The sequence below is a fragment of the Dioscorea cayenensis genome, chromosome 15 (genome assembly GCF_009730915.1).
Source record: "Dioscorea cayenensis subsp. rotundata cultivar TDr96_F1 chromosome 15, TDr96_F1_v2_PseudoChromosome.rev07_lg8_w22 25.fasta, whole genome shotgun sequence".
Taxonomy (NCBI): Eukaryota; Viridiplantae; Streptophyta; class Magnoliopsida; order Dioscoreales; family Dioscoreaceae; genus Dioscorea; species Dioscorea cayenensis.
Window position 1 is genome coordinate 19,280,954 of NC_052485.1, and position 72,089 is coordinate 19,353,042.

Below are 72,089 nucleotides of genomic sequence, written 5' to 3' on the forward strand. Positions count from 1 at the left end.
AATCTATTTTTGGCTTCTTTTCTTAATACTTAGCTTTACAACCCGACATGCACAAAAGAATACATATACAGATATATTATGGCTTAAACCTGATAAAAGTCATGCTCATCGTAAGGAAAGAATACTTCACATTCTTAACACACAAGCACTTATCACTGGGCCAATGAGATGCTCATTTGGCCAGTATGGATACTGTTACGAGAGCTAAAATAGAGTTTTCCTACTTCATACGGCCTCAATGCACCCCTCATTGAGGTAGTATGGAGGTCCTCATTGAGCTAGTATGGAGCCAATATGGAGGCCAATTTGGGGGTTTTGTGTCTATTTTGATGGGCATACGGGCTGTTTTTGAGAGAGGTTATACCAGGGGCATATGAGGGCATTTCGAGGCTCTACTTGGGTGACTTTTGGACTTTTGGCAGCAAAAACTTGTGGAAGAAAAGGAGAAATGAAGACATCATCTTGTTAGAGCATTGCTAGAAGCTTGGAGGTGATCAAGAGCTTGGATCTCAATGGGAGAATTTCATCATCAAGGGAGGAGGAGCATTCACATTCCTTGGGCTAGAGGAAGTGTCATTCGGCCGGCATTGTTTTTCTTCATCATCATTGGAACTGGGGAGTGCCATTTATGCATTTGTCTCTTGTTTTTCTTGAGTTTATGGTACTTGTTTGTATGATGGCACACTAGACCCCCAAGCCCACCAGATGTAGGTGAACCTTGGGAGGTTCGTCATGTATTGTGGATGCTATACCTCTATTTACAGTGCATTGGTGTGATTTATGGTTTGGCTCATTGATCTTCATGTCTAGAACTATAAAATGGAGAGATCCTTAGTACTTTATTGAGTTGTACGTGTAGATGTGACCTACTCGCATGTACTATATAATTAATGAGCTAGAAGGGGTTTTCTTGAATCAATATGCTGAGAAATTGTGTGGTGGTAGCCCCTCTGAACTATAATGGTAGACTTAGGTTAAGTGTATCCTTATTACATGATGTTCCTTCACTTAATTCAATCGTAGGAATGTGATTAGGGAGAGATCCTTGTCATTATTCGTATGGGATTATGGTTTAACCGCCGAGAGATTGGGGTTAACAAATTTTGAGATCCGTCGCTCTAAATCACCTTTGCTATGTTGTTCTTATGCATCCATATTATCATTATCATTATCATTGCTCTTGTTATTTCATGCTTGCCTTGGAATTGTTATACTTGTGATTTATTTACATTATTGCATATATTAGAGTGAAATACCATGTTTAAGTTGTAAGGTTAGAAAGTAAGTGATGGAGGAGTAATAAGAGCTCCTTAGCCCCGTGGAATAGGATCCTTGGGCTTTTGCACAAGGTATTACTTGGCGACTCCGTACACTTGGAATAGGATCCTTCAGCGAACAACCAAGTTTTAGGCACTGTTGCCGGGGACTTAAGGAATTCTAGGAAACTTCTAGCTTATTGCTCTAGCCAATTTTTTCTTTTCTTATATTTTCCCTTTACTTTTCTTTTATTTATTTTTGACCTTAATGTTTCATATATTTCTTGACTTTGCAAGGTATAGTACATGACACGAGCAAATCCATCAAACCTAGCTGCACCTGACAGTGAAATTGAAGAAGGTTTATTATTGCAGATTTGGAATTTAGACAATTGAATGAGCAGGCTATGGTTGATATCTGGAATTATTGGGTAGTGCCTATACATCATTTATTCCACATACAAGACAATTTTATTTCCAGATTCAAGCCATAGGAAGGTACTATTACAGTAGCTAAAGATAATTTTTGGAAAGCCACGCTTACAAACTTCAAGAATTATGGAAAAGTCCCAACAAAAGAAGAACTCAAGGGGACAATATCGAGGATAATGTGCAACATGTGTATGGCATCAGCAACAGTTCAGATGAAAGCTCCGTATTTGCAAAAGAAGATGAACCAGAACGAAGTGATGTGCTACTGAATAAAAATTTGTAACCTTCAACTGAGGAAGTACCTAGTATAGAATTGAAAAAGTTGCCTGAACACCTTGAATATGCATTTCTTGGGGAAGGAACTCAGCTTCCTATCATCATTACCTCAAACCTCACGGTCGAATAGAAGAGTAATTTGGTGAATGTCTTGAAGAAGCACAAGAAAGAAATTGCCTGTAAGATAGCTGATATCAAGGGAATAAATCCTTTGTTCTACACTCACAAAATCTTGATGGAGGATGATTATAAACCCTCAGCCTTACCACAAAGAAGACTAAACCCAAACATGAAGGAAGTAGTAAGGGCTGAAGTCATCAAACTCCTTGATGTAGGCATTATCTATCCTATCTATGACAGCAAGTGGGTGAGCCCAGTGCAAGTTATAACTAAAAAGGGTGGGATGACAGTAATTACCAATGAGAAAAATGAGTTAATTCCTACTCGAACAATCACAGGATGGCGTGTCTGCATTGATTACAGAAAATTGAATGATGCCACCCGAAAGGACCATTTCCCACTACCATTTATTCATCAGATGCTTGATAGGCTTGTTGGGCATTCATATTACTGTTTTCTGGATGGCTTTTCAAGATATTTTCAAATCTCCATTGCTCTAGAAGACCATGAAAAAGCCATATTCACATGCCCTTATGGAACATTTACATATCGCTGAATGCCATTTGGCCTGTGTAATGCCCCCGCCACTTTTTAGATATGCATGTTGGCAATTTTTGAGGATATGGTGGAAGACTTCATGGAGGTGTTCATGGATAATTTTTCTATGTTTGGTGACTCCTTTGAATTATGTCTCAGGAATCTAGAGCATTGACAAGGTCCCTTCCGTATATCCCGCAAGTGCACTGGTTAGTCGAAGTAATAATCCCGGACAAGCGGGTATCGAATCCATAGAGAATACGGAATAAAAATACTTAATTCAATTCTTAGCTATGTGAAAGATCAATGATGATAAGTGTGACAATGATTCAATTCTCAACAATAAAAACAACAAGTAAGAGAGCAAAAGTAAAGAAGAGGGGTAAGGCAATTGATAAAGATGGGGTACCCGGATAATGCTCCGCCTAGGGTAATCATTTCATGTGCAAGAACCCTCTATTATGCTTCCTAATCAATGCAATGGTGAGTCATGGAAATCCTAAATTACATAGTCCCAAATCTAAGGTCAACTATGCCTAACTCTATACATGTTCCTGAGGAGAGATTAGATAACCTCTCAACCTCGCACTCGCATAGAGTTGCAATGAGCTCTAGAGATTCCATGTGATAAATCTCTTCCTAATTATAGACCTAAACCTTTGGTCCAGGGGGAAGGTCCCTAACCACGATTAAGCCCTAGATACTAAGATCACCTCAACGGTTCACTCCATTGCACGCGCAACTAAGCCCAGTGGAGGGTCATCCCTTAAACCATTCACTCTATTGTGGCTGCAAAGAACTCAAGGAACGGAGGCAGAATCTATCACGTCGGAGGGGAAAGGGGACGCTCCTGTACCTCTCGACTCATCCTCTCAACCCTCTCCAACCTAGCTTTGTTTAATGCTCGTGGTGTGTCACTCACTCACAAGGTTACCAACAAGAACTCTCAACCCTAGTGTTACTCTAGGGGAAATGTTCATACAATCAAGCATTCAAGGTTGGAACTCACAATAAACATCAATTTATTAAAAGCATAATAAAGAGATTCAAAGAAATAAATACATCCTAGGGTTCACAAATACCCAAGTACCCACTAGGGGTTTGGCTCTCCATGGAGCTAAGTACAATGAAAGAAATAGAATGTAAAAGCAATGAATCCATAAAGAAACCCCCTCGATGGTCATGTCGATGGTCTTGTGGAAAGTCCTTTACTCGTCGTCCAACGATTCCCTTGTCCGGTATAGGATACGCCTGGATGGAAGCTCCCATACCAACCTTCTTCCTAAGGAATGATGATGTCGGAGCCGTAGAACCTCTCCAAAACCCTAGCTAATACCCCTCAAAACCCTAGCTGAAGCCCTCTCTCTAGTTGCGGAAAAAGATGGAGAAGAGAATCCTAAAATCGGGGCTGAATCGGCTTTTTATAGGGCTAGAATCGGGCTACTACACGGGCATGGATGCTTCACGCGCCCGTGTAGAATTTCCACACGGGCGTCGATAATTTCCACATGCCCGTGTGGATTCTCTGAACTCCTATTTTCTCGGCCGGCTGTAAATAGTGCTGCTATAGTACTAGCTACCGTGTTGCTACAGTATTTGGCCTGAATAGCTTCCCGAATCCATACTTTCATCAGAGTAACGCAAACGGGCAGACGTTCACATCATGGATCACTTGCTTCTTCAATGATAGGCAAGTTGGTGGACCTCTTGTTCTATGTGCATAAGTCGGAATGCTCGAGTGTGACTGCCTTTGTGCCCCTCCAATTGGATGTGCCAAACTCGAATACGAGGAGGTTGGCACACACTCTAGCATCTCACACCCGACCTATGTCTTCGCGTTTGAACCTTAGCAAAATTTCCTCCAAAATCAGTGCATTGTACTCCACGTTGGCTTCTTTCCTTCATACTCGGCCTCACAACCCTACCTGCACGAAAGTAACATAAAAACACACATATTAGTGGAAAAAGCCAAGAAAAGTAATGCTCAACATAAGGAATGAACGCTTCACATTCATATGGCACAAGCACTTATCAAGCGTGTTCTTACTCAATCCGAGGAGACCAACCATGTACAAAGTTGGGAGAAATGCCTCTTCATTATTCAAAAAGGGATAGTTCTGGGTCACAAAATTTCCAAGGAGGGAATTGAGGTAGACAAAGCAAAAATTTCCATTATAGAGAAGTTACCTCCCCCAACTTCAACAAAAGTTATTAGGAGTTTTCTTGGGCATGTAGGTTTTTCTAGAAGATTTATCAGGGACTTCGCCAAATTTGCCACACCTTTAGCGAAATTGCTGGAAAAGATGCACCATTCAAGTTTCAAGATGATTGCATGAAAGCTTTTATCACGCTCAAAGAGAAACTCACTCAAGCACCCATAATGGTAGCCCCAGATTGGGATTCCCCATTTGAATTAATGTTTGATGAAAGTGACTTCGCAGGTGGTGCAGTTCTTGGGCAGCGACGAGACAAACATTTCTATCTTATATACTATGCTAGCAAAACTTTGACAAATGCCCAGGAGAACTATACCACAACCGAAAAAGATTTTCTCGCCATCGAGTTCGCATTGGATAAATTCAGATCATATCTAGTTATATCCATGGTGGTGGTATACAGTGATCATTCTGCTTTGCGATATCTACTTAGCAAATCTGATGCCAAGTCACACATGATTAGATGGGTCCTATTGCTCCAAGAATTCGATTTAGAGATTAAGGATAAGAGAGGGGCCGAAAACCATGCAGCCGATCATCTATCCTGATTAGAGAATCCCAATCTTGATACTTTGAGGGAGAAATTTATCAATGATTCATTTCCTGGGGAACACTTGTACAGTATTTGGGCAATAGAAGAGTGTGAACCACCATGGTTTGCTGATTTTGCCAACTATTTAATCGGGGGTGTCATCCCAAAATGGTTCAGACATCAACAATGAAAAAAAAAAATTCAGACATGAAGCACTATGCATGGGAGACCCTTATCTTTTCAGAATTTGTTTAGATCAGGTTGTTCAAAGATTTGTGTCATGGATAGAAGGTGGCACGTCTGAATATGCATATAAACTGCAAGTGCACGGGAGTCAAAGTAATAATTACCCGGTGCATCGGGTAGTCGAATCCACAAGGAAAGGAAGTATTAGTAATAACCACCTCTTAATTATCTAGTCAGAATCAATGAATATGATAGAGTGAACTTAATTGCAAGAAAAGCAAACAAGTATGCAAGAAATAAAGTAGAAGAGTCTCAATCACTAAAGATGAGGTACTCGGGCAATGATCCCCCTAAGATCTTCTATGAAGCTCAAGATTCACTAAATGCTCTTGAATTGAATCTAATCAGTTGAGGTACTCCAATGATAACCAATCCTTCTCTCCAATCAAAAGGCACTAGTCCCCGATATTGTCCCGGTGGAGAAATCGACCAATCTTAACACCTCACACTCCATATGACCGCAATACCCTCTAAGGAAACCCAAGAGTGAAACCGATTCAAAAATGTAGATCCAACCCTAATTCCTGGCAAAGGATCCTAACCCCCTACAAGGTCCCGGCGGAGAAATCGAGCAATCTCAAGCCTCACACCAAATATTGTTGCAAAGAGAAAAGGTAATACGGAGATGGAAAACATTCAATCAAAGGGGAAAAGGGAAACTCCTCTATCCCAAGGCTCACCCTCTCAACCCTCTTTAATATTGGCAATCTAAATCAAATGGAGACCTCTCACATCCAAGTATTAAATCATGCAATGTAAATCAACCACAAGGATTAACAACAATAGCAAGCAATTAAATCACAAGATTAGAACTTAAAACAACTCAGATTAACAAGAAGCATTAAGAGAGTCAATACAAAGTATAGATCTTAGGGTTCACATGGCCAAATACCTACTAGGGTTTAGCCTTCCATGGGCCTAGTTACAAAACAATAATGGATACAATGAAAAGGAATAAAACACATAGAGAAAACCGCCTCGGATTTGTGCGGATTGGCCTTGATTGGTAGTTCTACGTCTTGAAGGGTTCCTCTCAGAAGCTCGGTCGCCAATGGCTCCCCAGTGCTATGACGTCAAAGGAACCTATCAAAGTTGGTGAAGAACTCTCTCTCAATCGGCGAAGACCTTTTCCTCCAACCCTAGCCGCCTTTCTCTCCAAGTCTATGGTCAAAGCTTAGCAAAAAGCCCCTTAGAATCAACCAAACAGTGTATTTATAGCTTCAAATAGCACCTATCACGTGCTCCCACGTGCCCGTGTGGATTTTCCATGCGTCCACGTTGGCTGCAGGAATTTCAACTCGGGCACGTGAACAAAAGAGACTGGGTAGAACACTTGGATGATGATTTATGGGCATACATAAAAGCATATAAGACTCCTATTGGAATCACTCTATAACGACTAGTCTATGGAAAAGCTTGTCACTTACCTGTAGAACTTGAACACAAAGCTTATTGGGCTATTAAATTTCTAAACTTTAATTCCACTCTTGCAGGTGAGAAGAGGAAGCTCCAGTTGAATGAATTGGATGAATGGTGCACATGGATGATAAGTGTCAAAATGTACGTATTTGAGTGTATGTATTTGTTACCTCTAGCATGTATTTCCATTAGAATTGATGCCCGTTTTGTGCTTAATAGTATGTTATTTGCTTTGCAGGGCACGGGAACACCATGGATCACACAAGGATATGATTCGGGTGAAAAAGAGAAGAAACCAGGGCGCGGTACTGTAGGGGTATTCACTGTAGCAAAGTACTATAGCTGGGACTGTAGCTGTCACTGTGGCACCTGGAGAGTTTCAAGTCAGGATTTGGATCATGGCATACGGCCTCAATGCTGCCCGGTATAGAGCCCGGGATGATCACTGTAGCTATAATAGAAGATATTTACTTGATGGAGTTTGCCTACCCCAAATAGTGTCAATGTTGAGCTCCATAGCGAGTGGTATAGCGCACAGGATGGAGGCCATAGGGAGTGGTATAGCACTTGGTATAGCACTCATGATGGGGGCCATAGGGAGTGGTATAGCACTCGGGATGGAGGCCATCAAGAGGGCCATAGGGAGTGGTATAACACTCGGGATGGAGGTCATCAAGGGGGTATGATGAGTGGTATATGGAGGGATTTTTGGAGAAAGATTGGGGACTTTTTTTTGGCTGGATTTCTTAGAGACTCTAGGGCAGACTTTTGAAGGGTTTTTGGCAGCCATCACTTGGAGGAAGGAGAGAAAGGAAGACACCATTCTTTGGGATAGTTTGGCTTGAAGCTTGGGAAGATCAAGAGCTTGAACTTAAAGGGAAAGCCTCATCATCAAAGGAGGAGAAGCATTCGGCATCTCTAGGGCTAGAAGAATCATCATTCGGCCGACATTCTCTCTCCTCTTCATCATTTGGACTAGGGAGTGTCATTTATGCATTTACTTCTTGCTTTTGTTGTGTTTGTGATACTTATTTGTATGATAGCACACTAGACCCCCAAGGCCGCCGGATGTAGGTGAACCTTGGGGGATTCATCTTGTATTTTGGATGCTACATTTATATTTGATATGCATTGGTGTGATTTATGATTTGGCTCATTATGTTTCATGCGTAGAACTATTATGTCGAGAAATCCTTAGTTCTTGTTTGAGTTGTACATGTAGACGTGACCTACTCGCGTGTACTAGATCGTTAATGAGCTAATAGGGCTATTTGTTGACCAACATGCTGAGAAATTGGGTGTAGGTAGCCCCTCTGAACCATGAGGATAAACTTAGGTTAAGTGTGTCCTTGTTGCGTGATCTCCATTCACTTAATGCAATTCTATGAATATGACTAAGGAGAGATCCTTGTCATCATTTGTACGGGATTAGGGTTTAGCAACCGAGAAATTGGGGTTGACTATTGTTGAGGTCCGTTTGTCTAAATCACCCATGCCATGTATTTTCATGCATCCTTATATCTTGATGACCCCTCTTGGGAATCCTCATCCCTAGGCCTATTCTTATCATCATTGCTCTTGTGATTTTCTTGCTTGACTTGGAGTTGTTACACTTGTGTTTTATTTACAGTCTTTCTTGTATTAGATTAGTATACCATGCTTGAATTGTAAGGTTAGAAAGTGAGTGATGGAGGAGTAATAGGAGCCCCTTAACCCCATGGAATACGATCCTTGGGCTTTTGCTCAAGGTATTACTTGGCGACCCTGTATACTTGCGGGTAATCAACCAATGGCATACGAAAATTCTAAGCTTTACAAAGAAAGAGTGAAGGAGTACCACGATAGGCACATCAAACACCCTAAACTATTTCAAGAGGGGGATCAAGTGTTACTATTCAATTCGAGGCTGAAGATATTCCTAGGGAAGCTTAAGTTATGTTGGTCAGGTCCATTTACGGTCACTCAAGTTTTCCCACACAGAGCAGTTGAGGTAACTCCCCCTTGAAAAAGGTACTTTTAAGGTGAATGGACAAAGGTTGAAGTTATATTTTAATAGCAACACTTTGAAGACAACTTGGTAAAATTTTAAATTATTCGAACCACCGTGAGGTAAGTGAAAAGGTATGTCAGGCTCGAGACGTTAAGCAAGCGCTTCTTGGGAGGCAACCCAAGCATTCGGCGGTTTATTTTCATGTTTGTGTGTTCTTTGTTTTCATGTTCTTCTCTTGGAGTTGTTACTTTGAATAAGTCCATGCTATCATTGCTTTGTGTTTCATGATCATTGTCCATGTGGTTGTTTACTTATTTTTATTGTTAAGTAGCACTTGTTTTGGCTATCATTTCATGCAATAGATCAAAATTTTGAACACTTTGTAGCCATGCCCATGTGTTTCGAGAAACATTCAAAGCCTTAATGCATGATTGTAAGTCCAAATGACCTCAAGAGGTGCTTATTGAGGCTGTCTGGATTTTCTAGAAAGTTTGGCTTGTTCCAAACGGCCTCAATGAGGTGCTCATTGAGGCCATTTAAAAATTCCAGAATCTTTGGCTTACTCCAAACGGTTTCAATGAGGACCTCATTGAGGACATTTGGAGCCTAAATTAACATGGAACCTTTGCTACCTTTTCTCCCTCTTCATTCTTCTTCTTCTCTAACCGAACCTTAACCCCCATTACCTATCAAACCATGGCTGAATCTCTCCATGTCTTGTTCTAAATCATCTCGTCATCTCTTTGGGAAGTAGATCTAGTGTTTTTCTTCAAGCCCCACTCAAGTGCTCTCAAACTTTTGTTGGTAAGAAACTTGATGTAATAAAATTATTTTCTTCTTTTCTTCTTGCTTTCTTGAGCTTTTGTGTGGATTGTTTCAAGCTTTTAGCTTGTATTGTGTGGTATGAACATTATGTCTTTGAATTTTCATGAATTGATTTACAAATTTTTCGAATTCATGTTGATGGGAACCTCTTGCAAGTTGAATGGTATCCATACAGCCTCCATATGCTCGTATGGATCCTATTCTCTTGTGTTTCTTCATGTTCTTATCTATTTTCATGCCACATTTTGCATTATATTGGATTTCTTTAATTCTTATATGAATTATTATTAAATGACCAAGGAATTATTCTCACAATCCCGAAGAACCCCGTTTCTCTTCTTCTCTTCACAAGACTCACTATGAAAGTTTAAAAACCAAACTCTTTGGTACTTTTCATCGCATTGAATTGAGTATTCTTGGAGAACTTGGGTGTGATGAGCAAGTGAATGACTTATTCGCTCATAATGGTTGGATGGATCTATTTTCAATCGATGAACCTACTTTTCCCCAACTCACATTGAAGGTGTTGAGCACATTTGAGGTGAAGAAAGATGAGGGGAGTGTTATCACTCGACGACATGGCGCCATTAAATTACAAGCTTTTGGGAAGATTCATGAGATGAACCACATGGAATTTGCAAAATACTTGGGAATTTATGATGATGAATTTATTAGCACGTCGTTACTTAATCTACCCCGCATTGATTATCCCTTTGGCGTGAGTGCAAGTAGATATTGGAAATCCTTAGCACCTAGTGACACCACAAATACGCGGAAGGCTACTCATTTGGTGAACCCCCTCCATAGATACATTCATGCTCTCATCACACGCTCTATTCGAGGTCAGAAAGATAGCACGGGAGTAGTTACACAATCCGATTTATTAACCATGTATGGCATCATTGAGGAGTAACCTATCCATCTTGGGCACTTTATTGCTAAAGCTTTCGTTCATCAGGGTCAGCTTGTTCGTCTGGGATCTATCTTTGCAGGACCCTACATCACAAGATTAATACGCGGTATGAATTTGTTGGACCGGCTATAGTTGGTGACGTGACACCTCTTAGAGTGCCTGTCTTGAGAGTAATTGGTTTGTTAGAAAAGAAGAGCGGCATGAATAGACTTGCTTCACACTTGACCATAGAAGAATCCAGTCAGCGTGACCTAGATGAGTCAGAATCTAAACCTGATGAAGCACCCACTCAGGATCTTCCTGGCACTTCATTCCCATCAGACTTTGACTCCATAATCAAGACTATGGAGGATGACATTCAGGCTATCCGTCTCGAGCAGCGTGAGATGCGAGGATAGATCTACCAGATTTTAGAGGTTAGCACCAGCTCACTAAGCATTTCCATCAGTTTGTCATCTCCTCCCGTGGATCATCCTCACAGGCCACTACTACTTCCTGCTCCATCGCCCCACCATCTGCATCACCTTTTTATGATCTCTTTCACTTCTGAGCATGGACACTTGTTTTTATTTTTGCAGCTTTTTTCTTTGTTTTGCTTTCGATGCAAGTGTGTTTGTTTGGTTTTAATAAGTTGGGAAGGGGATGCCCTACCAACCTTGTATAGAACTTTGCTACTCTTTATCTAGTATTTGTGTGTTTTGACTACTCCCTAGTATTTATTTTTGTAATCTTAATTTTTTGTTTGGAATGATGATGCCCCTTTATGCCTTGTAGGGCATTATGGGAGCTTGGTGAGTCTCTCCACATTCCATGGAAGCCGAACCCGACATGAAAATCTTACAACACCTTTTGTTTGGGTCACCTTTCATCGTGTGCTCAAGATAAACCGGGGAAGATCGTTACACCCTTCTCCATTGTTTTCATTGCATATATTATTATGTTTTTCATGACTAGTGTACGTTTGGGACAATGTACAACACTAGGTGTGGGAATGGGTGTATCTTTTGATCTAGGGTATTATTTGCATGCTAGTTTACCCATGATGACTTGTTCATTACTGTAAGACTCTTCTCGCATGGATTAATGATTGATTTGAGTTACATACTTGTTGTTCTACTCTATTGAATCATGTTTCATCTCTAGTATTGTCTTGTGCACTGAATCTTGTGTTGATGCCCTGGGAATAGCTAACTTGACTACTCTATCTCTCTTGAATGCTTAACACACAACTTTGAGTACTTGGCCTTAGAATTCTAAGTTCTTTCTTTCAATGAACTCTTAAGAACTTCTGAGTCTTGTTGTGCTAGCCCTAGTTTTATGGAATGTAGAGTAGTCTGAAGACGTGATCTGGGGTGAATATGAAAAAAACAATTAATGAAAAGAGAAAAAGAAAAATGAGTCTATGTCAGTATTCCTCTCCTAATGAAGCATGAATAAGTCTATGTAGACTGTAATTGATTAGTTGGGTGGCTCTTGTACCTAACCAGTATGTGCACCCTCTAGAAGGATTTCTTTGTGCAGTCTATGTTAGTCGGACTTGAAAAAAATGAATGATGAAATGAAATGAAAATAAAAACCCTAGTGATCTTATTGACTTCCTACTAGGGCACACGTTTATGCCGTAGATCACTTTTCTTCTTCAATAAATGGACACGTTGGTGGAGATCTTGAATACCAAGAGGTTGGCACACATTTATGCCTTCGCATTTGAACCTTCTCAGGACTTCCTCCAAATCGTGCATTCACGATCTACATTGGCTTCTTTCTCTAACCTTCGGCTTTACAACCCTATATGCATGAAAGTAACATAAATGCACACATATTAGCGTTAAAACCCAGGAAAAGAAATGCTCATCATAAGGAAAGAGCACATCGTATTCTTATCACACAAGCACTTATCAATACTCCAGGCCTATGTTTGCGCACTAACCCCATCAATCTCATTGTATTTAGGCCAACCGGTGAAGGAACAATAGTCTTTTCATCCCCACATATGGTGTCCAGCAGATCCATGCCCATGATGAGTCTGGTAATGTACAGGCCTGAGAAGATGACACCAACTTTAATATACTTGCCCTGGTGGCATAGATACTCAGCTAGTATGTGCCCCAAATGAATCGGCTATCTCTGCACCGTCGAATGTAGATACAATAGCTCCTACCGGCTCAGGTTTCTATTACTATCACCACGGTCATTCACCAACCTACTTAAAATGGCATGAAGACAACGATATGCAGTTCAGGAAAGGCACGTGGCCTTGGACACCCCTGCCTGTTACTATCCCTGACCGCTTAAAGTGCAATAAGCTCTCTAAGGAGTCGACATACCGAGGTAGATTGTCGGAAGGTGCTCGTACTTCTCAGCGTTCATAAAAGTCTCATCATATAGGCCCAACATGATAAAAAACTGAGTAACGCTCATAACATAGTGATGTCCAAGTACCCAGAACTGTATAGCGTCAACACTCCCAACTCTAGCGTAAGATCGGTCAAACTCGAACGGCGACAGAACATCAAGTATAAGTGCACGGATGGCTAGCTTCCTGATCAACAGTAACTATATCCAATCACCAACTTATACGAGATCCTTAACCTCATCAGCTAACTCATCTCCCCGCTGTATTTCCCGCAATATACTCGTGTCTAGGAAGCGAGATTGTCCAAACCTGAGCTTCGATAACCTCTCTAATCAAACCTAGTGCTCGAGGATAGCGAATCTCATATCCTCCGGCTCAGGAGATGGCTCACGCAGATGCTTGTCAGCTTGCTTCTTCGATTAGGATACCATATCTGTAAAAATTAAAGAAGAATTACTCAAAGAAGCTCACAGAGGAACACTGGAAAAATTCACACGGTCGTGTGGAAATTCCACATGCCCTTGTGCCAAAATTTCAAAAATAGAACGTCAAATCATTTCTAACTCTTTCTAAGCATTTATAGACCATTTAATCATAGAAATGAAGCAGCATTCACCATTTTAAACAATTAAAATCAAGTTTGGCGAAGAGAAGAGAGAAATAAAGTTTACTGACGGTATGAAGATGAAAACTATGAAAATCAGTCGGAAAACTAGTGTACACTTCTCTAAATAGACAGTGCATGATCGGGAGAATCAGTCAGTGTATTCTCTAAGCAATTTGGAGTGTGAAGGATAAGAAATGCTAAGAGATTTTAAAGAAAACCCGCACCTCTTGTTGTTCTGTACATCCACACGGGTGTATGGAAATTACCCACGCCCATTTGACTCCATAGAGCTTCACCCAGGCAGACACATGCCCCTGTGTGCTCTCAGGATAGCACACTTTATCTATAAACGCATCCATAAGGGCATGTGGAAATTGTCCACGCCTATGTGCCCGACCCATAGGGGTACCCCCACGTCCCTATGGCTTCTCTGTCCCATCGAGAAAAATTCTAAGTGTTCCACATGGCCCTGTAAAAATTCCACATGGGCGTGTGGATCTTCACAGGGGTACTCACAGGGGCATTCACACGTCCTATGTCTTCTCGGGATGGAGGAGAACTCTCTGTAGGAATTCACATTGGAGTGTGGCAATTACCCACACCTGTCTGTAGTTCACAGGTTCGATCACAGGGGTAGACACACAACCCTGTGTCTTCTTAGGATAGCTCTCTGAACCTCTGCAGAGAAACACACGACTATGTAAAAATTCCACACGGGTGTGTGACCGTCACAAGGTCATTCACAGGGGCAAACACACGCCCCTATGTCTTTTCAGGATGAGCTTTGAACTCAAACACACGCTCGTGTGGAATTTCCACATGGCGTGTATTTTCTCTGGATTACTTAGAAAAAATCACAAACTTAGCAAAAAATTTCTAAACATTTACAAGTACTCAAAGACTGTCTATATTATGCAAAAGTAACCAGAGAAACATGAAAAACAAGCTCAAACGACCAAGAAACTTCACCAAAACACAATTAAGCACAAGAAAATACCAAAGATCCACGAGAAAATCGCAAAAATAGCATGTAAAAGATCAAGACACCAACACTTAAGCTCTTATTCATGCAAAACACTAACTAAAACCTAGAAAAACAAGAAAGACTTGGGTTGCCTCCCAAGAAGCGCTTGTTTAACGTCACTTACCTTGACGTACCTTGGCTTACATTACGGGGGCTCATGGATGAAGGTTTCCCTCTTACCCATGACCGGAAAGCATGATGAACATAGTCTTTTAAAGGTAGAGGGGGAGTTATCGGATTTGTTACCGCACAAGGGTTTGTTACCCTTACTCCATTCTTGCTCATCCCCATTAGCCTTGGGGCGTTTCTTGTGATGTCTTCTTGCGTGCTTCATCTTCTGGAGCATCTTCTTCATGATCCCCTGGGTAGGTTGTACCTCTCCTCTAGACCAAGCACTAAGACTTCTTCATCCTCCACTTCTTCATCCTTCATTTCTTGCACATATTCATCAATTAGTTCAAAGGTTGTGTCAAGAAAATAAAGAGTATCATCAAAGTCGAGAGAATGTCACATGGCTTCGGCAAGGCGGTATGTTAACTTGTCGTCGCCAACCCTCAATGTCAACTCCCCACCGTCCATATCGATAAGTGCCTTGGAAGTACACAAGAATGACCTCCCAAGTATGAAAGGAACATCTACATCCTCGTCACCATCCAACACTACAAAGTCTACAAGAAATATTTACTTGTCAACCTTGACAGGCACGTCTTCAATAATGCCCCTCAGATGGCTCACCATTCGGTCTGTCAATTGAAGTATTATCCGAGTAGGCCTAGGCTCTCCCAAGCCTAGCTTCTAAAAGAAAGAGTATGGCATGACGTTGATACTAACCCCTAAATCTGTCAGTGCCATCTCTTCACCCAAATTACCAACGTTGCACGGGATGATGAAGCTTCCGGGGTCTTTCTTCTTGTTTGGCATATTCTTTTGCAAAATCACCGAATAAGAGGCATCTAAGATCACCGATGCACTCTTCTCCAACTTCCTCTTTTTGGTCAAAAGATCTTTCAAAAACTTTGCATAACGAGGCATTTGGGACAACACTTTCATAAAAGGAATTTTGATGTGCAATTGCTTGAATAAACCCAAGAACTTCTTGTATTGCTCATCGTTTTGATCGTACTTAAACCTGGAAAGATAAGGGATACTTAGCTTTTAAGATAGGGGTGCCACCTCCTTCTCTTTGCTTACTCTCTCCTCAACCACCACGACCTCGGTTGCTTCAACATTGGTCTTCTCACTTGGAAGCCTACCCTTGACATATTCTCTTGGATTAGTTTTAGTGTTACTAGGCAAGCTTCCTTGTGGCCTCTCCGATAATGTCTTCGCAATTTATTCCACTTGATTTTCTAGATTGTATAATGACGTTGACAACGCCCCTTGCGTGTAACTCGCAAGTCAATGGGCTTGTCGAGTAATAAATCCCAGGTTAATGGGGAATTGTATCCACATGGAGTAGGGAGTAAAAACACTTAATTGCTACTTAACCACATGAAATTGAACAATGATAGTGTCAATAAAATGTAATGTGAACAAAGATTAGAGAAACAAGAATGAGAAGCACAAGTAAGGGAGAGGTAAAGCAATCAATAGAAGTAGGGTACTCGGACAATGCTCCCCCTAGGATTAATGTGTCAAGTTCAAGACCCACTATTATACGTCCTAATCAATGCCCATTGAGTCATGGAAATCCTTAAGCACATGGTTCCAAGTCTAAGGTCAATCGTGACTAACTCTACACTATGTCCCAGCCGAGTAATCGCTCAGTCTCAATACCTCACACTGTGTAAAGTTACATGGAGTTTTAGGGAATCCAAGTGATAAACCCTCTTCCTATGTATAGACCTAACACTTTGGTCTATGTGAAAGGCCCTTATTCATATTTAAGCCCCAAACAATAGAGTCACTTCAACACTTCAATTTGTTGCTCGCGCAACTAAGCCCCAGCGGAGTTCATCCTCTAGAACTTCACTCTATTGTGACCGTAAAGAACTCAAGGAAATGGAGGTACGATAAATCACACCGGAGGGAAAAGGGGACGCTCCGCTACCTCTCGACTCACCCTATCAACCTTCTCCAATCAAGCAATGTCTAACCCTCGTAGTGTGTCACTCATCTACAACAGTTACCAAGATGGACTCTCTGCCCTAGTATCACTCTAAGGGAGAAATCATTTAACAAGCATTCAAGATTGGAACTCAATTGAAACATCAATTGATTAAAGCATAATAAAAGATCAATGAAACAATAACATCGTAGGGTTTACAAAATCCAAGTACCCACAAAGGGATTTAGCTCTCCATGGAGCACAATACAATCAACAATAAAATCGAAAGTAAAAACAAGTGGTCCATAAGAAAAACCCTCGGTAGTCATGTATATGGTCTTGTCGAGTAGCCAAGTCTTCTCTAAAGGTCCCCTTGTCCGACCTAGGGCACACCTCGCCGGATCGGTGCCAATAAAAGCTTCCCTAATAACCTTCTTCCAAGTGCAGTGCGGTGTTGAATCCTTAGAAGAACTCCAAAGACATGCCAAAAGCCTCTCAAAAACCTAGCCGACGCCCTCCCCCAAAATGGATGAAAGTTGGAGAAAAGGGGAAAAGAAGATCCCAAAAATCGGGCTGAATCGCAGCTTAAATAGGGCTGGAATCGGGAATCCACAAGCCCCTATGGATTTTTCCCATGGGCTTGTGGAATTTCCACACGGACATGGGGAATTTCCACATGCCCTTGTGGATTCTCTGTAAATCCTGTTTTCGCCGCTTGTGAACGGTAATTGCTATAGTACTTGCTATGGTGCCTGTTATAGTACACGGCCAAAACACTCCTAATCCACACATTTCATAGAGGCAACATAAACGGGCACATATTTATGCCGTAGATCACACGTTTTCTTCAATCAAAAGCTTCATTGGCGGAGGTCTTGTTATCTATGCACAAGTCGGGATACGTAAATGTAACTACCTTTGTGTCCCTCCAACTCATTTTAGTGACCTGAATTCATGGAAGTTGGCACACATTGATGTATCTTGGAGTCCCACTTGTGTCTTCGCGTTTGTTCCTTCCAAAATTCCACCAAACAATGCGTTTACTATCTACTTTTGGTTTATTTTCTCAATACTTAGTTTCACAACCCAACATGCGCAAAAGAACACAAATATACATGTATTAGTGCTTAAACCTGCTAAAAGTAATGCTAAACATAAGGAAAGAACATTTCGCATTCTTATCACACGAGCACTTATCAAACACCCGCACACTTAAGCTTTTGCTTGTCCTCAAGCAAAAATAACACATTGAAGAAAGTGCTTGGCCTTAGGTTCATCAAAGCAGGCAAGGAGAGCATTCTACAAATAAAGGAGATTTCAACACTAAATAGGGAAAATCAATGCTCTAGCTAAAAGCTTGAATCAAAAAGGACAACAAACCCAAAATTGTGTAAGTGTGTGTAAAATCACTCAATTCAACCCAAAGTATACTCCTCAAAGTTCTAAGTATAAGGGACTTATTTATCTACAAAACACAACAAAATAAAAAGATGGTAGTAGCTTCACACATCCTCTATGGTAGCCCTTTCCCAAGCGGACGATAAGATGGCTTTAACACTTTCGAGGTGATAGCTTTTCTACCGGGGTGGCAGCTTTCACTCATCCCATGTGATAGCTCTTTCTCTTATTAGGGCATAACTAGTATCCAACTTATGAGAGGAGCTTCATACTTCATAGGTGGTAGCTCTTTCCACCCAAAATGCACAACTAAATAATAAAGCTATTTTTTTAGCAAAATACCTCAAGAAACAAAACTAATTAGTCCCTTAAACAACAAACTTGAGTTTCCAAAAGAGTTTCAAGAGTGAGTAGTGAAATAAGTATCAATCGGGCAAAAATTCCTAGAAATTCAAGAAATTCAAGAACAAACTAGAGCATGAAATCATTCAATCTTAAAATTCTCCTAAACTCGAGAATACAATCATTGCAACTAAGGTGAACTACTATTGGCTACGTGAACATGTATGGCATTCAAAATTTATATAAAGGACATGTGCAATGTGAACTCCCCTCCACACTTAAGATGTACATTGCCCTCAATGTACACATGCAAGCATAATAGCAAGTAAATTAATCAAGCATAAATGTGGGAGTGGCAATTGAAACAATACTCCCCTGACTCCTAGTGTTGCGTTTGATGGAGCTAAATCATTGGGTGTAAAGTTCCAACGGGTTGTGAAGCACACACGTCCCACATTGGCCGTGTCCATGACTAGTTCTCATTTCCTAAACTGACAAGACCATCTGCACACACACACAAGGGGGGTTCAGTAAAGCTCAATAAAAATAAAAACAGCTCGAGTATATATAAAAGATAAATCAATGAAATACAACTCGAGATAAAATAAAAGATAAACTCAGAAGGAAGATCTTTTCTGAGTGTACAAGTCCAAAATTGAATGTAGAAAGTAAAGAAGAAAAATAAAAGCACAAACTAAAGCAAAGACGCATCAAATGTCGGTGTTATTAGAGGTTGGCTCTACTGCTACTGCCAGTGGTGATGGTGCTGGAGGGGCTGGAGGGGTCCAGGGTCTCATCACAAATGGTGACGCCTCATCTCGCTCTAATAACTACTATCGAATATCTAGATAGAACATCACCTCCGCGTGGTTCGCCACATGTAGAGCACGAATCATGGCCAGATCACTCTCGAGCACCACCACTGCACTCTCAAGCCTCTCAAATCGATCTTGGGCTTTAGGTAGAGAGAAAATGCACACCGTAGGTGGCACCTGTGCTGGGGGAGGTGCCTCTGTATCCATCTGCACGGGCTGAGTCTCCAGGATCGGCTGTTGCTCATATTCCTCAGTGGTCGTAAAGGTCTCATCATAGAGGCCCAACAGGATCAAGAACTATGTGATGCTCAAAATATGGTACTGCCCAAATGCTTTAAACTGTATAGCATCGACATTATCAAATCTGGCATAGGACCTGTCGAACTCAAACGAGGATAAAACCTCAAGTGTAAGTGCATGGATGGCAGGCTCTCTAAATGTCAGTAACTGTCTTCAACCTCCCACCTAGATGAGATCCTCTACCTCATCTGCCAACTTATCTCTCTGCTGTATATCTCGCAATATACTCATATCTAAGAAGCGAGTCTGTCCGAACCTAAGTTTCGATAATCACTTAAAACGAACTTAGTGCTCGGGAATAGCAAATCTCATATTCTCTGGCTTAGGGGATGACTCATGCGGATGCTTCTTAACTTGCTTCTTCTATCGGGGTGCCATATCTGTAAAATGAAAAAATAAATTCGATCAAAAACATTCAAAACTTGATTCTGCACATTTCCACATGGTCATGTGGAATTCTCACACGCCAGTTGGATCCACGTGGCTTGAAAACCGCACGGCCGTGCCTCACAAAACCAAAAATACACCTTAATGTTGTTTCTAACTTCACTATAAGCATGTATAAACCTTATAACATAGAAACGAAGCAACATTCATCATTTTAATCGACTAAAATCAAGTTATGGTGAAGAAAGGAGGACTTGACGCTTTACCAAATGATGAAGATAAAAACCTTCGAAGTCGGCCTAAAATTCAATTAAAACACCTCTAAATTAATGATGCTAGATCGGGAGAGTAAAGGAAAGTGTTTTCCAAATGCCTGCGAGTGTGAAGATAAAGAAACTCGAAAAGATTTTAAAGAAAACCCATGACTCTAGAGTTTTTGTACATCCACACGGGCGTGTGGAAATTACCCACGCCCGTGTGACTCCAAAGTGGCCGATGCACGCCCATGCGTGCTCTCAGGCTAACACTTAATATTTCTAAACGAAACCACACGGGCGTTTGAAAATTACCCATGCCTGTGTGCTCGACCCACAGGGGCATCTCCATGACCTATGGCTTTTGTGTCCAACTCGAGAAAACTCTAAGTGTTTCATATGCCAGTGCCGAAATTCCCCACGGGCGTGGACTAAAATCAAGTTATGGTGAAGAAAGGAGGACTTGACGCTTTACCAAATGATGAAGATAAAAACCTTCAAAGTCGGCCTAAAATTCAATTAAAACACCTCTAAATTAATGATGCTAGATCGGGAGAGTAAAGGAAAGTGTTTTCCAAATGCCTGCGAGTGTGAAGATAAAGAAACTTGAAAAGATTTTAAAGAAAACCCATGACTCTAGAGTTTTTGTACATCCACACGGGCGTGTGGAAATTACCAATGCCCGTGTGACTCCAAAGTGGCCGATGCACGCCCATGCGTGCTCTCAGGCTAACACTTAATGTTTCTGAACGAAACCACACGGGCGTGCGAAAATTACCCATGGCTGTGTGCTCGACCCACAAGGGCATCTCCATGACCTATGGCTTTTGTGTCCAACTCGAGAAAAATCTAAGTGTTTCATATGCCAGTGCGGAAATTCCCCACGGGCGTGGACTTCTACAGGGCCAGCTCACTGGGGCACTCGCACGCCCTTGTGTCTTCTCGGGATGAAAGAGAGCTCCTCTTCAGAGATACACACGGGCGTGCGGAAATTACCCCCGCCCATGTGTTTATCACAGGGTCATCCACAGGGCTGAGTCCATGGACCTATGTCTTCTCGGGAAAAATTTCTAAGTCTTTACAGGAAGACACACACCCATGCGAAGATTACCTAGGAGCATGTGAATCTCACAAGGTCATTCATAGGGGATAGTCCACGCCCCTGTGTCTTCTCTAGATGAGCTCTCAGTAAAGACCCATGGGCGTGTGGAAATTCCACACGCCCGTGTATTTTCTCAAGATGCCTTAGAAAGCTCTGCAGGCTCTACAGAAAATTCCTGAACATATAAAAACAATCAGAGCTTGCTTTCATTATGCAAATAAATAAGAGAAAAATACACGACATGCTCAAACAACCAAAAACTTTGCCATACTCATTTAAACACGCGTGTGCACCAAAGATCCACGAGAAAATCACAGCAATAGCATCTCAAAATCAGGACACCAACACTCAAAACCTTATTCATGCAAACACTAAACTAAAAAAAACTAGAAAAACATTAAAGACTTGGGTTTCCTCCTAAGAAGCGCTTGTTTAACGTCACTAACCTTGATGTACCTTGTCTTACCTCATTGGGGCTCATAGATGAAGGTTCCCCTCCAACTCATTGTAGTGACTTGAATTAATGGAGGTTCCCCTCCAACTCATTGTAGTGACTTGAATTCATGGAGGTTGGCCCACATTCACGTATTTTGGAGTCCCACTTATGTCTTCCCATTTGTTCCTTCCAAGATTCCACCAAATAATGCGTTTGTGATCTATTTTTGGCTTCTTTCTCAATACTTAGCTTCACAACCCTACATGCGCAAAAGAACATAAATACATATGTATTAGAGCTTAAACTTGCTAAAAGTAATGCTCATCATAAGGAAAGAACACTTTGCATTCTTATTACACAAGAACTTATCAGACATGATGTGGTTGCGATGTGTAGCTTCGACTGATTGGAACCTTGTATCCGATGATTAGAAGAATTGTGTCAAAGCTTTCTCTATGTTGGTCATTCGGGTCTCCAAGCTTGAAACTCGGTTCTTCATGTTCAAGGCTTGTTGTTGTTGTTAGAAACCTGGTGGTGCCATAGCCTTTTGTTGCCTTTGGTTATTCCAAGAAAAGTTGGGGTGGCTTCACCACCCTTGGTTGTAGGTGTTGCTATAAGTATTACATTGTCCTCTTCCCGAATTACCCACAAAGTCTACTTGTTCAGATTTGGTTGAAGTAGAAATCGAAATAGGACAAACAGATGGCATATGTGAACCATTGGTGAAGTCAATGTATCCAATTTCTTGCTTAATGCCTCTACTAGGGCTGCGAAGGATGTAACCACATTAATTTCATGGATTATGCCACTTTCTTCCTTTCTCTTGTATTCCATTAGTAGCTATTCAACCCCATGACTTCAATCAATTACCAGGCTTCTTTGGTAGTCTTGTTTCCTATTGTACCTCCTACGATGGCATCTAGAAGTTGTTTGTTGCTTGAGCTCAACCCATTATAAAATGTATTAATAATCATCCACTTGGGGAACCCATGTTGTGGACACTTCCGCAAAAGATCTTTGAATCGTTCCCATGTCTCAAACAAAGTTTCAAGTTCCATCTGAAGAAATGAAGATATTTCATTATGAGGCTTTGCCGATTTTTCCTTACGGAAGTACCTTGCAAGGAAAACTTCGACCATTTTGTTCCATGTTGTGATAGAAGGTCTTAGCAATAAATGAAGCTACTATTTCGCCCTTCCTTTCAAAGAGAATAGGAAAGCCCTCAATTGAATTGCATCATCAAAAACCCCATTGATCTTCAACATGTCAGACCCTTCAAGGAAGTTCTCAATATGATTGTTCGTGTCTTCATCGGCTAACCCATTAAATAGTGTAGACTGTTGAACCATCTGAGTAAAGGCCGGCTTCAACTCAAAATTTTGGGCTGCTACTGGTGGCCTCACAATGCTCGATTATGTCCCATGAATAGTGGGTCCAACAAAATCTGAAAGAGTTCTTTGTTGGCCCTCTTGTTAAGCCATGTTTTCAGATCCTTCACCCTCTATTTCAGCTAAATGATTACATTCTTGCACAAGATCTTTACCCCTTTTATGAATTATTCATTCAAGTTCATGATATACTTCAACAAATGTCAAAGGGTTCCCTCAAGTCATTAACAACACCCCTTGTGTGTGACCCGCAAGTGCATGGGTTTGTTGAAGTAATAAATCCCAGGTGAGTGGGTATCGTATCCACGGGGAGTAGACAATAAAAATACCAAGATTGTTATCTAACTAAGTGAATAGGGAATAATAATTTTGTTGATAAATGTAATGAAAGCACGAATAAAAGAAATAATGAAGAGAGAAACATAAATAGATGAGAGGTAAGGCAATCGATAGAAGTGGGGTACTCGGATATTGCTCAACCTAGGACAATTGCTTCAAGTGCAAAATCAATTATTATGTCTCCTAGTTGACTCTTAATGAGTCGTGAAAATCCTTAAACACATGGTCCCAAACCTAAGGTCAACCGTGACTAACTCTACACTATATCCTGGTAGAGAAATTGATCAATCTGAATACCTCATATTTTGTAGAGTTGCAAGACACTCTAGGGATTCCAAGTGATAAACCCTATTCGAATGTATTGATCTAACCCTTTGGTCTAGGCGAAAGACCCCTAGTTACAATTAAAACCTAGGTGCTAAAGTGATAAGTACTAGTGTGATATGAATGCGAAGCATTCTTTCCTTATGTTGAGCATTCCTTTTCTCGGGTTTTTACACTAATATGTGTGTTTTGTATGTTACTTTTATACAGGTAGGGTTATGAAACCAATTATGAAGGAAAGAAGTCAATGTGGATCACAATGCACCGATTTTGGAGGAAATCTTGCTAAAGTTCAAATGTGAAGATATAAGTCGGGTGCGAGATGCTAGAATGTGTGCCAACCTCCCGTATTTGAGTTTGCACAACCATTTGGAGGGCACAAGGACAGTCACACTCAAGCACTCCGACTTATGCACATAGAACAAGATTTCCATCAACTTATCCATCATTAAGGAAGCAAAGCGATCCACGGCATAAACGTGTGCCCATTTATGTCACCTCGATGAAAGTATGGATACGGGAAGTATTTTAAGCCAGATATTGTAGCAGAGCACTGCAGTAAAAATTACTGTAGCAGCACTGTTCGCAGCCGGCCGAAAATCACAATTCCAGAGAATCCACACGGGCATGTGGAAATTACCCATGCCCGTTTGGAAATTCCATAGGGGTGCCCACAGGGGCGTGTGAATTCCCGATTCTAGCCCTATTTAAAGCCGATTCAGCCCTGATTTTAGCATTCTTTTCTCCATCTTTTCCCCTACTTGAGAGAGGGTTTCAGCTAGGGTTTTGAGAGGTATTTTCTAGGGTTTTGGAGAGGTTCTATAGCTCTGACATCATCATTCCTTTGGAAGAAGGTTGGTAGGGGAGCTTTCACCGAGATGTATCATATACTGGACAAGGGAATCCTTGGACGACGAGTAGATGACTTTCCACAAGACCATCGATACGACTATTGAGGGGGTTTCTCTATGGATTCATTGCTTTTACATTCTATTTCTTTGATTGTACTTAGCTCCATGGAGAGCTAAACCCCTAGTGGGTACTTCGGTATTTGTGAACCCTAGGATGTATTTGTTTCATTGAATCTCTTTATTATGCATTCAATTAATTGATGTTTGTTGTGAGTTCCAACCTTGAATGCTTCATTGTATGAATATTTCCCCTAGAGTGACACTAGGGTTGAGAATTCTTGTTGGTAACCTTGTGAGTGAGTGACACACCACGAGCGTTAGACAAAGCTAGGTTGGAGAGGGTTGAGAGGGTGAGTTGAGAGATACAGGAGCGTCCCCTTTCCCCTCCGGCGTGATAGATTCTACCTCTGTTCCTCGAGTTCTTTGCGGCCATAATAGAGTGAATGGTCTAAGGGTTGACCCTCCGCTGGGGCTTAGTTGTGCATGCAACGGAGTGAAGCGTTGAGGTGATCTTAGTATCTATTGCTTAGTCATGATTAGGGACCTTCCACCTGGACCAAAGGGTTAGGTCTATAACTAGGAAGAGATTTATCACTTGGAATCCTTAGAGCTCAGTGCAACTCCATTTGAGTGCGAGGTTGAGAGGTTATCTAATCTCTCCTCCGGGACATGTATAGAGTTAGGCATAGTTGACCTTAGATTTGGGACTATGTATTTAAGGATTTCCATGACTCACCATTGCATTGATTAGGAAGCATAATAGATTGTTGTTGCACTTGAAACAATTGTCCTAGGCAGAGCATTATCCGAGTACCCCATCTTTATCGATTGCCTTATCTCCTCCTTTACTCGTGCTCTCTTACTTGTTGTTTTTTACTTTTGAGAATTGAATCATTGTCACACTTATCACTACTGATCTTTTACATAGCTAAGAAGCGAATTAAGTGATTTTATTCCCTACTCCCTGTGGATTCGATACCCGCTCATCCGAGATTATTACTTTGACAAACCAGTGCACTTGCGGGATATACGGAAGGGGAACTTGTCATAAAGTCACTTCAACACTTCACTCTGTTGCTTGTGCAACTAAGCCCCAGGGGAGATCATCCCTTAGCCCATTCACTTTACTATGACCGCAAATAACTCTTGGAATGTAGAGGTAGGATAAAGCACATCAGTGGGGAAAGGGGACGTTCTGCAACCTCTTGACTCATCCTCTCAACCCTCTCTAATCTTGCAATGTCTAACCCTCATGGTGTGTCACTCACTCACAAAGGTTGCCAATGTCGACTCTCAACCCTATTGTCACTCTAATTGAGAAATCATGCAACAAGCATTCAAGATTGAAACTCAATTAAAGACATCAATTAAGGAAAACATCATAGAAGATTAATGAAACAAATACATCCTAGCGTTCACAAATCCAAGTACCCACTAGGGGTTTAGCTCTCCATGGAGTTTATTATAATCAACAATGAAATTGATGTCACAACAAGTAATCCATAAAAAAACCCTCTCGATATTCATGTCAATGGTCTTGTAGAGTAGCCTCGTCTTCTCCAAAGGTCCCCTTGTCCGGCCTGAGGCACACCTCGCCAATGGAAGCTCCCCCAATAACCTTCTTCCAAGCGGAGCGCGGTGTCGAATCTATAGAACCACTCCAAAGACTTGCTAAAAGCCTCTTCAAAACTTAGCCGATGGCCTCCCAAAAGATTGATAAAAATCAGGCTGAATAGGGCTGGAATTGGGCATCTACAAGCCCCTGTGGATTCTCCACATGGTTCTGTCGAATTTTGACACAGGCGTGGGGAGAATCCACATGGCCGTGTGGATTCTCTGGAAACCTGATTTTTGGACGGCACTGAACAATAACTGCTAAAGTGTATTGCTATAACGATTTGCTACAATAACCTAATACAATACTCAACCAAAACACTCTCAATTCCGCACTTTTCATTGAGGCAACATAAACGGTCACACGTTTATGCCGTAGATTGCAACTCTTCTTCAATCAAAGGCCTCATTGGTGAAGATCTTGCTATCAATGCACAAGTCAGGATACGCAAATGTGACTACCTTCGTGCCCTTCCAACTCATTGTAATAACTTGAATACATGGATGTTGGCACACATTCACATATCTTAGAGCCCCACTTGTGTCTTCGTGTTTGTTACTTCCAAGATTCAACCAAATAGTGCATTTACAATCTACTTTTGGCTTCTTTTCTTAATACTTAGCTTACAACCCTACATGCGCAAAAGAACACAAATACAAATGTATTATCACTTAAACCTGATAAAAGTAATGATCATCATAAAGAAAGAATAGTTCACGTTCTTAACATACAAGTGCTTATCAAACTCCCCACACTTAAGCCTTTGATTGTCCTCAAGCAAAAATAAAACATTGAAGCATAAAAGAAGGAAAAATTGAAAGTGCTTGGCTTAGGTTCACCAAAGCATGCAAGGAGAGCATTCTACAAGTAAGGAAAATTTAAACACTAAATACAAAAAATCAATGCTCTAGCTAAAAACTCGAATAAAAAAAGACAACAAACCCGAGATCGTGTAAGTGTGTGTGAACTCACTCAAGTAAACCCAAAGTATACTTCTGAATATTCCAAGTATAAGGGACTTATTTAACTACAAAACATAACAAGACAAAAGGATGGTAGTAGTTTCACACATCCTCAAAAGTAGCCCTTTCCGAAGCAGCCACTAAGGTGGCTTTCAAACTTTTGAGGTGGTAGCTCTTTCTACCGGGGTGGTAGCTTTCACTCATCCCATGAGATAGCTATTTCTCTCATTAGGGCATAACTAGTATCCGACTTATGAGAGTAGCTTTATACTTCATAGGTGGTAGCTCTTTCCACCCCCAATGCATAACTAAACAATCTATTTTTTTTCTTTTTTTTCTTTTTGTTTTCTTTTTTTTATTTGCAAAATGGAACAAGAAATAAAACTAATTAGTCCCTTAATCATTGAACTTGAATTTCCAAAAGAGTTTCATGAGTGAGTAGTGCACAAATATTTATTGGGCAAAAATTCCTTGAAATTTAAGTAAAAACTAGAGCATGAGAACATTCAATGTTAAAATTTCTCCTAAACTAAAGAATACAAGCATTGCTACTAAGGTGAAGCACCATTGGCCCCCCCACACACACTTAAGATATACATTGCTCTCAATGTACACATGCATGCACAGTAGAAACTATAGTAATCAAGTAAATATGTGGGAGTGGGTAATTGAAACAATACTCCCCTGACTGCTAATGTTGAGTTTGATGGATCTAAATCCTTGGGAGTAAAGTTCCAATGGGTTGTGAAGCACACACGACCCACATTGGCAGTGTCCATGACTAGTTCTCAAGTCCCATACTGACAAGACCATCTTCACGCATACACAAGGGGGTTCATTGAAGCTCAATAAAAACAAAAACAGCTCGAGTATATAAAAGATAAGGCAATGAATACAACTCGAGACAACAAAATGAAAATAAAAGACATACTCAAAAGGAAAATCCTTTTTGAGTAGTGCAAGTCTAACAATAATACAAAATGAAATAACAAGAAAGAAAGAAAGAAAAACGCATTAAGCGTCATTGCAATCTACTGTCGGCTCTGCTACTGCTGGTGGTCGTACAGAGTCGAATGGTGCCGGTGCACCTGGTGATAGTGTGGTTGGTGGGAGCGGAGGAGTCCTCGGTCTCAGAGCAAATGATGAAGCTATAGAGTGTCAAAATGTGCCATTAACTCGATATACTGCAAAGCCAGTGTCGCCCGAACCTCGGGGATCTCAGTCCGTAGCACCCCCATCAGTATCGGCTGAGGCTCGGGGGTAGGTTGAGAACCCTCGGCATCATCACCCTTACCCTCGGCTATCCCTGGGGTGGGTGTAATCAAAGCATATACTCCCAGCTAAACCCTAAGAACCATCCCCATTAACCTTATTGTCTCTATGCCAAGGAGATCAGGTATACTCGCCTTCTCAGCCCCTCAAATCGCGTCTAGGAGCCATACCCATTACGAGTATTGTGATATATGGGCCTGAGAAAATGACTCCTGCTCTGGCGTATTGGCTTTGGTAGCGCATGTACTTAGCCAGAATGTGCCCAAATAAATCGGCTCTCTCTGCACCATGGAGTACAGGTATAGTAGCTCATGTCTGCTCAGTACTCCTGTGTTATCACCACGCCCGTTCACTGATCTTGTAAGAATGGCGTGGATGTATCTGTATGCTTTCCTAGAATGGTAAGTAGCCTTGGATACTCCTGGCTTATACTGCCCTTGCCCACAAAATGTCCTATATGCTCTCTGGGTTGTCAGACTGCCAGGATAATCTGTGGGTAATCGATCGTACTCCACTGTATCTGTGTAGACCTCATCATACAAGCCCATAAAGATGGTGAACTATGTAACACTCATACTATAATGATGTTCGAGTGTTCTGAATTATATAGCATCGAATCTGTCAACTTTCAAGTAAGATCAGTTAAACTCAAAGGTCGAAAGCATCTCCAAAGTGAGCTGACGAATAACTAGCTCTCGGATCAACAATAGATGCCTCCAACTACACACAGACAACATCTCTTCGACCTCATCTTCCATGTCTTCTGCTACTTGAACTTCCCTGACCGTGCTTATATCCAGGAATCAGGTTTGACCGAACTTGAGCTTAGACAGCCGTTCAAACCGGGCCTGGTACTCGGGAATAGCAAACTCTATTGGATCTGTCTCAGGAGACTGACTACTCACATGGATGCTTGTCCGCTTGATTCTTCGACTAGGGAGCCAGGCTTGCGAGATTTGAAAAGAAATCTGATTAAGAGTACTCATAGGTTAATGTTGCAAAAATCCTAACGGTTGTGTGGAAATTCCACATGCCCGTGTGGATCCGCGGGGCCTGGAAAACCACATGGCCTCACCCTAAAACTCACAAATACATCATTAAATCTCTTCTAATTTCTTCCTAACCATGCATACCCCTTCTCTCGGATTTGTCCCACTTGAATTTCTAAATTGTGCAATGAAGCGGTGTGATTGTGAACTGTAGCCTCGACCGATTGGAACCATGTATCCAATGATTACGCAAATCTAGTAAAGGCTTTCTCTAAGTCGGTCATCCACGTTTCCAAGCTTGAAACTCTATTCTCCATGTTTGGGACTTGTTGTTGTTAATGGAAACCCAGTGGTGCTATGGCCTTTTGCTACCCTTGGTTACTCCATGAGAAATTGGGGTGGTTCCTCTGCCCTTGGTTATAGGTGTTGCTATAACGATTACCTTGAACCCTTCCCAAATTACCCACAAAGTCTACTTGTTCAGTCGAGGCTGAAGTCACAATTGAAATAGGACAATTAGACGGCATATGTGAACCCCCACAACCATCACAACTCATGATCGTGGCCACCCTTGGTGAAGTCAATGTATAAAATTTATTGCTCAATGCCTGTACTATGGCTGCTAAGGATATAACTGCATCAATTTCATGGACTCCGACAATTTTCATCTTTTCCCTAGCATTCCATTGGTAGCTATTCATGGCCATTTCCTTTAGCAACTATCAGGCTTCTACAGGGGTCTTGTTCCCCATTGTACCTCATGTGGAGGCATCTAGAAGTTGTCTTGTACTTGGATTTAACCCGTTGTAGAAAGTCTGAATGATCATCCACTTGGGGAATCTGTGTTGTGGACATCTCCGCAATAGGTCCTTGAATCACTCCCATGTTTCAAACAAGGACTCGAGCTCCATCTGAACAAATGATGATATCTCATTGTGAAGCTTTGGCGATTTCCCCGGAGGAAAGTACCTTGCAAGAAAGGCTTCGACCATTTCATTCCATGTCATGATGGATGCTCGTGGTATAGAATATAGGCACTGCTCTGTTCTTCCTTTTAGAGAAATTAGGAAAGCCCTCAATCTTATATCATCATCCGTAACACCGTTGATCTTTAGTATGTCAAAAACTTCCAAGAAGTTTTCAATAAGGTTATTTGGATCCTTATCAGCCAAACCATTAAATTACACCGATAGTTGTATCATTTGGATGAATGCTGGCTTTAGCTCAAAGTTCAGAGCTGTAATCAATGGCCGCATAATGCTAGATTGTGTCCTGAATAATGACGGTCTGGCATAATCATAAAGTATTCACTATTGTTCATTCTGTTTTGCCATGTTGTCAGACTTTTCAACTTCCACTTCAGTTAGATTTAACGATTCTTGCACAGGTTCTTTACCCTTTATTTTTAGTGTACATTCAAGTTCAGGATCACCTTCAATTAATATCGAAGGGTGACAATTCCCCTTGCGTGTGACCCACAAGTACACGGGTTTGTCGAAGTAATAATCCCAGGTGAGTGGGGTATCGTATCCATAGAAAGTAGGGAATAAGAATACTTAAATTGCTACTTAACCAAGTGAAAATGAACAATGATTTTGTTGATAATATGTAGTGTAAATAAGAATAAAAGAAACAAGAAAAAGAAACAGAAGTAAATGAGAGATAAGGCAATCGATATAAGTGGGGTACTCGGATATTGTTCCACATAGGACAATTGTTTCAAGTGCAAAACCAACTATTATGCTTCCTAATTAATGCATTAATGAGTCGTGGAAATCCTTCAATACACGGTCCCAAATCTATGGCCAACCGTGACTAACTCTATATGATGTTCTAGTGGAGAAATCGAACAATCTCAACACCTCAGACTCTGATAGAATTGCATAGAGTTCTAGGGATTCCAAGTGATAAACCCTCTTCCTAGATGTAAACCTAACCCTTTGGTCCAGGTGAGAGGTCCCTAGTCACAATTAAGGCCTAGGTGCTAAAATCACTTCAATGCTTCACTCCGTTACTGACACGTCCGAATATGCGTGTGTGTACCGCAAGTGCACGGGTGTCGAAGTAATAAATACCCGGTGAGTCGGGTAGTCGAATCCACAGGGAACAGGGCTACTAGTACTAACTTCTTCTCTGCTATCTAGCCTAATGATAATGGGATAGTGTGGTGATCTAATGTGCGAAGAGATGAACACCGGAGATGAATATGCAAGGGTAAAATGGAAGGAGAATCTCAATCAGTAAAAGTGGGGTATTCGGGCAATGCTCCCCCTAGGATTCAGGTATTGGGTACCGGATAAGCAAAGTGTTTCTATGATGAGTAAGTTAAGTCGTGGAAATCCAAACATAATCAGATCTATCTCTAGATCACCGATACTAGTCCCCTACGAGGTCCCGGTGGAGAAATCACTCAATCTCAACACCTCACACCACATATGACCGCAAAGCACTCTAGGGATTCCAAATTGTGTATCCAATTCCTAAAGATTGATCCAACCCTAATTCCCGGCGAAGGATCCTAACTCCCTACAAGGTCCCGGCGGAGAAATCGAGCAATCTCACGCCTCCCACCAAATATGGTTGCATAGAGCTTAGGGAATGGAGATAGAATACACCAATCGGAGGGGAAAGGGGATACTTCACTATCTCATGATTCACCCTCTCAACCCTCTTCAATCTTGAGGTTCTAACCCTAATGGAGATCTCTCTCCCACCAAGGCAACAAATCATGCAAATCCAATCAACGACAAGGATTAATTAAACAAGCAAGCAATGAGAATACAAGATTAAAAACTTAATCAAACTCGGATTAAATAGAAACACTAAGCAAATCCACAAAAGATAAGAATCCTAGGGTTCACAAGCCCAAATAACCTCTAGGGTTTTAGCTCTCCATGGAGCAACATACAAAAACACACCATCAATGAATGAAAGTACATTAAAACCATAGAAATAAACCCCCTTATATATGAACCGATGGCCTTTGATGGAGAGCTTCGACGTCTTGAAGGACCCACTCCGAAGCTAGGTTCACCGGTGGCTTTCTTGATGCTATGACAGAGGAGGAATCGATCAAAGTTGGTGACGAAGCGCTTCCAAAGCCGCAAAAGACCTCCTCTCCAAAACCCCTAGCCGTCTCACCCCTCAAGAGCCGCACAAAAGATGAGAAAGAATAGGGCAAAAGCGGCTATTTATAGGCCTTAGATCGCGTCAGTCACGTGCCCTCACGCTCGTGTGGATTTTTCCACGCGCCCGCGTGGGCGCAAGAATTTCCACGCGGGCGCGGAATTTCCACGCGGCACGTGAGCGATGAATTCATGATACGATCGCTACAGGGTGAAATTGCTACAGTGCTTTTCACAAACCGCGATCCGAACACTCTTCTCTTAAGGCCACATGTCCGGGCACACGTCCATGTGGTAGGCTATAAAACTTTTTCTTCATCGACGTATCTTTGAGAGGTCTTGCAATCTTCACAAAGAGAAGGAATATGAAGATGTGGCTGCCTTTTGTGCCCTTCCAAATGGTGAATTGATTTGAATCTTCTTGAAAGTTGGCACACATCTCCACGTTTATGAAGCTGCTCTCGTGTCTTGGTCCTTGAATTGAACAAGAACTCCCAACATTGTGTCTTTATAGCCTATCTTTGCTTCCTTTTTACTCTTCAAGGCATTCACAACCTATATGCATAAAAGAACACCAAATACACAATATGAGACATAAACCACAGTAAAAATGATGCTCAATGCATGTAAAACATATATAAAAATATGTCTACTCAAGCACTTATCAGTTACCTTTGCAAGTAAGCCCAAGCGGAAAGTCATCTTTTAGCCCGTTCACTTTACTATGACTGCAAAGAACTCAAGGAAATAGAGGTAGGATAAATCACATTGAAGGGGAAAAGGGACGCTCTGCTACCTCCTGACTCACACTAGCTTTGTCTAACTCTCGTGGTGTGTCACTCACTCACAAGGGTTACCAAGGTAAACTCTCAACCATAGTATCACTCTAAGGGAGCATTCAATCAATCAAACATTCAAAATTTGAACTCAATGAAAACATCAATTAAGGAAAGTATAATAAAAGGTTTAATAAAACAAATACATCACAGGGTTCACAAATTCAAATACCCACTAGGGGTTTACCTATCCATAGAGCTAGTTACAATCAACAATGAAATCTAATGTAAAAACAAGCAATCCATAGAAAAACCCCCTCACTAGTTATGTCGATGGTCTTGAGGAGTGGCCTCGTCTCTTCCAAAGGTCCCCTTGTCCGGTCTAGGGCACACCTCGCCGGATCAATGCCGATGAAAGCTCCCCCAATAACCTTCTTCCAAGTGGAGAGCGATGTCAAAGTCATAGAACCTCTCCAAAACCCTTGCTAATACCTCTTAAAACCTTAGTCGCCACCCTCTTGAAAGTTAGGGAAAAGATGGAGAAAAGAATGCTAACATCGGGTTGAAAATCAGCTTTTAAAGGGCTGGAATCGTGCATCCGCACGCCCAGTGGTTTTTCTACACGGGCATGGGTAATTTCCACACGTCCGCGTGGATTCTCTGAAATTCAATTTCTCGGCCGGCTCTGAACAGTACCTGCTACAAAAAATTATTACAGTGTTTTCCTACAATACACTACTGCAGTACAGGCCCGAAACACTCCTGAATCCATGTTTCCATCGAGGTAACGTAAATGGGGACACGTTTACATCATAGATCATTTTGCTTCTTCAATAAACGGCCTCATTGGTGAAGCTCTTGCTATCAATGTACAAATCAAGATACTCTAATGTGACTGCCTTTATGCCCCTCCAAATCATTGTGCTAGCTTGAAGACAAGGAGGTTGGCACACATTCCGACACCTTGAACCCGACTTATGTCTTTGCATTTGATCCTTCTCAAGATTTCTTCTAAATAGTGAATTCACGATCTTCATTGGCTTCTTTCTTTAACATTCGGCTTCACAACCCTATATGCATTAAATTAACACAAATGCACAAGTATTATCACTAAAACCTAATAAAAGTAATGCTCAACATAAGGAAGAATACTTCGCATTATTATCACACAAGCACTTATCAGTAGCGGAGCGTCCCCTTTTCCTTTTGGTGTTATTTATCCTACCTCTATTTCCTAGTGTTTTTTACAGTCACAATAGAGTGAAGTACTAAGAGAGGAACTTTGCTAGGGCTTAGTTGTGTGAGCAACAGAGTGAAGGGTTGAAATAATCCTTAGTATCTGGGGCTTAATTGTGACTAGGGGCCTTTTGCCAGGATCAAAGGGTTAGGTCTAAATATAGGAATAGGGTTTATCACTTGGAATCCCTAGAGCATCTTGCAACTTTGCACAGTGTGAGGTATTGAGACTAATCGATTTCTCCACCGGGGCATACTCTAGAGTTAGTCCTGGTTGACCTTAGGTTTTTGACAGTGTATCTTATGATGTCCATGACTCATTGAGCATTAGTTAGGACGCATAATAGTTGGTTTTGCACTTGAAATGATAATACTAAGCAGAACAATATCCGAGTACCCCACTTCATATCGATTGCCTTTCCTCTCACTTATTTGTGCCTCTCTTTCTTATTTCTTTTATTTTTTTCTACATTACATCTTATCAACACAATCATTATTTCATCTTTGCTTGGTTAAGTAGCAATCTTGGTGTTTTTATTCCTTACTCCCTATAGATACGATACCCACTGATAAACACCTAAATGAACGTATTTTATATGTATTGATCTTGTATTATTTGTGTATATCTTAAGGATTTGATTCCCGTTTAAGTATAAATTTGTTATTTTGGTACTGCAGATCTTAAATGAGCCGAACGAAGCTTAAAAATGAAAATTGGATGAATTCGACAACAAAAACGACATTTTTTTGGGTTCCAGACTGTAGCAAGCACTGTAGCGTTACGGTAGTGGGATCACTATTCATGCTGCGGCATTCAACTATAAGATTCACGGGCTCCATGCGCCCGCATGGGTGCCCATGAGGTTTGCTGGAATTTCACAACCCTCGGTACAGCAGCAAAAAGTGCATCAAAATTACTGTAGATGAGTACTGTAGCACCGACATATTTTCTGGGCGAAACGGCAGTGAGTTTCACGGGCTCCATGCCCCCGCATGGAGCCCGTATGGACCTGACAACATATAAAAGGAGGCTGATTTTCTTGGGCAAGGAGGGAGGTTTTTGGAAGAGGCTTTTGGGGGAGTTCTGGGAGCCGACTTTCACCAGTTCAGAGGAGGCAAGATCACACGTTTTGGAGAAGGGGAATCAAAGGGAGAAGCTTGATTTGGCTAGATCTTCATCGATCTCTTCTTTGGGAGCTTGTAGACGACAAGGGAAGCCGCCCTGATCGCGGCGTCCGTGGAAGCTTTCCACCTCACTTGGCTTGTCATCTCACTTCTATTGTTTGAGGGAGTTTTCTCATGCCATTTGTAGTTGTTTTCATGGAACTATTATTTGTATTTGTTTGCATGGACGAGTAGACCCCAAGGTCACCGGATGCCGGTGAACCTTGGGGTTAACTTGTGTATTTGGATGATCTAGTTTTGTTTATTGCAATTGTTGTGTGTTTGTGATTCATTCTTGGTGCATTTGATGTGTTTCTTACATGATAACTCTGTAAACCAACTCCTAGGTTGTACTTGGTAGCGTGACCATCGCCCTTGTACTAGACACACCAAGTTTGGAAGGGATTTATGTACGAATACGCTGTGACCATCGGGTATTTTGTACCCCTCCAACATTAGGGCTAGACCAAGTCGTGTTCCGGCTATTATTAGGGATTTCCCCCTTTGTTAATGCAATCGTATGAGGATTTGATTGGAAGAAATTCCGTATCAATACTTATACCGGATTAGGGGCAATTGCCGTGAGCATCGGGTTGATCTAATTTAGGAAATCTCTAGGTCCAAACCCTCAATTGCATGACACTCTTAGCATCCTTTGCATTTTAGTAGTCCCTAGGGAATCCGCATCCGTGACCATTTCTTTCCCCTGATTTTCTACCCTTGCCTTATTTTAGACTCCACAAGTAGTTCTTTCATTTTAATTAATAGATTAGAGAAACCCTTCGAATCTTTCGGCTAGATAATACGCAAAGAGGAAGTAAGGGTAGATCCATGGGCCCAGGGAATACGACCCTCTCGTGCTCGCACGAGAGGTATTACTTGACGACTCCGTGCACTTGCAGATCTCGCATAACCCACTCACCTACGATTTGTTACTTCGATAAACCCGTTCTCTTGCGGGTCACACGCAAGCGGTGTATCAAGTTTTTGGTACCGTTGTCGAGGAGTAGGCCTTTAGAAATACTTTGCACTTTGCTATCTTAGCTATTCATTCATTCATTCTATTTCACATCTCTTTATTCTATCATCGTTCTAATTTGTTTTCTTTCTTTTGGTGTAGCTTCAGGTTATGACCTGAGAGAACCCTTCAATATTCATTGAAGGTAATCCTGAACTTGAATGCATACTCCGAAGAGGGGTAAAGAACCTGTGTAGTGATAAGTGTCTAAATGTATGTATTATAGTATATGTCTTTGATACTTTTAGCATGGTTTTTTACATGAATGGATGCCAATTTTGAGCTTAATCGACTATTATTTGCTTTGTAGGGCATGAAAAAGCCATGGAAAATAGGAAGATATGATTTGGGTGGAAAAAGAGAAGAAAACAGGCTGAGGTACTGTAGAGTATTTACTGCAGCAGATTACTGTAGCTACAGTACTATGATAGTGGTACTGCAGTAAGATTACTATAGCAACTACTGTAGCACATGGATGATTTTGGAATCAGGAATTAATCCAAGCCATACGGCCTCAATGCTGCCCGGGATTGACCACAGAATTAATCCAAGATATATGTATGTCCCGCAAGTGTACGGGATTGTCGAAGTAATCAATCCCAGATGAGTGGGTATCGTGTCCACAGGGAGTAGGGAATAAAAACACTTAAATTGATTCTTAACTAAGACAAAAGTGAATAATAGTTGGGTGACAAGATATAATGTAAGAAAAGTAAAAGAGACAAGAAAAAGAGCACAAGTAAAGGGGAGGTAAGGTAATTGATATAAATAGGGTACCCGGATATTGTTCCGCCTAGGATAACCGTTTCAAGTGCAAAACCCTGTATTATGCATTCTAACCCTGTATTAAATTGGGATGACTCTTCCAACTCGGATTGTAGGTGTTGCTATATGGATTCCCATGGTTCCTCATTGCATTACCCATGAAATCGACTTTCTCCATTGAAGATGCATCATTAATGGAGATCGGGCAATCGGAGGGAGCATGTCCTCCACCACACCCGGTGTAAGTAGTCATGGCCGCCACTCTATTACAAGTTAGAAGGTCTAACTTCTTACTCAATGATCCACTTGAGCCGCTAATGGAGTTACTACATCTATTTCATGGAGCTTGGCCACCTTTTTCCTTTCTCACGCATTCCACTGATAACTATTCATGGCCATGTCTTCCACTAACTGTCGGGCTTCTTCCGGGGTTTTACTCCCCATTTTACCTCCTGCGGCGGCATCTGACAACTATCTTGTACTTGGATTCAACCCATTGTAGAAAGTCTGAATAATCATCCATTCGGGAAAACCGTGCTGTGGGCACCTCCGCAAAAGATTCTTGAAGTGCTCCCATGTCTCAAACAATGACTCTAACTCCACCTACATAAACGATGATATCTCATTGCGAAGCTTGGTCGACTTCCCCAGAGGAAAGTATCTAGCAAGAAAAGCTTCGACCAACTCGTTCCTAGTTGTGATGGAGGCCTTAGGCAAAGAATATAGCGACTGCTTGGCTCTTTCCTTGAGAGAGAATGGGAAAGCCCTCAATCTAATAGCATCATCCGATACACCATTAATATTTAGCATATCACAAACTTCTAAGAAGTTCTCTATATGGTTGTTCAGATCCTCATCGGCAAAACCATTGAATTGCGCTGACTGTTGAATCATTTGGATGAATGCCGGTTTCAGCTCAAAATTCAGAGCTGTAATTAGGAATCCTACTATGGTTGATTGTGTGCCCAAAACTGAGGGTCTAGCATAACCAGAAAGTGTCCTCTATTGCTTATTCTGTTCTGCCATATTATCTGACCCTTCAACTTCTATTTCAGCTTGATTGGACAGTTCTTGTGCAGGTTCTTTTCCCCTTCTTCTGAGTGTACGTTCAATTCAGGATCTCCTTCAATCAATATCGAAGGGTTCCCTTGAGACATAACCTAAAGCTGCATCCAAAGAAAGAAAACAAATCAGAACAATGATAGAAAAAGAAGATATGAAATAGAATGAATGAATGAATAGCTAAGAATACAAAGTGAAAAGTATCTCTAAACGCCTACTCCCTAGCAATGGCACCAAAAACTTGACAACGCCCCTTCCGTATGTCCCGCAAGTGCACAGGTTTGTCGAAATAATAAATCCCAGATGAGTGGGTATCGTATCCACTGGGAATAGGGAATAAAAACACTTAAATTGTTTCTTAACTAAGCAAAAAGTGAATAATAGTTGTGTGACAAGATGTAATGTAACAAAAGTAAAAGAGACAAGAAAAGGAGCACAAGTAAAGGGGAGGTAAGGCAATCGATATAAATGGGGTACCCAGATATTGTTCCGTCTAGGACATTCGTTTCAAGTACAAAACCCTCTATTATGCTTTCTAACTAATGCATTAATGAGTCGTGGAGATCGTTCAATACATGGTCCCAAATCTAAGGCCAACCATGCCTAACACTAAAAATGACCTGGAGGAGAAATTGAACAATCTCTCGACCTCGCACTCGTATAGAATCATAATGAGTTCTAGGGATTCCAAGTGATAAATCCTTTTCCTAGATGTAGACCTAACCCTTTGGTCAAGGTGGAAGGTTCCTAGTCACAATTAAGCCCTAGGTGCTAAAATCACTTCAACGCTTCACTCCGTTGCCTCTACAACAAAGCCCTAGCGGAAGGTCATCCCTTAGCTCATTCACTCTACTATGACCATAAAGAACTCGAGAAAATGGAGGTAGGGTAAATCACACCGGAGGGTAAAGGGGACGCTCCGCTAACTCTAGACTCAACCTCTCAACCTTCTCTTATCCAGCTTTGTCTAACTCTCGTGGTGTGACACTCACTCACAAGTGTTACCAAGGTGAACTCTCAACACTAGTGTCACTCTAAGGAAGCATTCAATCAATCAAGCATTCAATATTAGAACTGAAATAAAACATCAATTAAGGAATACATAATAAAAGGTTTAATGAAACAAATACATCCTAGGGTTCACAAATCCAACTACCCACTAGGGGTTTAGCTCTCCATGGAGCTAGTTAGAATCAATGAAATCAAATGTAAAAACAAGTAATCCATAGAAAACCCCCTCGATAATCGTGACAATGGTCTTGTGGAGAAGCCTTTACTCATCCGAGGGTCCCTTTGTCCGGCCTAGGATACACCTCGTCAGATCAGTGCCGACGAAAGCTCTCCCACTAACTTTCTTCCAAATGGAATGCGATGTCAGAGTTGTAGAACCTCTTCTAATCCCTAGATAATACCTCTAAAAACCCTTGGTACTACCCTCTCTCAAGTTTGGAAAAAGTTGGAGAAAAGAATGCTGAAATCGGGGCTGAAATCGGCCTTAATTATCTATGGAATCGGGAATACACATGCCCCTTTGGATTCACAGCACTGGCTTGTAGAATTAACACATGGGCGTGTGGAATTTCGACACGCCGGTGTGGATTCTCTGGAAATCACTTTTCTCGCCCAGCTATGAATAGTATCTGCTATAGTGAATTACTGCATTGTTTGCTACAGTACTCTGCTACAGTGCTGTCCAAAATATTCCCGAATCCATGTTCTTATTGAGGTAACGTGAAGAGGCACATGTTTACATCGTAAATCGCTTTGCTTATTCAATAAACAGCTACATTGGTGGAGATCTTGCTATATATGCACAAGCCAGAATACTTGAATGTGACTGCCTTTGTGCCCCACCAAATCATTGTGCTAACTTGAATACGAGGAGGTTGTCACACATTCTTGCATCTAGAACCGAACTTATGTCTTCACGTTTTATCCTTCTCAAGATTTTCCTCCAAATGGTGCATTCACAATCTACATTTTCTTCTTTTTCTAACCTTCCGCTTCACAACCCCAAACATATGAAAGTAACATGAGTGCACACATATTACCGCTTAAACCTGATAAAAGTAATGCTCATCATAAGGAAAGAACACTTCACATTCTTATCATACAAGCAATTATCACCCGCTCATTGACCCAGTATGGCATGTTTTGCATGGAGTTTTTGGTCTCTTTTTGGGGGACATACGGCCTCTATACGGGGGAGATTGATAAGTGTTTGTGCGATATGAATCCGAAGCGTTCATTCCTTATGTTGAGCATTACTTTTCTCAGGTTTTTACATTAATATGTGTGTTTTTATGTTACTTTTATGCAGGTAGGGTTGTGAGGCCGAGTATGAAGTAAATTGGCCAATGTGGATCATAATGCACCTATTGTGGAGGAGATCTTGCTAAGGTTTAAACGCGAAGACATAGGTCAGGTGTGAGATGCTAGAGTGTGTGCCAACCTCCTCGTAATCGAGTGAGCACATTCATTTGCAGGGGCACAAAGACAGTCACACTCGAGCATTCTGACTTATGCATATAAGAATAAGAGATCCACCAACATGTACATCATTGAAGAAGCAAGTGATTCATGATGTAAACGTGTGCCCATTTGCGTTACCTCAATGAAAGTATGGAATTCGAGAGTATTTTTGCATAGTACTGTAGCAAAACACTGTTGCAAGTACTGTAGCAGCCCGGCCGAGAAATCATAGAAACAAAGAATCCACACGGGCGTGTGGAAATTATCCACACCCGTGTGGAAATTCCCCAGGGGCGTGTGACATTATACAGCCCTATTTAAAGCCGATTTCAGCCCCGATTTCAGTATTCTTTTCTCCATCTTTTCCCAAACTTGTGAGAGGGTTTCGGCTAGGGTTTCATGGGGTATTGGCCAAGTTTTTGGAGAGGTTCTACGGCTCCGACATCGTGATTCCATTAGGAAGAAGGTTGGTAGGGGAGCTTCGATCGAGGCGTATCCTATACCGGACAAAGGAATCCTTGAACGATGAGTAGAGGACTTTCCACAAGACCATCGACACGACCATCGAGGGGGTTTCTTTATGGATTCATTGCTTTTACATTCAATTTCTTTGATTGTACTTAGCTCCATGAAGAGCTAAACCCCTAGTGGGTACTTGGGTGATTGTGAACCCTAGGATGTACTCATTTCATTGAACTTCTTTATTATGCTTTCAATAAATTGATGTTTATTGTGAGTTCCAACCTTGAATGCTTGATTGTTTGAACATTTCCCCTAGAGTGACACTAGGGTTGAGAGTTCTTGTTGGTAACCTTGTGAGTGAGTGACACACCACGAGCGTTAGACAAAGCTAGGTTGGAGAGGGTTGAGAGGGTGAGTCGAGAGGTCAGGGGAGCATTCCGTTTCCTCTCGGCGTGATAGATTCTACCTTCGTTCCTTGAGTTCTTTGCGCCATAATAGAGTGAATGGTCTAAAGGGATGAACCTCCGCCGGGGCCTAGTTACAGCGTGCAATGGAGTGAAGCGTTGAGGGATCTTAGTATCTAGGGCTTAATTGTGGCTAGGGACCTTCCGCTGGACCAAAGGGTTAGGTCTATAATTAGGAAGCGATTTATCACTTGGAATCCCTAGAGCCCATTGCAACTTTTTTCGAGTGCGAGGTTGGGAGGTTACTTAATCTCTCCTCCGGGACATGAATAGAGTTAGGCATAGTTGACCTTAGATTTGGGACTATGTATGTAAGGATTTCCACGACTCACCATTGCATCGATTAGGAAGCATAATAGAGAGTTCTTGTACTTGAAACGATTTTCCTAGGTGAAGCATCATCCGAGTACCCCATCTTTATCGATTGCCTTACCCTTTTCTTTATTCTTGCTCTCTCACTTGTTTCTTTTATTATTGAGAATTGAATCAATTTCACACCAATCACTATTGATCTTCCACATAGCTAAGAACCAAATTAAGTATTTTCATTCCCTACTCCCTGTGGATTCGACCCCGCTCACCCGGGATTATTACTTTGACAAACCCGTGCACTTGCCGGATATAAGCAAGGGGTACTTGTCAGAGATACTTGGGTGGTTTAATAGGGTATTGGGTGAACTTCTTGAGAGATCTTTTGGCAGCCAACACTTGCAGAGAAGAGGAAGAACGAAGTCATCTTTGTAGAGCCTTGCTTGAGGCATGAAGAGGATCAAGGCCTTGAACTTCAAGGGGAGATCTTCACCATCAAGGGAGAAGTAGCATTCGGTACTCATTTGGCTAGAGGAAGCGTAACGCAGCCCGCATTGCTTTTCCTCATCATCATTTGGACTAGGGAGTGCCACTTATGCATTTATTTGTTGTTTTTCTTGATCTTGCCATACTTGTTTGTATGATGGCACACTAGACCCCCAAGGCCACCAGATGCAGGTGAACCTTGGAGGGTTTATCGTGTATTTTGGATGCTAAACTCTTATTTGAAATGCACTGGGTTGATTTATATTTGGCTCATTTTTCTTCATGTCTAGAACTATTAAATAGAGAGATCCTTAGTTCTTTGTTGAGTTGTACATCTAGATGTGACCTACTCTCATGTATTAGATCATTAATGACCTAAGAGGGGTATTCTTGGATCGACATGCCGAGAAATTGGATGTCGGCAGCCCTTCCAAATCTAAAGGAACGACTTAGGGTAAGCGTGTCCTTATTGCGGGATTTCCTTATACTTAATGCGATCGTTGGAATGTGATTAGGGAGAGATCCTTGTTGACATTCATATAGGATTAGGGTTCAATCGCCGAGAAATTGGGATTGGACTAATCTTCAGACCCTTCTGTATAAATCACCCCTGCCTTGCTATTACTGTGCATCCAGGTATCATGATGAACCCTCAAGGGGATCCTCATCCCTAGGCCTCTTTATTTCATTATTGCTCTTGTGATCTCCTATGTTTCTTATAATTTTTATTCTTGCGAGTTATTTATAATATTGCACTTGTTAGAGTAGTAAATCATGCTTAAGTTGTAAGGTTAGATAATAGGTGATGATGAGTAATAGGAGCTCCTTAACCCCATGGAATACAACCCCTATGTCACTTACAGGGTATTACTTGGTAATCTTGTACACTTGGAGGTAAGCAATCATGTTTTTGGCGCCATTGTCGGGGATTTTAAGGAATTCTAGCAAACTTCTATCTTATTTCTTTAACCATTTTTCTTTTATTTGATTTCTTCATCTCATTTGTTTTATTTCTTTTTGAGCTTGACTTTTTATATCTTTCTTGACTTCGTAAGGTACTGTGTATGACACAAGCAAATCGATCAAACCTAGTTGCTCTAGAAAGTGAAGTTGAAAGGACCTTTGATAAGTGCTTAAGTAGACATATTTTTATATATGTTTTACATGAATTGAGCATCATTTTTACTATGGTTTATGTCTCATATTGTGTATTTGGTGTTCTTTTATGCATATAGGTTGTGAATGCCTTGAAGAGTAAAAAGGAAGCAAAGATAGGTTATAAAGACACAATGTTGGGTGTTCTTGTTCAATTCAAGGACCAAGACACGAGAGGAGTTCATAAACGTGGAGATGTGTGCCAACTTCCAAGAAGATTCAAGTCAATTCACTAGTTGGAAGGGCACAAAGGCAATCACATCTTCATGTTCTTTCTCTTTATGAAGATTGCAAGACCTCTCAAAGATACATCGATGAAGAAAAGTTTTATAGCCAACCACATGGATGTGTGTCCGTACATGTGGCCTCAAGAGAAGAATGTTTGGACCGCGGTTTGTGAAAAGTACTATAGCAATAGTACTACAGCAATTTTACTGTGGAAATTCCTGCATCCCACGCGGCCGCGTGGAAAATCCACACGGGCGCGTGAGGACACGTGGCAGGCGCGATCTAAGGCCTATAAATAGCCATTTTTCCCTATTTTTTCTCATCTTTTGTGCGGCTCTTGATGGGTGAGACGGCTAGGGTTTGGAGAGGAGGTCTTTGCGGCTTTCGAGGCACTTTGTCACCAAACTTTGATCGATTCCTCCTCCGTCATAGCATCAAGGAAACCACCGGTGAACCTAGCTTCAGAGTGGGTCCTTCAAGACGTCGAAGCTCTCCATCAAGGCCATCAGTTCATATATAAGGGGGTTTATTTCTATGGTTTTAATGTACTTACATTCATTGATGGTGTGTTTTGTTTGTTGCTCCATGGAGAGCTAAAACCATAGAGGATATTTGGGCTTGTGAACCCTAGGATTCTCATCTTTTGTGGATTTTCTTAGTGTTTCTATTTAATCCAAGTTTGATTAAGTTTTAATCTTGATTGTCTAATGCTTGCTTGCTTTATTGATCTTTTGGTTATTTGGTTTGCATGATTTGTTACCTTGGTGAGAGAGAGGTCTCCATTAGGGTTAGAATCTCAAGATTGAAGAGGGTTGAGAGGGCGAGTCATGAGATAGTGAGCATCCCCTTTCCCCTCTGATTGGTGTATGCTATCTCCATTCCCTAAGCTCTATGCAACCATATTTGGTGTGAGGCATGAGATTGAGAGATTTCTCCGCCGAGACCTTGTAGGGGGTTAGGATCCTTCACCGGGAATTAGGGTTGGATCAATCTTTAGGAATCGGATACACCTCTTGGAATCCCTAGAGTGCTTTGCGGTCATATGTGGTGTGAGGTGTTGAGATTGAGTGATTTCTCCACCGGGACCTCGTAGGGGACTAGTATCGGTGATCGGGAGGCCGGATCTGATTATATTTGGATTTCCACGACTTAACTTACTCATCATAGAAATGCTTTGCTTATCCGGTACCTAATACCTGAATCCTAGGGGGAGCATTGCCCGAATACCCCATTTTTACTGATTGAGATCTCCATCCATTTAACCCTTGCATATTTGGCTCCAGCATTCATTTCTTCGCACATTAGATAACCACACCTTTCCATTTATCATTAGGTTAGAAAGCAGAGAAGAAGTTAGTACTAGTAGCACTGTTCCCTGTGGATTCGGCTACCCGACTCACCGGGTATTTTATTACTTCGACACCCGTGCACTTTCGGTTTACACGCATATTTGGACGACATGTCAACCTTGCATCAAAGATTAAGAGAAGTGGGTGAAGGCTCAAGTGAACGAAATATTGAAGTTGAGGATAGAGAATCTATAGTCATGGCCGAGGAAAGACGGACCTTATCTGAATACGAAAGGCCACAGTTCACAAGTGAAGAATTCAGTGTTCAAGCGCCGCAAACAATTTTTAAATCAAGGCAAGCACCATCGGCATGATCTAAAATTCAGTACAATTTAATGGTCTTGCTAATGAAGACACTCATGATCATCTTTCCCGTTTTCTCCAAATTTGTTCTACTTTCAAGGTAAACAGAGTGAAAGATGAGAAGATCTGGTGGTGACTATTCCCATTCAGTTTAAGAGATGGAGCATACCGGTGGCTCACATTTTTACCACCGGGATCAATCAAAACATGGAAAAGTATTGGTTGAAAATTTTTTTGGAAGGTACTTTCCTCCTAGCAAAGCTACGAAGCTAAGGCAAGAAATTTCAGCGTTTAAGCAAGGACTATCTGAAACATTATTTGAAGCATATGAGAGATTCAAAGACCTCCTTCAAAGATGCCCCCATAATGGCTTTGCTTCTTGGATGCGGGTTCAGATCATCTACAACTGGTTGAACTATGCAACTCATCAACTTATTGACGCCGTAATGGGTGGATCTCTTAGCAACAAGTACCCCGATGAAGCTGAGCAACTCCTGGAATCAATGGCAAGCAATGAGTCTCATTGGGCCTGAAGAGGTGTACCACAAAAAGGGGCCGGACTTTTTTTAAGTTCGTGCCAATGATGCTCTTACCGCAAAGGTTGATGTGTTATCTAAGAAGCTAGACATGCTCATGGGTAGTAGCTCGAAGTCATAGTCAGTATTGAGTTATAGCACTTGTGGTAGACGGCATGGAGTCCCCCAATGTCCTATTTCTTGCTCCTCCATCACCCCAATTGAGAATATTGATTATATTGGGGGACAAAGGCCACAAGGAAACCCTTACAGCTCAACTTATAATCCGGGGTGGAAATACCACCCGAACTTTTCATAGAATCAGGGGCAACAACAAAAAGCTGCAACACCTCAACAAGGTTCCCAAATGCAACAACCAATTTTGGAGAAGAGATTCACTACCGAAGATGTGCTAGCCAAGTCCATGATTAACACTGAGTCAAGGTTTAATAACATAACCAGCAGCATGGATACTCAGTTCAGTAAGGTGAATGCTCAGCTTGCTCAACATGCCGGACAGTTTAATGAGATCAGCTCTATTTTGCAGATTCTTAAGGCTTCCGTACAGTTGATGGGAACCCCAAGAGAGCACTTGAAGGCCATTTCCCTTAGAAGCGGGAGACAGGTTGAGACAAGGGTCGAAGTTGACCCAACTGTCAAGGAAACTGGGGTAGCCAAAGAGGAAGACCCCAACATAGTTGAGAAAGTTACTGTGAAACACAAGCAATGTGAAAACAAGGGAATTCCACCAAAGAGTTCATCAAAGTCATTTGAATACAAACCTCCAATTCCCTATCCGGCTAGATTGAAGCAAGATAAGGAGCATGCTCAATTTAGAAAATTTATCAACATCTTCAAGCAACTCCACATAAACATCCTGATAGTGGAAGCTTTAACTCAAATGCGCAAGTATGCCATGTTTTAAAAGAATTGCTAACAAACAAGATGAAATTGGCAGAAGAGGGCATAGTTGCACTTATGGGAAATCGCTCGGCCATTTTGGAAAAGAAACTCCCACAAAAATTGAAAGATCTGGGAAGTTTCATAATTCCATGTGTACTTGAGGGTGGAGTTCAAGAAAATACCTTAGCAGACTCAGGAACGAGCATCAATTTTATGCCCTATACCATGTATTTGAAGCTTGGTCTTGATGAACTTAGACGCACGAGAATATTTTACAATTGGCGGATCGATCAACAAGGAAGCCTCGTGGGATTGTGGAGGATATGATTGTCCGGGAAGACAAATTTGTGTTCCTTGTGGATCTTTTCATCATGGATATTGATGAAGACGTGGAGACACCATTGATTCTTGGTCGGCCATTCCTCACTACCTTCGTCGCCCTAATTGACCTTAAAGGAGGAAAATTAACATTAAGGGTTGGAGAGGAAGAAACAGTGTACACTCTACTGTCGGCTATGAAACACACATTAGACCATGATGACATGCTTTATTTTATTGATCAAACTAAAATTTTAATTTCTGATTGTGTATAGGAGGTGCCATCATTGAACCAATTGGATGAGTACTTGGGAGAGATAGAAAATAAAGATCAAGAAGAACCTCACCCTCGTCTTCCAAGTCCAAATTTGAAGAAGCCAAAGGAGAAGGTTATGTGCAATAATGTTATAGAAAAAGGGAAAAAAGATTCATGTTAAAAAAAATTTAGAGGAAGGTCCGTGGATAGAAGAAGAAATGTATCATTCCTCCTCATCCAACATCTCAAGAAAAGAAGATACAATCTTCACCCCCCTTTACTCATGAAAAATGTGAAATTCATTCATTGATGTCATTGAATTTACCGGGAAGAAACAACAATTCAAAAATGACAGGGGGCAACTTCTCACTAGTAACAACGTACGTCAGGCTCGTGACGGTAAACAAGCGCTTCTTGGGAGGCAACCCAAGCATTCAGGGGTTTAATTTCATGTTTTCATGTTCTTTGGGTTCATGTTAGTGTTCTTTTCATATTTTCTTTAGAGCTTTGAATTTGAATAAGTCCATACTCTTATTACTTTGTATAATATTATCATTGTCTAAGTGGTTGTTTACTTATTTTTTATCGATGAGAAACACTTGTTTTGGATATCATTTCATGCATTAGATCGAAATTTCGAACCATTATTTCGTTTTGAAAATGTTTTTGGAACACCTTGTAGCCATGTCCATGTGTTTGGAGAAGTACTTGAAGCCTTAAAGAATGATTTCAAGGGCATACGGCCTAAATGAGGACCTCATTGAGGCCGTCTGCCCCACACAGAGAATAAGAATTAGGGCATACGGCCTCAATGAGGTCCTCGTTGAGGTCGTTTACCCCATCTAGCGAAAAAAACACTAGGGCATACAGCCTCAATAAGGGCCTCATTAAGGCCGTCTGCCCTACACCAAGAGAGATTTACTCTATACGGCCTCAATGACCCCCTCATTAAGGCCGTATGAAGTCGAGTTCATCATGCCAACTTGCCACCTTTTCTCTCTCTTCACTATTCATCTTCTCCAAACCGAGTTCCATCCTGCACTATCCATCAAACCATGGCCGGATCCCATCATTTCTTGTTCTAAATCATCTCCTAATGTCTTTGAGAAGTAGATATAGTGGTTTTCTCCAAGCTCCAATCATGTTTTCTCAAGCTTTTGTTGGTAAGAACCTTGATGACTTAATTTTATTTTTTCTTCATTTCTTCTTGCTTTCTTGAGCTTGTTTGTGGATTGTTTCAAGCCTTATGCTTGTCTTGTGTGGTATGAACATCATGGTTGTGAATTTCCTTGAATTTATGTACAAAGTTTTTGAATTTCATGATGATGGGAACCTCTTGCAATTTGAATAGTATCCATATGGCCCCCATACGGCCGTATGGATCCTATTCCATTGTTTTTCTCAACGATTTACCCATTTTCATACCACCTCTTGCATTCTCTTGGATTCCTTTAAGCCTTATATGATTTATTCTTGATGTAGGAATGCTGAACATTAAGAAATTTGCCTCCAAACTTCCATGAAGTATAATGCCAACTCCGAAGAACCCCACTTTAAGCTTGCTCATCATAAAGCAAAGTATGAAGTTTTGAAGGCCAATTTTTTTTAGCACATTTCACCACATAGAATGGGGTATTTTGGAAACACTTGGGATGGATGAACAAATCAAGAAATTACTTTTACATGGTTTTTGGCAAATTTGTTTGAAATCAAAACTCCTACTTATCGCCAACTAACCTTAGAGGTTTTGAGCACTTTCAAGCACACCAAGACCACCACGTCAACAACGTCTAGCGATGACTAGTTTGACATTTGAGCATGGACGCTTGCTTTATTTTTGTAGTTTGTTACTTTGCTTTACTTTTCTTGTGTGTGTGTTTGTTTGATTTTAATAAGTGGGGAAGGGGATGCCTTCCCAACCTTGTGTAAGACCTTCTTTATTTTATCTAGCTTGTGTGTTTGATTGTTCCCTAGTATTTAATTTTTGCAATTTAAAATTTTTTTTCGAATGATGATGCCCCTTTATGCCTTGCAAGGCATTAAGGGAGCTTGATGTGCCTCTCCACATTTCATAGATGCCGGACATGACATGAACATCTTGTAATACTTTTTCGGGTCACATCTTGTCGTGTGCACAAGATTAACTGGGGAAGTTTGTTTGCACCCTCCTCCATTTTTTTCATTGTAAATATTAATGTGCTTTTCATGATTAGTGTATGTTGGGGACAATGTACATGCTAGTGTTACCTATGATGGCTTGTTCATTCTTGTGAGATTCTTTTAGCATGTATTAATGATTGATGTGAGTTACATATTTGTTATTGTACTCTATTAAACCATGTTAACCTCTAATACTGTCTTGTGCACTGTATCTTGCGTTGATGCCCTTGGAATAGGCAACTTGACTACTCCAACTCTCTTGTATGCTTAACACACAACTTTGAGTACTTGGCCTTAGAACACTAAGTTCTATCTTTCAATGAGCTCTTAAGAACTTCTAAGTCTTGTTGAGCTAGCCCTAGTTTTGTGGTATTTAGTGTAGTCTAAAGACGTGATCTAGGGTAAATGAAAACAAAAAACAAAAAAAAAAGTCTATGTTAGTATTCCTCTACTAATGAAGCATGAATGTGTATATGTAGACTGTAATCGAGTAGTTGGGTGGCTCTTGTGCTTCACCAGCATGTGCACCCTCCAAAAAGATTTTTTTTGGTATTGTCTAAGTTAGTTAGACTCCAAAAAAAAAATGAAATGAAAATAAAATCCCTAGTGATCTTGTTGACTACCTACCAGAGGTTATGAGAAGAAAGAGGGAGTTAGTTCAAGTATAAGAGTTAGAAGGATCTTACTAGTTCATTGGAGTAGCACTTAGCATTCTAGGTCTAAGTATTCTTTGCTTGTGGAGTTATTAGCATCTAGAGCTAAACTGATTGAAGTCAGTAGGCTAGAACAGATCAAGGCAGATGGAATACAAGGTTCACACACATGGCATAGACACATAATAGGTGATATAGGATCTTTCTATTGTGCTTACTGTTTGTAACTCAGTATCTGTTTATCATTATCCATTGCTTGCAGACTCTTGTATTTATTTGAGCCAAAGGTGATACATTTAGCCACTTATCAGTCTTTTTATTTCTCATGATTTGTTTCCTAGGGGATAAGCAAACGCTTAGGTGTGGGTATATTTGATAAGTGTCTAAATGTACATATTATAGTATATGTATTTGATACTTTTAGCATGTATTTTTATATGAATGGATGCTCATTTTGTTCTTAATTGACTATTATTTGCTTTGTAGGGCATGAAAACACCATGGAAGACACAAAGATACTATTTGGGAAGAAAAAGAGAAGAAAACCAGTCATGGAAAAAAGAGAAGGTTAGTATAGCAACCACTGTAGTACCTAGATGATTTCCGAATCAAGAATTGATCCAAGCCATACGGCCTCAATGTTGCCCGGGATTAACCCCGGGATGAACACTGTAGCAAGAAAAGAATGGGTTTTTCTTGGTTCATACGGCCTCAATGAGGCCACCATTGACCCCCTCATTGACCCTGTATGGCATGTTTTGTCTGGAGTTTTTGGTCTCTTTTTGGAGGGCATACGACCTCTATATGGGGGAGATACTTGGGGGGTTTAAGAGGGTATTAGGTGAACTTCTTGAGCGATCTTTTGGTAGCCAACACTTGGAGAGAAGAGGAAGAACAAAGACATCTTTGTAGAGCCTTGTTGGAGGCTTGGAGAGGATCAAGGGCTTGAACTTCAAGGGGATAGCTTCACCATCAAGGGAGAAGGAGCATTCGGTAATCATTTGGCTAGAGCAAGCGTCATTTGGCCGGCATTGCTCTTCTTCATCATCATTTGGATTGGGGAGTGCCACTTATGCATTTATTTCTTGTTTTTCTTGATCTTACTATATTTGTTTGTGTGATGGCACACTAGACCCCCAAGGCCACCTGGTGTAGGTGAATCTTGGGGGGTTCATCATGTATTTTGGATGCTAAAGACTTATTTGACATGCATTGGGTTGATTTATATTTGGCTAATTGTTCTTCATGTCTAGAACTATTAATTGGAGAGATTCTTAGTTCTTTGTTGAGTTGTACACGTAGATGTGACCTACTCGAATGTACTAGATCATTAATGACCTAAGAGGGGTATTCTTGGATCGACATGCCAAGAAATTGGATGTCTGTAGCCAAATCTTAAGGATAGACTTAGGGTAAGTGTGTCCTTATTGCGGGATTTCCCTATACTTAATGGAATCATTGGAATGTGATTAGGGAGAGATCCTTATTAACATTCGTATGGGATTAGGGTTCAATCGCCGAGAAATTGGAATTGGACTAATCTTGAGATCCTTCGGTATAAATCACCCCTACCTTCCTATTACTTTGCATCTAGGTATCATGATGACCCGTCAAGGGGATCGTCATCCCTAGCCCTTTTTATCTCATCATTGCTCTTGTGATCTCCTGTGTTTCTTATAATTTTTATTCTTGAGAGTTGTTTATAATATTGCACTTGTTGGAGTAGTAAATCATGCTTCAGTTGTAAGGTTAGATAATAGGTGATGGAGGAGTAATAGGAGCTCTTTAACCCCATGGAATACAACTCCTGTGTCACTCACAGGGTATTACTTGGGGATCCCGTGCACTTGTGGGTAAGCAATCATGCAGGAACCATCCAATCAAGCTAAAATAGAAGTTGAAGGGTCTGACAATATAGCAGAGTATAATGAACAACGAGAACACTTTCTAACTATACCAGACCCTCAGTTTGGAGCACACAATCTAGTATTGTGTGACCCCCGATTACAGCTCCAAATTTTGAGCTAAAGCCGGCATTCATCCAGATGATTAAGTAGTCAGCTCAGTTCAATGGTTTGGTCGATGAGGATCCAAACATTCATATTGAAAACTTCTTGGAAGTTTGTGACTTACTGAAGATCAATGGAGTTTCAGATGATGCTATCAGATTGAGGGCTTTCCCATTTTCTCTCAATGGAAGAGCCAAGCAGTGGCTTCATTCCTTGCCAAAGGCATCCATCTTGACTTGGAATGAGATGGTCAAAGCTTTCCTTGCAAGATACTTCCCTCCGTGAAAGTCGGCAAAGCATCATAATGAGATATCTTTGTTTGTTCAGATGGAGCTTGAATCCTTGTTTGAGACGTTGGAGCGATTCAAGAATCTCTTGCGGAAGTGTCCATAACACGGATTTCCCGAATTGATGATTATTCAAACTTTTTACAACTGGTTGAATCCAAGTACAAGACATCTTCAAGATACCCCCGCAGAAGGTACAATGGGGAGCAAGACCCCTAATGAAGCCCGACAGTTGGTAGAAGAAATAGTCATGAAGAGCTACCAATGGAATGCAAGGAAAAGGAAGAAAGTGGCCGGACTCCATGAGATCGATGCGGTTACATCTTTGGCAGACCAAGTAGAGGCATTGTGCAAGAAATTAGATACATTGACTTCACCGAGGGTGGCCGCTATCACGAGTTGTGATGGTTGCACATATACCATCTGATTGTCCTATTTCGATTGCTACTTCAGTCCCGACTGACCAAGTAGACTTTGTGGGCAATTCAGGAAGAATACAAGGTAATCTATATAACAACACCTACAACCAAGGGTGGAGGAACCACCCCAATTTCTCATGAAGTAATGAAGGGCAGCAAAAGGCCATAGCACCACCAAGTTTTCAACAACAACGAGCCCCAAACCTAGAGAATAAAGTTTCAGGCTTGGAGACCCGGATGACCGACTTAGAGAAAGCCTTGACCAAATTTATGCAATCATCAAATATATGGTTTCAATCGGTCGAGGCTACACTTCATAACCACACTGCTTCATTGTATAATTTAGAGAATCAAGTGGGGAAAATTGTGAAGTCTCTATCAGATAAACCACAAGGAAGCTTGCCAAGTAACACCGAGACCAATCCACAAGAACATGTGAAGGCGATCACTTTAAGAAGTGGTCATGAGGTCAAGGGTAAGCTTCCAAGTGAGAAGACCAATGTTGAAGCACCAGAGGTCCTGGAGGTTAAGGAAAGAGCAAACAATGAAAAGGAGGTGGCACCCCCACCTTACAAGCTAAGAATCCCTTATCCTTTAAGACTGAAGAACGACCAAAATGATGAGAAATATAAGAAGTTCTTGGGTATATTCAAGCAATTGCACATCAACATTGCTTTTGTGGAGGCGTTGTCTCAAATGCCTCGGTATGCTATGTTCTTGAAAAATCTTTTCACCAACAAGAGGAAGTTGGAAGGGAGTCCATCGGTGATCCTAGATGCCTCTTGTTCAGCAGTGTTGCAAAAGAATATACCAAACAAGATGAAAGACACCAAAAGCTTTATCATCACATGCAACAGTGGCAATTTGGTTGAAGAAATGGCATTGGTGGATTCAGGGGCTAGTATCAATGTCATGCCATATTATTTCTTTCAAAAGCTAGGTGATTGATTGCCCACAAGTGTACGGGATCGCCAAGTAATACCCTCTGAGTGACACAGGGATCGTACTATTCCATGGGGCCAAGGAAGTATTATTACTCACTCTTCATCTATTATCTAGCCTACAATTTTTAGTATGAAGAACAAATGAAATAAAATAAAATAAACTAACTAATATATGGCCGGGTAACTAGCACACGGATGTAAACAAACAAGGGAGTATCAAGCATGAGAAGAGAGTGTTTGGACAAGGAATCCACCTAGGGTTGTCATTAAGTCCCGATCTAGGATGAGTTAAAGATGCATTGGTGATGATTGAGACCTAGAGACCTCGTGAATAGATTAGCCCCAATCTCTCGGCAACTAATCCCTAATCCTATACGAACATCGATCAGAATCTCTTCCGGATCAACACACCTATGATTAAATTAATTTCAAGGAAATCTCTAATAGGAGTAAACCTACTATCCTTCGGCTTAAACCTAGCAATGGAGGGCTACCAACACCCGATTTCTCGGCGTGTAGGCACAAGTATCCCTTTCAACCTTTCCTAGATCTAGTATACGTGAGTAGGTCACATCTATGCATATAACTCATAATAGAATTACGGATCTCTCCATTCATGTAATTCTAGACATGAAATCATGAAAGATTAAATCTCAAACAACCATCAAATTCAATGAACAACAACATTTCAAGTTCATACACAAGAATAAACCCTAGGGTTCATCCAAATCCAAACACAAAAATAAGTTAATCCCTCATGGCAAGGGATACTTATATAACATACAAGGAAAATAAAGTTAATAAAGAAGCAAGAAACTCCCTCTACGGTCTTGATCTCCTTGAATCGATGAAGCCTTGAATGGTGATGCAATGGTGGCTTAAAATTCACTCCATCTCTTTCTCCTATGCTCCTCTCCCTCTAGGTGATGATGTGTGTTCATTTTCCACAAGGAACATCGTCAAAAGATGGCTGGAAGGCATTAAGAATGTATGGTGGCGGCGGCCCAAGAGGCCAAGAAGAAGTCTCTTCCATTTGCCCAAGAAATGAGCATTTATACCCCCCAAAATAGCCTCCATACGGGTGGTATACCGGCTCAATGAGGACCTCATTGAGGTGGTATACTAGCTTAATTAGGACCTCATTAAGGCAGTTTGGGGTAGGCAAAAGTGCACATAAGCTATCATAACAGTATCCATACTGGCTCAATGACCACCTCATTGAGCTAGTATGCCTTCAAACAAACTATCCTCTTTTATGGCTACAGTAATCATCCCGGGTTCAATCCAGGGCAGCATTGGGGCCGTATGCCATGGTTCAATTTCTGATTTGAAAACTCTCTAGGTGCTACAGTGGTCTAACTACAGTGCCTACGCTACAGCACCACTACTATAGCACTCCAGCTACAGTTTTATGCTACATTGAAAATGCTATAGTACCGTGGCCTAATTTTCTTCTTGTTTTCGCCAAAATTGTATCTTCGTGTCCTCTGTGGCGTTCCCGTGCCCTACAAAGAAAATAACACATGATTAAGCACAAAACGGGCATCAATTCTTATAAAAATACATGGTAGAAGTATGGAATACATATACTGAAATACATACATATAGACACCTATCACTAGGCTTGGGAAAGCCTAGGCCCACTCGAATGACATTACAATTGGCAGACTGAACAGTAAGACATCCGAGGGGCATCATTGAAGACGTGCTTATCAAAGTTGACAAGTATATATTTCCTGTAGTCTTCATAGTGTTGGACCTCGATGAGGATGCGGATGTTCCTTTAGTACTTGAGAGGCCATTCTTGTGCCCTTCCAAGGCACTGATCAACATGGATGGTGGGGAGTTGACATTGAGGGTGGGCGATGACAAGTTGACCCACGGCCTCGCCGAAGCCATGTGACATTCTTTTGACTTTGATGATAGTCTCTATTTTCTTGACACTACTGATGAACTAATCAATGAATATGTGCAGGAAATGTTGAATCCAGAACCATACAAGGGGTTGCTAGAGCAAGAAACGGAGGAGGAAGAACTAATGATACTTCGTCTAGATGAGAAAGTACCATCTACCACGGGGATTATGAAGAAGATGCTCCGAAAGATGTAGCGAGCAAGGAGACACTACAGGAAATACCCCAAGTCTATTGGGGATGCAAAAGAACTGAATAAGGGTGACAAACCCACATGTGGTGATAAGCTTGACAACTCTCCCCCTACCTTCAAAAGACTATGTTTGACAATGCCCTTGCGTGTGACCCGCATGTGCACGGGTTTGTCAAAGTAATAAATCCCAGGTAAGTGGGTTATTGTATCCATAGGTAATAAGGAATAGAAACACCAAGATTGCTACTTAACTAAGTGGAAATGAAACAATGATGGTGTGGATATAGATCGATGCAAACAAACTAAAGAAAATAAGAAAGAGAGGTACAAATAAATGAGAGGAAAAGCAATCGATAAAAGTGGGGTACTCGGATGTTGTTCCTTCTAGGATTATTGCTTCAAGTGCAAAACCAACTATTATGCTTCCTTAGTAATGCTTAATGAGTCGTGGACATCCTGAAATACACAGTCCCAAACCTAAGGTCAACCGTGACTAACTCTACACTATGTCCTGGCGGAGAAATCAACAAGTCTCAACACCTCACACTGAATAAAGTTGCAAGAAGCTCTAATGATTCCTAGTGATAAACCGTATTCCTATATGTAGATCTAACCCTTTGGTCAAGGTGAAAGACCCCTAGTCACAATTATGCCTGGTGTTAAAGTTACTTCAATGCTTCACTCTGTTGCTTGCGCAACTAAGCCTAGTGAACTTCATCCCTTAACCATCCACTCTATTGTGACCGCAAAAAACTCTTGGAACATGGAGGTAGGATAAATCACACCGTAAGGGAAAGGGGACGCTCTGCTACCTCTCGACTTACCCTCTTGACCCTCTCCAATCTTGCTTTGTCTAACCCTCATAGTGCATCACTCATTCACAAGGATTACCAATGTAGACTCTCAACCCTAATGTCACTCTAATGGAGAAGTCATTCAACAAGCATTCAAGATTGAAACTCAATTAAAGACATCAATTAAGGAAAGCATAATAAAAGTTAATGAAATAAATAAATCCTAGAGTTCACAAATCCAAGTATCCACTAGTGGTTTTAGTGCTCAATGGAGCAAGATACAATCAATAATGAAATCGAAAGTAAAAACATGCAATCCATATTAAAACCCCTTGGTATTCGTGTCGATGGTCTTGTGGAGTGGCCTTGTCATGTCCAAAGGTCCCCTTGTCATGTCTAGGGCACACCTCGCCGGATTGATGTCGACAAAAGCTCCCCCAAATCTATCTTTGTAAAGAATCATGGTGTCGAAGCCGTAGAACCACTCCAAAAGCCTTACCAAACCCTCTCTAAACCCTAGCCGCCGACTTCTCAAAAGTTGGAGACAAGATATCAATAAGGATGCTGAAATCGGGCTGAATCACGGCTTTAAATAAGCTTGAATCAGGCATCCACACGCCCCTATGGAATTTCCACATGGGCCTGTGGAATTTCCAAACGCTCGTGTGGATCCTCTGAAATTTTAATTTTTGGCCGACTACAGTGATTTGCTATAGTACTTACTGTAGTACCTAGCCGAACACACTCCTGAATCCACTTTTCATAGAGGCAACATAAACTGGCACAAAGTTATGTCATAGATTGCGTTATTTCTTCAATAAACATCTCATTGTTGAAGATCTTTCTATCATTGTACAAATTGGAATGGTTAAACATGACTGCCTTCGTGCCCCTCCAAATCATTGTAATTGCTTGAATAAATGGAGGTTGGCACACATTCACATATCTTTGAACCCAACTTGTGTCTTCACGTTTGTTCCTTCCAAGGTTTCACCAAATAGTGCATTCACGATATACTTTGGCTTCTTTTCTTCGTACTTAGCTTCACAACCCTACATGTGCAAAAGAACACAAATATATATGTATTAGCTGTAAAATATGATAAAAGTAATGTTGATTATAAGAAAGAATATTTCGCATTCTTAACACAGAAGCACTTATCAATGTTCATCGTTTCTTCCAAGTCATGGATAAGAGGGAAACCTTCATCTATGAGCCCCCGTGAGGTAAGACAAGGTACGTCAAGCTAATTGATGTTAAACAAGAGCTTCTAAGAGCCAACCCAAGTCTTTATTGTTTATCTAGTTTTTAGTTAGTTTTGCATGAATAACGACGCTTTGAGTGTTGGTGTCTAGATCTTTTAGATACTTTTGCTGTGATTTTCTTGTGGATTATTTGGTGTTTTCGTGTGCTTTATTGTGTCTGGCAAAGTTATTGGTCATCTGAGATAGTGTTTCTTGTTTTTCCTTGGTATATTTCACATGATAGGACAGGCTCTGAGTGTATTTACATGTTCAGGGATTTTCTGAAGAGCCTGCTGACAATGCCCCTTGCGTGTGACCCACAAGAGCATGGCTTTGTCGAGTAATAAACTCCCAAGTGAGTGGGGTATGTATCCAAATGGAGTAGGGAGTAAAAATACTTAAGTTGCTACTTAACCAAGTGAAGATAAACAATGATTGTGTTGATAAAGTGTGTTGTAAACAAGAATAAAAGGGCAAGAAAGAGACGCACATATAAGTTATAGGAAAGGCAATTGATATAAAGTGGGGTACTCGGATACTGTTCTGCCTAAGATAATCGTTTCAAGTGCAAAACCAACTATTATGCTTCATAACTAATGCATTAATAAGTCATGGAGATCCTACAATACACGATCCCAAATCTAAGGTCAACCGTCACTAACTCTATACTATACCCCGACGGAGAAATCAAACAGTCTGAACACCTTACACAATATAAAGTTGCATGGAGTTCTAAGGATTCGAAGTGATAAACTGTATTCCTATGCATAGATATAACCCTTTGGTTCAGGTGAAAGGCCCCTAGTTATAATTAAGTCCCAGATACTACAGTTCACTTCAACGCTTCACTCTGTCGCTCACGCAACTAAGCCCCAATGGAGTTCATCCTCTAGACTTCACTCTATTGTGGCCATAAAGAGCTCGAGCAAATAGAGGTAGGATAAATCACACCGGAGGGGAAAGGGGATGTCCCGGTACCCCTCAACTTACTCTCTTGACCCTCTCTAATCTAGCTTTATCTAATCTTCATGGTGTGTCACTCACTCACAAGGGTTACCAAGGTGAACTCTCAACCCGAGTGTCACTCTAAGGGATTATTCAAACAATCAAGCTGATCGCTTCCCCGCAAGTGTACGGGATCGCCAAGTAATACCTCGTGCAAAGACACGAGGATCGTATTCCACGGGGCTAAGGATCTCCTATTACTCCTTCTCGAGCTATTATCTAGCCTAAGGTCTTAAGTGATGGATTTACTCTACTAAATACAAATAAAACTAAACACAAGATTTGCTAGCAAATTAGAGAGAACAAGCAATAAGCAAGCAAGAGAATCAATGAAGTGTAAAGGCCTATGGATGTGGATCCCCTTGAGGGGTTATCATGCAACATGGATGATGATTTAAAGATGCAAGGGTAAATTGGACCATGAGATTCCAAGATTAGAACAACCCCAATTTCTCGGCGATTGAACCCTAATCCCATACGAACATAGATAGGAATTTCTTCCAAATCTACATTCCTACGATTGCATTAAGTACAAGGAAATCTCGCTTAGGAATAAACCTACTCTTCTTCGGATTAAACCTACATGGAGGGCTACCAAACACCCAATTTCTCGGCGTGATGATACAAGTATCCCCCTTCTAATCCATTCATGACCTAATACATGCGAGCAAGTCACATCTACATGCATCATTCATAAAAGAGCTACGGATTTCTCCTTGGTGTAACACTTAGCATGAAAATAATGGATTAGATCTCAAAATTACCCAAGCATAGAATGAACAAGTAATCATCCAAAATACATGATAAACACCCCCCAAGGTTCACCAACACCCGGTGGCCTTGGGGGTCTAGTGTGTCATCATCTCATAACAAACCATACAATCAAGCAAATCATGAAATACAAGCATAGTAAGACACTCCCTAGATGAAATGATGAAGGAAGAGGCAAGAATGTGCCGAATGACGCTTCCCCCGCCAAAGGAATGCCGAATGACGCTTCCTCTAGCCGTGGGTCTCTTTCCTTCAAGTCGTGATAGATCTCCCCTTGAATGATGTTGCTTTCTTTCCTTGAGAGCTTTTGGACCTTGGGCTTGAATGATCTTCTAGCTTTCTCGCCCTTCTTCTCCTCCCCAAGGTCGCCCAAAAATCTCCCCAATGATCTCCCAAAAAGTCGGCCAACAAAAAGTTCTTTAATCAGCCCTAAAAGTGAGTATATATACCCCCCGTGGCATACGGGCCGTATAGGGGTCGTATGGGGGTCGTATAGCACACGAAACCCTAGATTCGCGTTCCAGACGGGGTGCATACGGCCTCCATACGGCCCCGTATACTGGGTAGTATGGAAATCTGGACAGAACACCAACTCAATCCGCTGCTACAGTGCATACGGCCCCCATACTGGGTAGTATGGGGGTAGTATGAAATTCTTGTTTTCTTCTCTTATTGCCAAAATGATATCTTCTTGTTCTCCATGGCTTCCATATGCCCTACAAAGCAAATAATAGACGATTAAGCGTGAAACGGGCATCAAACCTCACAAAATACATGCAAAGTGCATACGATACATATATGAAAACACCTACATTTAGACACTTATCAAACATCCCCACACTTAAGCGTTGCTTGTCCCCAAGCAAACAACTCATGAAAAACAAAGAGACTGAGAAGTGGCTAAATGCAATACCTCTGGCTCAAGCAAATATAAGATTCCAAAAGCAAAGGACAATGAAACATAGATGTTGAGTTATAGTCATTAAGCATAATAAAAATATCCTGTCTCACCCCTAATATGTATGTGCGTGTAAGTGAATCCTTTATCTCATTTGCCCTGATCTGGTCTAGCTCAAGGACTTCAATCAGTACAGCTCTAGATGCTAATCACTCCACATACAAAGAATACTAAGTCTTAAACTACTAAGTGCTACTTCAATGGCCAAGTAAGATCCTTCTAATTCTATAGTTTGAAACTAAATCCATTTTTCTTCTCAAAACTTTTGGTAGGTACTCAAAAAGATCACTAGGGTTTTTATTTTCAACTCATTATTCAACATATATATATATATATATATTTTTTTTTTTCGAGTCCGACTAACGTAGACTGCATCAAAATCATTTTAAAATCTTTCTGGAGGATGCACATGCTGGTTAGGCACAAGAGCCACCCAACTACTCGATTACAGTCTACATAGACGCATTCATGCTTCAATAGCAGAGGAATACTGACATAGACTCATTTTTTTCTTTTCTTTTCTTTTTTTATTTTTTTATATATATATATATATATATATATATTTTTTTTTTTTTTTACTTTCACCCTAGATCACATCTTCAGAGTATACTACATACCACAAACTAGGATTAGCTCAACAAGACTTAGAAGTTCTTAAGAAAACATTGAAGGATAGAACTTAGTGTTCTAAGGCCAAGTACTCAAAGTAGTGTGTTAAGCATACAAGAGAGTTAGAGTAGTCACATTGGCTATTCCCAGGGCATCGACAAAAAAAAATTCAGTGCACAAGACAATACTATGGGTGAAACAGGATTCAATAAAGCATAAAAACAAGTAACTCACATCAATCATTAGTCCAAGCTAAAAGAATCTTACAAGAATGAATAAAGCCATCATTGGTAACACTAGCATGTAAACAATGTTCCTAAAACATGAAATGCACCCATCCCCACACTTAGTGTTGTACATTGCCCTCAATGTACACTAATCATGAAAAACATGCAAGAAGGGCCAATGCAAAATAATTGAGGAGGGTGAAAAAAACAAAACTTCCCCGGTTTATCTTGTGTTCGCCGTGAGGTGCGACTCGACAAAAAGGTGTGGTGAGCAATACATGTCTTGTCCGACCTCCATTTAAAAACTAGGAAAGCTCACCAAATTCCCTCAATGCTCTGCGAGGCAAAAAAAGGGGACATCATCATTCCACAAAAAAATTCACAAATACAAACACAAGGGAGAGACTAGGGAAAAAGTCAACAAAAATACATAGATGAAAAACACAATAAAAGTTCAACACCAAGAGTTGGGAGGAAGAGATCCATGCCAACTCAACAAAAACACAAACATAAAACATAACAGAATAAAGTAAAGTAGATAAAAAGTGTCCATGCTCAAACGAGCCGCTACTCATCACAATCCGGTGCTGGTGGTGGTGGCATGGTGGCGGAGTATGCGAGGCAGAACCATAGTATGAGGTAATGAAACGGTGAAAATCTGCCTCGAGTCGACGCTGTCCCTCAAGGACCTGGTGAAGCTGGTCACGGATCTCGCGCTGCTCCTGACGCACGCCCTGAACCTCTCCCTCAATCCCCCTCAGTCTCATGTCGAAGTCAGGTAATGAAGTAGTACCGGGGGTAGGAATAGGTGCGCCTCGTGCTCGACTGCAGTGCTCTGCTCTGCTGCTGATCGGACTCACCAGCTGGCTTGGTGCCGTGGGGGCCTCGCCCTCATGCGCCAAGAACCACCAAGCCAATCGCCTCGTATGTGTGCCTTCCCGAGGGGTGCCGTACCTCCTACAACAGCCATACCTGCGTCCGCTCAAATGCACTCCATGCCACGGATCAATCTGGTCACATAGGGCCCAATAAAGATAGCTCCCAATCGAGTATACGAGCCCTGGTGAAGGAATGCATCAGCGACAATGTAGCCAAGGTGAGTAGGGTGCCTCTCAAAGATGCCATACATCGTAAAGAGATCGGATTGGGTGACCACCCCTTGCTATCGGTCCGGCCCCCAAAGAGAACGGGCAATCAAGGCATGAATGAATCTATGTGCCGGGTCGATCATGCGTGAGGCCTTTTGGGTCGTATCTTCACCCGCCAAAGTTGCCCAATAGTTGCTCCCTACCCACCCTCACTCGGGAAATCAAGCTTAAGACGCTTTGCCGGGCATGGATTTGATAAAATCATCATCATATAACCCCAAGTACTTGGCAAAGTCCAAATGATGCATAGTGCGCTTCCTTCCAAAAGCTTGAAAAACGGATGGTGATAAGTTTCTTATTCCGCACGGATTGCCCATCTTGTCGCTGCCTCAAATGTACTCAAGACCTCCAAAGGTTAATTGACTGAAGGTTGGCTCGTTAATGGCAAAGAGTTTATCCCAACAATTGTGTGAGAGCCAATCCCTGCACTTTGACTTGCAAAATCCAAGGTTGTCCACAAGTTCCCAATCAAGATAGCACAAAGTCCCGAATGGTTTTGTCTTCAATCTATCATATCTCTCTCGATGGTGGGACAATTTGAAGACGGGTTCATCGGGTGTAGAGGATGGCTCGGTAGTTCTTGGGCGCTTGGAGGCGAGTCTTTTAGTGTTAGGCATCCCTACAATGAAGAAAAACTTTGATCAAGCTCAAAGGGAGACAAGATAACTCAAAATAACATGGTAGAGATAGAGGAGACTAATGAAAAATTGGTTTTATGGGACCATACGGCCGTATGGGGGCCGTATGGCCACTATTCACACGGCAAGAGTCTCCCCTATATCATGGAATCGAAAAATTTGTACATAAATTTGAATGAAAATTCATTCACAACATTCACATCAACCAAACCAAGCAAATTGCTAAAGAAATTCCATGCAAAAGTCTCAAGAATGCCCAAAAAAATGGAAAGAATAAAACTAGGGCATTGAAAAAGCATACCGACTGAAAACCTTGAGAAAAACAAGCTTTTAAACTCGGGTAAGATCACTAGATCGAAGTCTCCAATGGATTGGAAGAAGTTTTTTTGGAAGAAAAATGAAGAGATTCGGCCAAGAATCGAGAGAGAAAGGAGAGAAAATTTCGGTGGAGTTGAAGAGAAATGAGAGGTGGAAGAGAGAGAGAGAATGAGAGGCCTTTAGGGGGAGTCCCGCCACCATACGGCCCCCCATATCGGGCCGTATGGGGGCCGCCCTCGAGTGAGGGAGCCCCCTCGGCCGAAACATCCAGCCCGACTGGACGGCCCCTCATACGGGGTCAGATGGGGGGCCGCTCGAGTGAGCACAGAGCCATCCGGATCGGCTCTGTGGTCAGCTCAGACGGCCTCCATACGACCCAGTATGGCCGTAAACCTTTAAATGCCAATCAAATCCATGAAAACCTGCCTCAAATGTTGTAAAAATGAAAAAAGAAAGCTTGACGACTTCTCCAAAAAAACGACTAAAAATGAATAAAACGACGATCTAGTGCATGAATTAACACCCTAAAAATGAGTTTCTCAAGAAGTTGCACAAATATACCACAATTAAAAATGATGAGAGCAATGTGCCAAGTGTATGAGCATGAACTTATTCAAAAACAAACAAGTCTAAGAAATACGAGAATTGAAATGAACTAAGAACTAAAAATACTGAAAAAAATGCAAGCAAAGACCACTCGAACACTTGGGTTGCCTCCCAAGAAGCGCTTGTTTAACGTCACGAGCCTGACGTACCTTGTTCCTTACCTTATGGGGGTTCAAACAATTTGAACCCACCCCCAACGTCCTTTGTAGTGTTGTTTCTTCCCGGTAAATTGAGTGACAACATTGAAAATACCTCGAATTGTTCATGAGTGGAGAGGGGTGAAAAAAATTTACCTTTCCTCCATGAGATGTGGGAGGATGAAGCTTGTTACCTTTCTTTTTTTCTCCCATGGATCTCCCTCCACATTCTCTTCATAAATGATTCTTTTTTTGACTTTTTTTCTTTAGCATTAGTACAGGATACCCTCACTTTTGGTGGCTTCAAATTGTGAATTGGAGGATGATGATGAGGTTCTTCTTCTTCTTCGCTCTCCAACTCCCCCAAATATTCATCCAAAGGATTTAAAGAGAGCACTTCCCCGCACACAATCGAAATCAATCTATCGGCTTTCATCAACGAAATAAAGTGTGTCATCATGATCTAAAGAATGTTTCATCGCAGCTGGCAAAGTGTACACCACTTCCTCTTCTCCGACTCTTAACGTCAACTTCCCTCCTTTCAAGTCAATTAAGGCACCCGAGGTGCTGAGGAATGGTCGGCCAAGAATTAGTGGTATCTCCACATCTTCATCTATGTCCATGATGACAAAGTCCACCGGAAAAACAAATTTATCCACTCGCACAATCACATCTTCGACAATCCCACGAGGTTTTCGTGTTGATCGATCTGCCAACTATAAGGTCATCCTCGTGGGTCTTAATTCATCCAAGCCAAGTTTCAAATACATGGTGTAGGGCATGACGTTTATGCTAGCCCCCGAGTCCGCTAGAGCATTTTCTTGGATTCCACCTTCAAGCAAGCACGGGATAATGAAGCTTCCCGGATCTTTCAACTTTTGTGGGAGCTTCTTTTCGAGAATGGCCGAGCAATTCCCCGTAAGTGCAACTGTGCCCTCTTCCTCCAACTTTCTCTTGTTCGTGAGGAGCTCTTTTAAAAACTTGGCATATTTTGGCATTTGGGTCAACGCTTCAACTATCGGGATGTTCAAATGGAGTTGTTTGAAGATGCTCATGAATTTTCTGAAGTGAACATCCTCCTTCTCATGCGTCAATCTGGTTGGATAAGGGATTGGAGGCTTATACTGGATGATTTTTGTTGGTCCTTGGTGTTGGAACTTGTCATTTATGCCCTAGATTTTTTTGTCTTCACTGCTTTTCTTCAACTAGCTTGGGGTCTTCCCCGGAGGCTACCCCCACTTTTTCTTGACACTTGGGTCAACTCTCGACCCTTGTCTCCACTTGCTTCCCACTTCTAAGAGCAATGGCCTTCAAGTGCTCCCTTGAATTTTTCTTCCGTGTTACTCGGAAGACACCCTAGGGGACGTCTCGAATTTGCCCTTCGTGAGTTCCCCCAACTCGATACTCAAGTGACTTCACCGAAGCTTGGAGGTTTCTCAAAAATAGAACCTATCTCACTAAACCTGCTCGGGCGTGTCGAGTGAGTTGAGCATTCACCTTGCCAAATTGTGCATCCATGCTACTAGTTAGATTATTGAACCCTCGCTCATTGGTACTCGAGCATGAACTTGGCAAGGATCTCTTCATGGAAAACTTCCTCTCAACGGCCGGTTGTTGAAATTGAGATCCTTGAGGTGGTGCACCTCTTTGTTGTTGTTGGCCTTGGTTCCATGAAAAAAATTTGGGTGGTTCTTCCAACCCAGATTGTAAGTTGAACTATATGGGTTCCCTTGATTGCGTTGCCCCCAATGTAGTCCACATTCTCAACGGATGCAACAGATGAGCTAGCAATCGGACATTGGGCTGCACCGTGCCCACCACCGCAAGTACTACAACTTAGCACCGATTCGGCCTTGAACTCACGCCCATAAGAAGATCAATCTTTCGAGTCAACACGCCAACCTTTGCGGCTAAGGCATTATCACTACTTACTTCATAAAGCCCAAGTAGTCTTTTGTGAAGATCCCCTTGAGGCCCAATGTGATTCATTGCTTGCCATTGACTCAAGTAATTGCTCGGCCTCATCGGGGTACTTGTTGCTAAGGGAACCGCCCACCGTGAGCATCAATGAGTTGGCGAGTAGCATAATTTAGCCCATTGTAAATGATTTGTACTCGCATCCATGAAGCAAAAACCATGGTGGGGGGGCACCTTCTAAGGAGATCCTTGAATCTCTCATAAGCTTCAAACAATGTTTCGGACTCCCCTTGTTTAAAGGCTGAAATTTCTTGCCTCAACTTCGCCGCTTTGCTTGGCGGAAAATATCTTCCAAGGAACTTCTCCACCATGTCCTTCCATGTTTTAATAGATCCCGGAGACAATGAGGTAAGCCAACGATAAGCTCCATCTCTCAAACTGAATGGAAATAGTCTCAAACGGATAGCATCGTCCGACACCCCATTGATCTTGAATGTAGAGCAAATTTGGAGGAACCGGGAAAGGTGGTCATGCACATCCTCATGGGCAAGACCATTGAATTGGACTGAATTTTGGATCATGCCGATTGTACTTGCTTTAATTTCAAAGTTGTTGGATGCCACTGACGGTGCTTGAACACTGAACTCATCACCCGTGAATTGGGGTCTCTCATATTCGGATAAAGTACGTCGTTCTTCGGCCATGATTGTAGACACTCTATCCTCAATTTCGATGTTCTGTGTACCCGACCCTTCACCAACTTCTCTCAATCTCCGACGCAAAGTTCTTTCAATTTCACTATCCGGAGTAATCAAAGGCGACGGATCTGACCGTGTCATGCACAGTACCTTGCACAACCAAGAAAAAATGATAGAGAGTTAAGATCAAGGGAAAAGAAAAACAACAAATGAGTAAAGAATGAAATGGCTAGAGTAATAATCTAAAAGTTTCCTAGAATTCCTTAAGAGTCCCCGGCAACGGCGCCAAAAACTTGATCGCTTCCCCGCAAGTGTACGGGATCGCCAAGTAATACCTCGTGCAAAGACACGAGGATCGTATTCCACGGGGCTAAGGATCTCCTATTACTCCTTCTCGAGCTATTATTTAGCCTAAGGTCTTAAGTGATGGATTTACTCTACTAAATACAAATAAAACTAAACACAAGATTTGCTAGCAAATTAGAGAGAACAAGCAATAAGCAAGCAAGAGAATCAATGAAGTCCAAAGGCCTATGGATGTGGATCCCCTTGAGGGGTTATCATGCAACATGGATGATGATTTAAAGATGCAAGGGTAAATTGGACCATGAGATTCCAAGATTAGAACAACCCCAATTTCTCGGCGATTGAACCCTAATCCCATACGAACATAGATAGGAATTTCTTCCAAATCTACATTCCTACGATTGCATTAAGTACAAGGAAATCTCGCTTAGGAATAAACCTACTCTTCTTCGGATTAAACCTACATGGAGGGCTACCAAACACCCAATTTCTCGGCGTGATGATACAAGTATCCCCCTTCTAATCCATTCATGACCTAATACATGCGAGCAAGTCACATCTACATGCATCATTCATAAAAGAGCTACGGATTTCTCCTTGGTGTAACACTTAGCATGAAAACAATGGATTAGATCTCAAAATTACCCAAGCATAGAATTAACAAGTAATCATCCAAAATACATGATAAACCCCCCCAAGGTTCACCAACACCCGGTGGCCTTGGGGGTCTAGTGTGTCATCATCTCATAACAAACCATACAATCAAGCAAATCATGAAATACAAGCATAGTAAGACACTCCCTAGATGAAATGATGAAGGAAGAGGCAAGAATGTGCCGAATGACGCTTCCCCCGCCAAAGGAATACCGAATGACGCTTCCTCTAGCCGTGGGTCTCTTTCCTTCAAGTCGTGATAGATCTCCCCTTGAATGATGTTGCTTTCTTTCCTTGAGAGCTTTGGACCTTGGGCTTGAATGATCTTCTAGCTTTCTCGCCCTTCTTCTCCTCCCCAAGGTCGCCCAAAATCTCCCCAATGATCTCCCAAAAGTCGGCCAACAAAAAGTTCTTTAATCAGCCCCTAAAAGTGAGTATATATACCCCCGAGGCATACGGGCCATATAGGGGTCGTATGGGGGTCGATAGCACACGTAAAACCCCTAGATTCGTGTTCCGGACGGGGTGCATACGGCCTCCATACGGCCCCGTGATACTCGGGTAGTATGGAAATCGGACGGAACACCAACTCAATCCGCTGCTACGATAGCATACGGCCCCCATCATCGGGTAGTATGGGGGTAGTATGAAATTCTGCTTTTCTTCTCTTATTGCCAAAATGATATCTTCTTGTTCTCCATGGCTTCCATATGCCCTACAAAGCAAATAATAGATGATTAAGCGCGAAACGGGCATCAAACCTCACAAAATACATGCAAAGTGCATACGATACATATATGAAAACACCTACATTTAGACACTTATCACAAGCATTCAAGATTGGAACTCAATTAAAACATCCATCAAGGAAATCATAAGAAAAGGTTTAATGAAACAAATATATCCTACGGTTCACCAATCTAAGTACCCACTAGGGGTTTAGCTCTCCGTGGAGCAAGATACAATCTATTGTAAAATCGGAAGTAAAAACAAATACTCCATAGGAAAACCCCCTCGATAGTCATGTCGATGGTCTTTGATAATTGTCTAAATGTACGTATTTCTATATATGTATTGCTCGCTTCTAGCATGTATTTTATTATAATTAATGCCCGTTATGCGCTTAATCGTGTATTATTTGCTTTGCAGGGCACGGAGACGCCATGGAGGACACGAAGATACAATTTGGGCAAAAAAAAGAAGAAAACCAGGTCATGGTACTGTAGCATATTCTTTGTAGCAAAGTAATGTAGATGGAGTACTGTAGCAGTGGTATTGTAACACAGGCACTGTAGCTTCCACTGTAGCACCTGGAGAGTTTTCAAGGCAGAAATCAAATCATGGCATACGGCCTCAATGCTGCCCAGTGTAGAGTCCGGGATAATCACTGTAGCACAGAGGAAGTTGATTGATTGAAGGCATACTGGCTCAATGAGGTGCTCATTGAGCCAGTATGGATACTATTGGGTGTGCATATGAGGAGTTTTCTTACCCCGAACAGTGTCAATGAGGAGCTCAATGAGGTCCTCATTGAGCCAGTATACCACCTCGGGATTGATGGATCTTGGAGTAAATGAGGAGGGTTATAAAGAGCATCTGGGGGAGAAGAAAGGGGAACTTTTTGGGAGGATTTCTGGGAGACATTTTTCAGGGTTCTTGGCAGCTACCACTTGGGAAGACGGAGAAAACGAAGATATTATATTCTTGAGGAGATTTTGGCTTGAAGCTTGGGAAGATCAAGGGTTTGAACTTCAAGAGGAAGCTTCATCATCAAGGGAGGAGAAGTATTCGGCACCTTTTGGGCTAGAAGAAGCGTCATTCGGCTGGCATTCTTCCTCATTTTCATCATTCGGACTAGGGAGTGCCATTTATGCATTTACTTCTTGCTTTTGTTTTGTTTGAGACATTTATTTCTGTGATGGCACACTAGACCCCCAAGGCCACCGGTTGTAGATGAACCTTGGGGGGTTCATCATGTATTTTGGATGCTTCACTTTTATTTGGAATGCATTGGTGTGATTTGTGGTTTAGCTCATGTTGCTTCATGCCTAGAACTATAATCTGAGAGAAATCCTTAGTTCTTACTTGAGTTGTACACGTAGGGCGTGACCTACTCACGTGTACTAGATCACTTTTGAGCTAAAAGGGGAGATCCTTGACCAACATGCCAAGAAATTGGATGTTGGTTGCCCCTCCGAACCATGAGGATGAACTTAGGTTAAGTGCATCCTTGTTGCGTGATCTCCTTGTTCTTAACGCAATCGTAGGAATTTGACTAAGGAGAAATCCTTGTCATCATTTGTATGGGATTAGGGTTTGACTACCGAGAAATCGGGGTTGAACTATTGTTGAGATCCGTCGGTCTAAATCACCCATGCCATCTATTCTTTTGCATCCATGCATCATGGTGAACCCCTCTTGGGAATCCTCATCCCGAGGCCTATTCTTATCATTATTGCTCTTGCGATTTCCTTGCTTATTGTTGGACTGCTACCCTTGTATTCTTATTTACATTATTGCACGTATTAGAGTAACACCATGTTTCAATTGTAAGGTTAGAAAGTAAGTGTTGGAGGAGTAATAGGAGCTCCTTAGCCACGTGGAATACTACGAAACATGTGTCACCCACAGGGTATTACTTGATGATCCCGTACACTCGCGGGAAATCAATTAAGTTTTTGGCGCCGTTGCCGGGGACATTAAGGAATTCTAGGAAACTTCTAGCTTATTGCTCTAACCATTTTTCTTTTCTTGCATTTTTTTTTATTATTTATTTTATTTCTTTTGAGCTTAACTTCCTTTAGCTTTATTGACTTTGCAAGGTACCGTGCTGGGAGAAAATTCATTATGGCAGGGGTGGAAATTGCACAAGGGAATGAACAGGCTATGGTTGATATATGGAAGGATTGGATACCACCTATACCTTATTTATTCCATATACAAGATAGTACAGGTTGCCGATTCAAACCATGGGAAGGTTATAATATAGTAGCTGAAAATAATGAGTGGAAAACTTTGCTCACAGATTTCATGAATTACGGTAGAGTTCCCATAAGAGAAGATGTCAATATTTCCACTGATCTAATTACACAAGACATAGAAAAACTGCAAGCATATCAGTCAGTTCCAGTACATGACACTTGCAATGTTCTAGGGGGAACCACTGAGGATATTGTGCAACCTGTGTATAACATCATTGAGAGTTCAGATGAAAGCTCAGTATCTACGGATGAAGATGAACTAGAGCATAGCGAGGTACTGCTGAATAGAAATTTACGACCTTCAACTGAAGAAGCACCTGAATTGGAATTGAAAAAGTTACCTGACCACCTCGAATACGCTTTCCTTGGGGAAGCGACTCAACTTCCTGTCATCATTGCATCAAGCCTCACGGGCGAACAAAAGAATGATTTGTTAAACGTCTTGAAAAAGCATAAGAAAGCGATTGCTTGGAAGATAGCCGATATCAAGGGGATAAATCCTTC

The 72,089-nt window shown here is 41.5% G+C and overlaps 4 non-coding genes and 1 pseudogene across 4 annotated transcripts; 3 read left to right on the forward strand and 2 right to left on the reverse strand.

The window, feature by feature from the left end:
* The first annotated feature begins 22,814 nt into the window (after positions 1–22,814).
* LOC120278316 lies at positions 22,815–22,920 on the forward strand. The gene has a single exon (XR_005541652.1). It is a non-coding gene; the product is annotated as a small nucleolar RNA R71 (small nucleolar RNA).
* A 7,547-nt stretch (positions 22,921–30,467) lies between these two features.
* On the forward strand, positions 30,468–30,574 carry LOC120278295. Its single transcript, XR_005541632.1, has one exon. It is a non-coding gene; the product is annotated as a small nucleolar RNA R71 (small nucleolar RNA).
* A 15,696-nt stretch (positions 30,575–46,270) lies between these two features.
* LOC120278373 lies at positions 46,271–46,377 on the reverse strand. The gene has a single exon (XR_005541704.1). It is a non-coding gene; the product is annotated as a small nucleolar RNA R71 (small nucleolar RNA).
* Positions 46,378–53,113: 6,736 nt separating this feature from the next.
* LOC120278322 lies at positions 53,114–53,219 on the reverse strand. Its single transcript, XR_005541658.1, has one exon. It is a non-coding gene; the product is annotated as a small nucleolar RNA R71 (small nucleolar RNA).
* Positions 53,220–70,161: 16,942 nt separating this feature from the next.
* LOC120277762 overlaps positions 70,162–72,089 on the forward strand; it is a 3,440-nt pseudogene continuing 1,512 nt past the window's right edge.